The sequence below is a fragment of the Ranitomeya imitator genome, chromosome 2 (assembly GCF_032444005.1).
Source record: "Ranitomeya imitator isolate aRanImi1 chromosome 2, aRanImi1.pri, whole genome shotgun sequence".
In the NCBI taxonomy this organism is placed as follows: domain Eukaryota; kingdom Metazoa; phylum Chordata; class Amphibia; order Anura; family Dendrobatidae; genus Ranitomeya; species Ranitomeya imitator.
Window position 1 is genome coordinate 279,585,629 of NC_091283.1, and position 60,122 is coordinate 279,645,750.

Genomic DNA, 60,122 nt, shown 5'->3' on the forward strand with positions numbered 1-60,122 from the left:
ATGTAGCAGGCTTAATAACAGACATGCAAATGGCGTTGGGGTATGCCTTAATTCACACTGCCCGCATTCTCCACCAAATGTGATGTAGCGATGTCCTTGCTGTGCAGTGAATAGGCAGTGACCCATATAAAGTTCAAACAAAGTCTTGTTTATTACACAGCATACTCACAAACCGGAAAAGAAAGCAAACAAGTCCTTCAGTATGCAGCCGGGAAAAATAACAACAGTCCGCTGCCGTGAGCGTATTACACCCCCCCGTGTACGCTGGGGTGTCTGGCTTTTCAGGCTCTGCCTGGCCCTTGTTTCTCCACACGGAAGGAGCTTTGCACAAGCCTCCTCCTAGGTCTGACTCCCAGACCAGACTGACACACCCAAACTCTCTTGCTGGTTTTTTTTTTCTATCCTCCAGATTCTATGGCCATGGGCCACTATAAGATCTGGGCTGGAGGAAACGGACCGGCCCCACTACCATCCTGCAGTCCGTTTCAAAATAAAAGCCCATACCAGGTTTTCCTGAATAAATTCTGGGACAAATAACTTGACCCAGTTCACACTTACTTTTATTCTTCCCTGTGTCTCACAGGTAACCTGCTGTGAGCACAGGGCACCCCAGCGGATCTAATATGCTTCTAAGCACATCCTGGGGGACACATAGCGACCCTCGCATATGACACCAGTCACTGCCTCACAACCCCTAACCCTAATCGCAACTGTAGCCGTAACCCTAACCACAACCCTAACCCCAACACACCCCTAACCCTAACCACAACCCTAATTCCAACCCTAACCCTAAGGCTATGTGCCCACGTTGCGAATTCGTGTGAGATTTTTCCGCACCATTTTTTTAAAATCCACAGGTAAAAGGCACTACGTTTTACCTGCGGATTTACCGCGGATTTCCAGTGTTTTTTGTGCGGATTTCACCTGCGGATTCCTATTGAGGATCAGGTGTAAAACGCTGCAGAATCCGCGCAAAGAATTGACATGCTGCGGAAAATACAACGTAGCGTTTCCGCGCTGTATTTTCCGCACCATGGGCACAGCGGATTTGGTTTTCCATATGTTTACATGGTACTGTAAACCTGATGGAACACTGCTGCGAATCCACAGCCAAATCCGCACCGTGTGCACATAGCCTAATTCTAAAGGTGTGTGCACACGCTGCGGAAAACGCTGCGGATCCGCAGCAGTTTCCCATGAGTTTACATTTCAATGTAAACCTATGGTGTGAAGGATTACCCCTTCCTCCCACGTCACCAATCCGTGACGTCAATACACAGGCCCAGCTCTCCGGCGCCCCCTTTGTCTCTCAGGTCAGTAAAGGAACTGCACCTAGAGCAAATGGCCGCCGGGGAGACTGCCCTGTTACCCACCCTGGGTATTCTAAGATTCGCAATCAGAGTAAAAGGATCAGCCCAAAATTAATTTATGATTTAATTGCCTTAAGGGCGCACTAGATAATTACAGAAATATACAATCACAATATATCAAGAGTTACAGTCAGAGTACAATATAACAACAATAATACAAGGCTTAAAGGTATAAAGCTGGAGGTCAATTTACCAGGTCGAAGGTCGCTTGTGGAAGCCGGGGGGCATAGCATTCCGCAGGTCCAAAAACTTAGTTGCCGGGCAGCCCCCAGAAAGCATGTGCTTGCTCCCCTCTGGCTGGCATACCCTGTTCCTTAAGATGTCATCATCATCATCTTCTTCTGTGGAGTGAGACCCTCCCAGTGACCTCAGCTTCTTCTTGTACCTGGCTGAGCCCCCCTGCCTGCAGCTGGGTGGGCTTAGCAATCTCCACCCCCTCTGTCTCCCTGCAAGATTTATTCCAATATCTAATAAATGGGATAACTTCTCTCAGGATGATCGGATCAGCACACGTGCAGTACCAGCGCCTGTGGTTTGTTCTGCCGGTCGTACTGGGATCAAACCTGGACCCATTCGGTCCCTGTGGGAGGCTGATCCCTATATCTCGGGTTTCAGACCTCCCACCGCCACGGGAATCGCACTATTAGATGCACCATTTCTTTAGGGTAAGGAGAATATTTTTTATGAGCCTGTACCTCGGACGATGCGTCCATAATTCACAATTCCATGTTGGAGACGGTTTGGCTGGGCTGCCATAATAGATGTGTATCCAGTGGCCACTTGGCATGCGTGTTTTAATTAAGCCCCCAAGCATTTCCAAGCCCCCTGGTGGCGTGGTTTCCTCATGGGGCTTTGAACTACCGTCTACAGTTTACCCTGAGCTCAGCCCGTTAGCATACTAATAGGAACTCTATTCATTAGCAAAGGTGGGGGTCCAGGAGCACTCCTGTGTCCAGGAGACAAAATGGAGTCACGCCAATCTGATAGCATGCCTGTTCCAAGATGGCGGCTGTTCCCTCATCACACCTCCCTGCTTTAGAGGGCGCTAGGGGGCATCACATTCCTGTGTTCCCCCATGCGCCCTTCCACACCTTCTCCTTGCCGGGACAACCCATCAGCATTACCATGGTCTCTGCCACTTCTGTGGCGGATGCTGAAGTGATACTGCTGGAGAGCCAGGCTCCAGCGTAGCAACCTCCCATTCGTCCCAGAGACCGAGTGTAACCAGCTGAGGGGGTTGTGGTCTGTTTCCACGGTGAAGTGGCGTCCGTACAAGTATGGCTGCAGACGTTGCAGGGCCCATACAATTGCCAGACATTCCTTCTCCATCGTGGAATAGGCCACTTCCCTCGGCAGGAGCTTCCGGCTCAGGTACAAAACGGGGTGTTCATGTCCCGTAGTGTCGACCTGGCTGAGCACAGCACCGAGGCCAAAGTCACTGGCGTCGGTCTGTACTACGAACGGCCGCGTGAAGTCGGCTGCCTGTAGTACAGGAGAGCTAGACAAGGCGGTTTTGAGCGCCTGGAAAGCTGTCTCGCAGGCGACTGTCCAGTCGACTGCGACGGGCAGCTTCTTCTTGGTGAGGTCCGTCAGGGGCTTGGCCAGGGTGCTATAGTGTGGAACAAACCTCCTATAGTACCCGGCCGTCCCCAAGAAGGACATCACCTGCTTCTTGGTCCTGGGGGAGGGCCAGGAGGTGATGGCATCCACCTTCCCGGGCTCTGGCTTCAGAGCTCCCCCACCTACCCGGTGTCCCAGGTACTGGACCTCACTCATACCCAGCTGGCACTTTTCCGGCTTAATGGTCAACCCTGCCCTCTGGATCCTCCCCAACACCTGCGCCAGGTGCTGTAGGTGATCTTCCCAGGTGGGACTGAAGATGGCAATGTCATCCAGGTACGCAGTCGCATACCCTTCCAGACCCTTGAGCAGCGTGTTGACCATCCGCTGAAAAGTGGCAGGGGCATTCTTCATGCCGAAGGGCATCACCGTGGACTCGTACAGTCCAAATGGGGTGATAAAGGCAGAGCGTTCCCGTGCCTTAGGGGTCAGGGGAATCTGCCAATATCCCCTGCTCAGATCCATGATGGTCAGGTACTTGGCCCCGGCCAGCTGATCGAGCAGGTCATCGATGCGCGGCATTGGGTACGCATCGGTGACCGTCACAGCGTTGAGCCCCCGGTAGTCCACGCAGAACCGCGTAGTCCGGTCCTTTTTAGGGACGAGGACTACCGGCGAAGCCCACGCGCTGTTGGATGCTTGGATCACCCCCAGCTTCAGCATCTCGTCTATCTCTTGGCGCATGTGCTGCTGCACCTCGAGAGAGACCCGATATGCTGAACGCCGGATCGGGGGGTGATTGCCGGTGTCCACATCGTGGACGGCTGCCTCAGTCCTTCCGGGCAGGCTGCTAAACAGCTCCCGAAAGGGGTGTAGGGTGACCCCCAGCTGGGAACGTTGGTCCTCCGAAAGCTGGTGGCCAACCTCCACATCCTCGATGGATCCACCCGCCTTGACTTGGGTAAGCAGATCCAGGAGGGTTTCTACCTCCCCTTCCTCCGGGAGGTTGCACACTGGGTGGGCACAAGCCTCCCGCTCATGATGTGCTTTCATCATGTTCACGTGGAAGGCCTTCCTCCTTCCACGGGCGTGGTCCAGGGTGACCAGATAGGTGACGGCGTTGAGCTGCTGGTGCACGAGGTATGGACCCTCCCAGGCTGCCTGAAGCTTGTTTTGTGGGACGGGGACCAGTACCCACACCTTTTGACCCACCTGGTAGGTCCTCTCACAAGCATTCTGGTCGTACCACCGCTTCTGGTCAGCTTGGGCCTGGGCCATATTGTCATGCACCAGCTGCGTCAAGGCCGTCATTCTGTCCCGGAAGCACACAACATACTCAATGGCCGACACTCCAGGGGTGGCCAAATCTCCTTCCCACGCTTCCTTCACCAGAGCAAGGGGCCCCCGTACACGTCGCCCATACAGGAGCTCAAAGGGGGAGAACCCCGTTGAGGCCTGTGGAACCTCCCGGTAGGCAAATAGAAGGTGTGGGAGATACCGCTCCCAATCTCTCCCGTGGGAGTCGACCAACATCTTAAGCATCTGCTTTAAGGTGCCGTTGAACCGCTCACACGGGCCATTGGTCTGTGGGTGATACTGGCTGGCTACCAGATGTTGCACCTGGATCTGCTTACAGAGAGACTCCATCAGCTGGGACATGAACTGGGTCCCTCGGTCGGTGAGCATTTCCTGGGGAAACCCCACTCTGGAGAAGATCTCCAGTAAGGCAGTGGCCACTTTGTCAGCCCGAATGGATGACAAAGCGACCGCCTCCGGGTACCGAGTGGCATAGTCCACTACCGTTAATATGAAGCATTTCCCGGAGCGACTGGGAGTGGACAGAGGTCCAATGAGATCCACAGCCACCCTCGAGAAAGGCTCTTCAATGATGGGCAGAGTTACCAGTGGGGCTTTGGGGCGCCGCCCCGCCTTCCCCACCCTCTGGCAGGTGTCACACGAACGGCAGTAGGCAATTACCTCGGTCCTCATTCCAGGCCAGTAGAAATGCTGCGCTAGCCTGGCCCTGGTCTTAGCGATCCCTAGGTGTCCGGCCATGGGAATCTCGTGGGCTATCCGCAACAATTCCGCCCTGAACGGATAGGGTACCACTAACTGTCGGTCCCTGGGCCACGCCTCCGGTGAACCCTGCTGGACCGATACCCGGTACAGCCGTCCCTGGTCCCAGACCACCCGCTCGCGGTCTGACTCCCCAGGAGGCTGTGCCGCCTGCTCCTTGAGAGCTTTCAGGCTAGCGTCGGCTTCCAACGCTGCCTGAAATCCCTGACTCGATGTGGCGAGAATGGACGACACCGCCACATCCGCTGTCAGCTCCCCGGGATCTGTCTCCTGGCCGCTGTCTGACTCGGCAGCCACTTGGTCAGAGAGGGGGAAGCCGTCGGACCTCTGCAAGGCTCCTTGGGCTCCGGCGCTCCCACTCCGGGTGACAGCGGCCACGACCGCTGTGCCCATGGGTAGCACCTGCTTCCCCCCGGCCCCTGACCAAGTCGCCGGGTCAGGCAGACTTTCCTGCCCTCCTGACATCCCGGGGGTGGGGAACTCCTGCCCTGGGGTCTTACCTGGTGGCTCCTCTCCCGGGACGCCTCCTCCCCCCATGGCCTGTTCCTCTTCCTGCAGGGGCCCTAGACTCAGCAGGCTGGATTCACTTAGGGGCCCTACACTGCCCGTAGCAGCCCCTCCCTCCACCTCTGAGCTCTCCCCTACAGTCTCCTCACCTGTCCTCCCCGTGAGCCCCGTGTGTGTGGTGTCAGTGTATGGAGTACCCTCAGGTTTCACTCCCTCCCCCACTGTTGGAGGCACATTCAACACATCAACATTCACAGTAGAGTCATGACATTCTTGGGGAGCCGAACTTGGGGGTTCAGTGGCCACATACTGAGACACTAGCCGCCCCAAATCGGTCCCAAGTAATACATTAGCAGGAATATTTGACGTTACTCCCACCTCCCGCATTCCCCTCCCGGCGCCCCAGTCCAAAAACACCTTTGCGACAGGCAGCGCCGGTTCCACGCCTCCAATTCCGGAGACGGAAAGGGTTTTCCCCGGTACCAAGTCTTGAGGGGACACCACCTCAGGACGTACTAGGGTTCGTTCAGCGCCTGTGTCCCGCAGTCCCATGACCGCTGAGCGGCCGATAGTGACGGGTTGGTAATTGTCCAGGGACCTCCCACCACCCCCTCCCACACATAAAACAGTGGACGGTTTCGGGGACATGGATGGGGCCTTAAGACGCTGGGGACATGCTGTCTTGAAGTGCCCCAGCTGGTTGCAGTGATGACAACGTCTGGGTTCTGCGCCTGGCCTGGAGAGGGCAGCAGGGGGGTACACCCCTTGCACTCTGGGGGCTGGGGAAACAGGGGCAGGATTGGGCTTACCCCCTCTCCAGGTGCTGCTGGCAGGCTTCTTCGGCTCAGGCGCCCTGTTATTGGCATACTCATCTGCCAGGGCGGCTGTAGCAGAAGCCCCCTTCGGTTTCCGGTCACGGAGGAACTGCTGGAGGTCCTCTGGGCAGTTCCACAAGAACTGCTCCATGACGAACAGTTCCTGGACCTCCTGGCGGGTGGTGAGCGCTAGACCCGAGGTCCAGTGCTCTGCAGCTCTCAGCAACGCCCGCATGTGGTCGGTCCAGGTGTCCTTTGGGCCCCGCTGCAGGCTCCGGAACTTCTTGCGGTAGGACTCTGGGGTGAGGTTGTAGTGCTGGATCAGCGCCCGCTTGATGCTGCTGTAGTCCTGCTCCGCCCCGGCAGGTAAGTCCCCCAAAACTTCCAGGGACTTACCCCTCAAACGGGGGTCAGGTATCTTGCCCACTGATCCGGGGCCAGATGGTGTTGAAGGCAGGTCCTTTCAAAGGCCAGCAAGAAGGAATCCAGGTCTCCATCCTTCTCAAGCAGAGGGAAGTCCTCGGCCCGGACTTTGGAAACCCTGGACTCTGGCGGTGCTGGGGCGTCCAGCGGGAGCCCGCGTTGAGCCATCTCCAGTCGGTGCTGGCGCTCCGCTGCTCTCTCTGCCGCTGCCCGCTCAGCAGCTCTCTCTGCCCGCTCCGCTGCCTCACGGCGTTCTGCACGCTCGGCCTCCGCTGCTTTCTCTGCAGCTGCCATGAGTCTCATATAGGCGTCTTCATTACCCGCCTCGAGACGTGCTACTGCCGCTGCAACAAGGGCCGCTGATGTGGACAGGCTGGGGCGGGTAGGTGGTGGGTAGTCCCTTGCCGGACTAAGCACGGGTGGCTGGCTCCTTGGGGAGTCTGGGCTGAGCTCCCCCTCGCCTGGAACAGTACCGTCCACCACCACCTCCTCATAAGCCATAGCACTGGCCTGCGCCCTCACTGCACTCCTGGTGCCCTCCGCCATCTTTGAAACCTCTGGTTACTGACACAGCTGTACCCCTGACCTTGCACACAACTTATTATATCTACACTCTGACCGTCTAGTGCTGGGCTGACCTTAAGACCCCAGCAGTGAAAGTTACCACTGGTAGTCTTTAGTGTCTGGGAGTAGGGGTCCCACGCACACTATTACTCTGATCCCACGTACGCTGCCACCACTGTGAAGGATTACCCCTTCCTCCCACGTCACCAATCCGTGACGTCAATACACAGGCCCAGCTCTCCGGCGCCCCCTTTGTCTCTCAGGTCAGTAAAGGAACTGCACCTAGAGCAAATGGCCGCCGGGGAGACTGCCCTGTTACCCACCCTGGGTATTCTAAGATTCGCAATCAGAGTAAAAGGATCAGCCCAAAATTAATTTATGATTTAATTGCCTTAAGGGCGCACTAGATAATTACAGAAATATACAATCACAATATATCAAGAGTTACAGTCAGAGTACAATATAACAACAATAATACAAGGCTTAAAGGTATAAAGCTGGAGGTCAATTTACCAGGTCGAAGGTCGCTTGTGGAAGCCGGGGGGCATAGCATTCCGCAGGTCCAAAAACTTAGTTGCCGGGCAGCCCCCAGAAAGCATGTGCTTGCTCCCCTCTGGCTGGCATACCCTGTTCCTTAAGATGTCATCATCATCATCTTCTTCTGTGGAGTGAGACCCTCCCAGTGACCTCAGCTTCTTCTTGTACCTGGCTGAGCCCCCCTGCCTGCAGCTGGGTGGGCTTAGCAATCTCCACCCCCTCTGTCTCCCTGCAAGATTTATTCCAATATCTAATAAATGGGATAACTTCTCTCAGGATGATCGGATCAGCACACGTGCAGTACCAGCGCCTGTGGTTTGTTCTGCCGGTCGTACTGGGATCAAACCTGGACCCATTCGGTCCCTGTGGGAGGCTGATCCCTATATCTCGGGTTTCAGACCTCCCACCGCCACGGGAATCGCACTATTAGATGCACCATTTCTTTAGGGTAAGGAGAATATTTTTTATGAGCCTGTACCTCGGACGATGCGTCCATAATTCACAATTCCATGTTGGAGACGGTTTGGCTGGGCTGCCATAATAGATGTGTATCCAGTGGCCACTTGGCATGCGTGTTTTAATTAAGCCCCCAAGCATTTCCAAGCCCCCTGGTGGCGTGGTTTCCTCATGGGGCTTTGAACTACCGTCTACAGTTTACCCTGAGCTCAGCCCGTTAGCATACTAATAGGAACTCTATTCATTAGCAAAGGTGGGGGTCCAGGAGCACTCCTGTGTCCAGGAGACAAAATGGAGTCACGCCAATCTGATAGCATGCCTGTTCCAAGATGGCGGCTGTTCCCTCATCACATATGGGAAACAAAAATCGCTGTACACATGCTGCGGAAAAACTGCACGGAAACGCAGGGGTTTACATTCCGCAGCATGTCACTTCTTTCTGCGGATTCAGCAGCGGTTTTACAACTGCTCCAATAGAAAATCGCAGTTGTAAAACCGCAGTTAAATGCGCAGAAAAACCGTGGTAAATACGCGATAAATCCACAGCGGTTTAGCACTGCGGATTTATCAAATCCGCTGCGGAAAAATCCGCAGAGGACCAGAATACGTGTGCACATACCGTACCCTACTCCTAACCCTACCCCTAACCCTACCCCTAACCCTACCCCTTACCCTAACCCTAACCCTAGTTCTAACTCCAACCTTAGTGGGAAAAAAAAATTATTTATTTTATTATTGTCCCTACATATGGGGGACAAAGGGGGGGGGGTCATTTACTGTTTTTTTTATTTTGATCTCTGTGATAGGTTATATCACAGTGATCAAACTTCACATTGGAACGAATCTGCCGGCCGGCAGATTAGGCGGGCGCACTGCGCATGCGCCCGCCAGTTTGGAACATGGCGGCGTCCAGGAAAGAAGACGGACGGACCCCGGGAGGCTAGGTAAGTATAAGGAGGGGAGATCAGGAAACGGGGGTGGGGCGTCGGAGCACGGGGTGGGGGATCGGAGCATGGGGGGGTGGATCGGTGTGCGGGCGGGTGGATCGGTGTGCGGGCGGGTGGATCGGTGTGCGGGGGGGGTGGATCGGTGTGCGGGCGGGTGGATCGGTGTGCGGGGGGTGGATCGGTGTGCAGGGGGGGTGGATTGGAGCACGGGGGTGGGATTGGAGCACGGGGGCGCGGACAGGAGGACGGGGGAGCGGAGCACAGGACGGAGGGGAGCGGATTACAGATCGGAGGGCTGGGGGGGCGATCGGTGGGGTGGGGTGAGGGCACAAAAGTGATTCCAGCCATGGCCGATGATATTGCAGCATCGGCCATGGCTGGATTGTAATATTTCACCAGTTTTTTAGGTGAAATATTACAAATCGCTCTGATTGGCAGTTTCACTTTCAACAGCCAATCAGAGCGATCGTAGCCATGGGGGGGGGGGGGGGGTGAAGCCACCCCCCCTGGACTAAACTACCACTCCCCCTGTCCCTGCAGATCGGGTGAAATGGGAATTAACCCTTTCACCGGATCTGCAGGGACGCGATCATTCTGTGACACAGCATATGCGTCACAGGTCGGATTGGCACCGACTTTCATGACGCATACGCTGTGTCACAGGTCGGGAAGGGGTTAAAGTCCCACAAAAGCCTCTGTCTTCTGGCTACCGGTGTCTGCGCTCAATCAGGGATGTAGCAGCTATTCTCCCTTGTTGTCACTCTCCTGTGCTTCGCTCTCCGGGACTTTAGCTAAAGGCTGTTCTTCCTTCTGTATCTCGCTTTCTAGGAACTACAGAACCTCAGGCTGTAATACCATACATCTACCGGATAATTTTCTGAGTGTGGAGTTATTTGTTTCCTGAGGAAAAAAAAATGATCGGGAAAAGCTACAGAAACACGGCGGGAGAAGCGGACATTCAGCTCCAAGATGATCACGCTGGAGACAGATTGAGCAGGGGAGACGAGGAGGAGGGAAATGGTGGCCACGCTGGAGTGATTTTTTTTTTCTGCACAGAAACACAGGTCTCAGTAGGTGACAGTAGTCTTCATTTAGCACCTACCCCGCTGCTGTCCATAGGTTCTGGATCGGAAGTCAGTTGCGGAGGAGATGGGAGAGGCGACCATATTAATGAAGGTGGCGAAAAGACCGTGGAACTGGCACAGTAGTATCTGCCCCACAACCTAATCTTCATCAAGGGGATATACAGGTACCTGTGGAACCTACTTTAAAAGACATTTTCATGGCTGTGGTACATTGTAAATCATCTCTATCTGCTTTGAATGTACAGTTTGGTGCTCTTAAAGATGAGCAGGTATAAGTCACAAACTGCAGAAAATAGAAAACAGAGCAGGGGCAGTGGAAGGCAGAGTCAGCGCCATTGAGAATCAGATAGCCGATACAAGCAATGAGAACAGGTTTGCAGCACAGCAAATATCACCACTGCTGGCGAGAACAGATGACCTTGAAAAAAGATCAAGGCATAATAATATACAACTGTTGGTCTGAAAAAAAGAAGGCTCCTCTCCTACTGAATTCTTTAAAAACTGGCTGAAATTTATAATTTGGTTTGTTAACTCAACCCCCTATACGTTGTAGAATGGCCTCATAGGTTGCTGACCCATCCACTTCCTCCTGGACCTCCACCAAAACATGCACTGGCTAACATTTTACACTACCGAGCCAGAGATATTCCTGTCACAGGCAAGGGATCACCCAGATCTAGCGATACATCCAAAATCTCGATCTTCCAGATTACTTTACAGAAGTGCAGAAACAAAGAGCCAAAGAGATCTACACATTCCATATTCAATGATATACCCTGCGAAGTTATGGGTGGTAGCCGGAGGTTCTGAGCACTTTATTCAAGATTCAAAAGAAGCCGTTCACTGACTGGCTATGAAAGGGAGCCACACAAAAGGTTGATACATAAAATGAGAATAATGGGGACAGCTGAAAATATGAGTAAGTGGGTTAAGAGCTGGCTCAGGGATAGGAAACAAAGGGTGGTTATTAATGGATCACACTCGGACTGGGTTGCAGTTAGCAGTGGGGTACCACAGGGGTCAGTATTGGGCCCTCTTCTTTTTAACATATTTATTAATGACCTTGTTGGGGGCATACAGAGCAGAATTTCAATATTTGCAGACGACACTAAACTCTGCAGGGTAACCAGTACAGAGGAGGACAATTTTATATTACAGGATGATTTATGTAAACTAGAAGCTTGGGCTGATAAATGGCAAATGAGCTTTAATGGGGATAAATGTAAGGTCATGCACTTGGGTAGAAGTAATAAGATGTGTAACTATGTGCTTAATTCTAAAACTCTGGGCAAAACCGTCAATGAAAAAGACCTGGGAGTATGGGTGGATGACAAACTCACATTTAGTGGTCAGTGTCAGGCAGCTGCTGCAAAGGCAAATAAAATAATGGGATGCATTAAAAGAGGCATAGATGCTCATGAGGAGAACATAATTTTACAAGTCACTAGTTCGACCACACTTAGAATACTGTGTACAGTTCTGGTCTCCGGTATATAAGAAACACATAGCTGAACTAGAGCGGGTGCAAAGAAGAGTGATCAAGGTTATTAGAGGACTGGGGGGTCTGCAATACCAAGATAGGTTATTACACTTGGGGCTATTTAGTTTGGAAAAACGAAGGCTAAGGGGTGATCTTATGTTAATGTATAAATATATGAGGGGACAGTACAAAGACCTTTCTGATGATCTTTTTAATCATAGACCTGGGGGCATCCTCTACGTCTGGAGGAAAAAAGGTTTAAGTATAATAACAGACGCGGATTCTTTACTGTAAGAGCAGCGAGACTATGGAACGCTCTGCCGTATAATGTTGTAATGAGTGATTCATTACTTAAATTTAAGAGGGGACTGGATACCTTTCTGGAAAAGTATAATGTTACAGGGTATATACTAGATTCCTTGATAGGGTGTTGATCCAGGGAACTAGTATGATTGCCGTATGTGGAGTCAGGAAGGAATTTTTTTCCCCAATGTGGAGCTTACTCTTTGCCCCATGGTTTTTTTGCCTAACTTTGGATCAACATGGTAGGGCATGTTAGGTTAGGCTATGGGTTGAACTAGATGGACTTAAAGTCTTTCTTCAACCTTAATAACTATGTTACTATGTTACAGTAGCTCCGAAATGTTGTAAGCTCCACCATCCAGGGACCAGAAGGGTCACAAGTACAACAGTGTGGAGCAGAAGCTGGAAAAGAGGTCCTAAGCAGTACGGGGATGCAGGTCACTCATCATGTGTCAGATCATCGCATGGGCTGATGCTCTCAGATCCAGTGTGAAACGGACGAGGGAATACCAAGTGTAGTGACTCTGGACAGGGAGGACGCTGCGTTACTGCAAGAGGCGGTAAGACACGGACACGTACTGAAGGACGTAGACAGAAGTGCACGAGAATGTGCAAAGTATGGAAATCGATGCTGATGCTGTATCTGAACAGGATGTGCTGCGAACAGAGGAAAGTAAAGTTTTACGTTATAAGTTTGAAATGGACTCTGTCTCTTTATATGCAACAACGCCAGTAGCCGAGCTTCAGCCGAATGGACCCTGATGGTGCATAAGAGATATAGCAGAGGGGACATTATATTCACGTGACGGGAGACCAGGGCGCGTTACAGCACATACTCTCAACAACGACTACGGCCATGGTGCTCCCTCACACGTTTCCCGGTGAGAATCCAAATCAGGAGAGAAAATTGCATATCTTCAAGGTAAATCACAAGAAATCTCCCAATGTAATCAGAGAAATATCATTCAGAAGGTTGTGAGATCCCGATGGTGCGTTGGAGACTCCGAATGGAGGACGAGATTTTCGAATAATCCCCAGACAGTAAAAAAGCCATATTCCAATGATCACGATGCATCAAATTGTAAGTCCCTCTAAGGGCAAGGTTAGAAAACCATTTACCCCCAAAGGCTGGTTATAGTCACGGCTCCGCTCCTCACACTTCGTATACACATGGCTCCGCTCCGTACACACGGCTCCACTCCATACACACAGGGCTCGGCTCCATAGACCCCGTACACACATGGCTCCGCTCCATAGACCCCGTACACACACGGCTCCGTACACCTCGTACACACACAGCTCTGCTCCGCACACCTAGGACACACATGGTTCCACCCCTCACATACACATGGCTTTGCTCCGTACACCTCATACACAGACGGCTCCGCTCCGTACACCTCATACACACATGCTACATCCACAGTGTAAAAACCTCCTGACCCCACACATAAACTTCCTCTCATCCAGCACCATGACAACCAGCACAGCAGAGTCCTGCATACACTGAGGCCCCTGATCATGTGACCCCTGACTCCTCCCCTCCTGTGACCTCATCACAGGTCTTGTGCGCATAGAACAACCATATATGTGGAGTGCGGCTCTGCGGGTGGAGGTCGGTGCTGGAGGCTCCATTATTCTCTATGTGGAGTGCGGCTCTGTGGGTGGAGGTCGGTGCTGGAGGCTCCATTATTCTCTATGTGGAGTGCGGCTCTGCGGGTGGAGGTCAGTGCTGGAGGCTCCATTCTCTATGTGGAGTGCGGCTCTGCGGGTAGAGGTCGGTGCTGGAGGCTCCATTATTCTCTATGTGGAGTGCGGCTCTGCGGTGGAGGTCGGTGCTGGAGGCTCCATTATTCTCTATGTGGAGTGCGGCTCTGCGGTGGAGGTCGGTGCTGGAGGCTCCATTATTCTCTATGTGGAGTGCGGCTCTGTGGGTGGAGGTCGGTGCTGGAGGCTCCATTATTCTCTATATGGAGTGCGGCTTTGTGGGTGGAGGTCGGTGCTGGAGGCTCCATTATTCTCTATGTGGAGTGCGGCTCTCCGGGTGGAGGTAGGTGCTGGAGGCTCCATTATTCTCTATGTGGAGTGCGGCTCTGCGGGTGGAGGTTGGTGCTGGAGGCTCCATTATTCTCTATGTGGAGTGCGGCTCTGCGTGTGGAGGTCGGTGCTGGAGGCTCCATTATTCTCTATGTGGAGTGCGGCTCTGCGGGTGGAGGTCAGTGCTGGAAGCTCCATTCTCTATGTGGAGTGTGGCTCTGCGGGTGGAGGTCGGTGCTGGAGGCTCCATTATTCTCTATGTGGAGTGCGGCTCTGTGGGTGGAGGTCGGTGCTGGAGGCTCCATTATTCTCTATGTGGAGTGCGGCTCTGTGGGTGGAGGTCGGTGCTGGAGGCTCCATTATTCTCTATGTGGAGTGCGGCTCTGCGGGTGGAGGTCGGTGCTGGAAGCTCCATTCTCTATGTGGAGTGTGGCTCTGCGGGTGGAGGTCGGTGCTGGAGGCTCCATTATTCTCTATGTGGAGTGCGGCTCTGTGGGTGGAGGTCGGTGCTGGAGGCTCCATTCTCTATGTGGAGTGCGGCTCTGCGGGTAGAGGTCGGTGCTGGAGGCTCCATTATTCTCTATGTGGAGTGCGGCTCTGTGGGTGGAGGTCGGTGCTGGAGGCTCCATTATTCTCTATGTGGAGTGCGGCTTTGTGGGTGGAGGTCGGTGCTGGAGGCTCCATTATTCTCTATGTGGAGTGCGGCTCTGCGGGTGGAGGTCGGTGCTGGAGGCTCCATTATTCTCTATGTGGAGTGTGGCTCTGCAGGTGGAGGTTGGTGCTGGAGGCTCCATTATTCTCTATGTGGAGTGTGGCTCTGCAGGTGGAGGTTGGTGCTGGAGGCTCCATTATTCTCTATGTGGAGTGCGGCTCTGCGTGTGGAGGTCGGTGCTGGAGGCTCCATTATTCTCTATGTGGAGTGCGGCTCTGCGGGTGGAGGTCGGTGCTGGAAGCTCCATTCTCTATGTGGAGTGTGGCTCTGCGGGTGGAGGTCAGTGCTGGAGGCTCCATTATTCTCTATGTGGAGTGCGGCTCTTTGGGTGGAGGTCGGTGCTGGAGGCTCCATTATTCTCTATGTGGAGTGCGGCTCTGTGGGTGGAGGTCGGTGCTGGAGGCTCCATTATTCTCTATGTGGAGTGCGGCTCTGCGGGTGGAGGTCGGTGCTGGAAGCTCCATTCTCTATGTGGAGTGCTGCTCTGCGGGTGGAGGTCTGTGCTGGAGGCTCCATTATTCTCTATGTGGAGTGTGGCTCTTTGGGTGGAGGTCGGTGCTGGAGGCTCCATTATTCTCTATGTGGAGTGCGGCTCTGTGGGTGGAGGTCGGTGCTGGAGGCTCCATTATTCTCTATGTGGAGTGCGGCTCTGCGGGTGGAGGTCAGTGCTGGAGGCTCCATTCTCTATGTGGAGTGCGGCTCTGCGGGTAGAGGTCGGTGCTGGAGGCTCCATTATTCTCTATGTGGAGTGCGGCTCTGTGGGTGGAGGTCGGTGCTGGAGGCTCCATTATTCTCTATGTGGAGTGCGGCTTTGTGGGTGGAGGTCGGTGCTGGAGGCTCCATTATTCTCTATGTGGAGTGCGGCTCTGCGGGTGGAGGTAGGTGCTGGAGGCTCCATTATTCTCTATGTGGAGTGCGGCTCTGCGGGTGGAGGTTGGTGCTGGAGGCTCCATTATTCTCTATGTGGAGTGCGGCTCTGCGTGTGGAGGTCGGTGCTGGAGGCTCCATTATTCTCTATGTGGAGTGCGGCTCTGCGGGTGGAGGTCAGTGCTGGAAGCTCCATTCTCTATGTGGAGTGTGGCTCTGCGGGTGGAGGTCGGTGCTGGAGGCTCCATTATTCTCTATGTGGAGTGCGGCTCTGTGGGTGGAGGTCGGTGCTGGAGGCTCCATTATTCTCTATGTGGAGTGCGGCTCTGTGGGTGGAGGTCGGTGCTGGAGGCTCCATTATTCTCTATGTGGAGTGCGGCTCTGCGGGTGGAGGTCGGTGCTGGAAGCTCCATTCTCTATGTGGAGTGTGGCTCTGCGGGTGGAGGTCGGTGCTGGAGGCTCCATTATTCTCTATGTGGAGTGCGGCTCTGTGGGTGGAGGTCGGTGCTGGAGGCTCCATTCTCTATGTGGAGTGCGGCTCTGCGGGTAGAGGTCGGTGCTGGAGGCTCCATTATTCTCTATGTGGAGTGCGGCTCTGTGGGTGGAGGTCGGTGCTGGAGGCTCCATTATTCTCTATGTGGAGTGCGGCTTTGTGGGTGGAGGTCGGTGCTGGAGGCTCCATTATTCTCTATGTGGAGTGCGGCTCTGCGGGTGGAGGTAGGTGCTGGAGGCTCCATTATTCTCTATGTGGAGTGCGGCTCTGCGGGTGGAGGTTGGTGCTGGAGGCTCCATTATTCTCTATGTGGAGTGCGGCTCTGCGTGTGGAGGTCGGTGCTGGAGGCTCCATTATTCTCTATGTGGAGTGCGGCTCTGCGGGTGGAGGTCGGTGCTGGAAGCTCCATTCTCTATGTGGAGTGTGGCTCTGCGGGTGGAGGTCAGTGCTGGAGGCTCCATTATTCTCTATGTGGAGTGCGGCTCTTTGGGTGGAGGTCGGTGCTGGAGGCTCCATTATTCTCTATGTGGAGTGCGGCTCTGTGGGTGGAGGTCGGTGCTGGAGGCTCCATTATTCTCTATGTGGAGTGCGGCTCTGCGGGTGGAGGTCGGTGCTGGAAGCTCCATTCTCTATGTGGAGTGCTGCTCTGCGGGTGGAGGTCTGTGCTGGAGGCTCCATTATTCTCTATGTGGAGTGTGGCTCTTTGGGTGGAGGTCGGTGCTGGAGGCTCCATTATTCTCTATGTGGAGTGCGGCTCTGCGGGTGGAGGTCGGTGGTGGAGGCTCCATTATTCTCTATGTGGAGTGCGGCTCTGCGGGTGGAGGTCGGTGCTGGAGGCTCCATTATTCTCTATGTGCAGTGCGGCTCTGCGGGTGGAGGTCGGTGCTGGAGGCTCCATTATTCTCTATGTGGAGTGCGGCTCTGCGGGTGGAGGTAGGTGCTGGAGGCTCCATTATTCTCTATGTGGAGTGCGGCTCTGAGGGTGGAGGTCGGTGCTGGAGGCTCCATTATTCTCTATGTGGAGTGCGGCTCTGCGGGTAGAGGTCGGTGCTGGAGGCTCCATTATTCTCTAATATGTGGAGTGTGGCTCTGCGCGTGGAGGTCGGTGCTGGAGGCTCCATTATTCTCTATGTGGAGTTCGGCTCTGCGGGTGGAGGTCGGTGCTGGACGCTCCATTATTCTCTATGTGGAGTGTGGCTCTGCGGGTGGAGGTCGGTGCTGGAGGCTCCATTATTCTCTGTGGAGTGGGGCTCTGTGGGTGGAGGTCGGTGCTGGAGGCCCCATTATTCTCTATGTGAAGTGCGGGTGGAGGTCGGTGCTGGAGGCTCCATTATTCTCTATGTGGAGTGCGGCTCTGCGGGTGGAGGTCGGTGCTGGAAGCTCCATTATTCTCTATGTGGAGTGCGGCTCTGCGGGTGGAGGTCGGTGCTGGAGGCTCCATTATTCTCTATGTGGAGTGCGGCTCTGCGGGTGGAGGTTGGTGCCGGAGGCTCCATTATTCTCTATGTGGAGCGCGGCTCTGTGGGTGGAGGTCGGTGCCGGAGGCCCCATTATTCTCTATGTGGAGTGCGGCTCTGCGGGTGGAGGTAGGTGCCGGAGGCCCCATTATTCTCTATGTGGAGTGCGGCTCTGCGGGTGGAGGTCGGTGCTGGAGGCCCCATTATTCTCTATGTGGAGTGCGGGTGGAGGTCGGTGCTGGAGGCTCCATTATTCTCTATGTGGAGTGCGGCTCTGCGGGTGGAGGTCGGTGCTGGAGGCTCCATTATTCTCTATGTGGATTGCGGCTCTGCGGGTGGAGGTCGGTGCTGGAGGCCCCATTATTCTCTATGTGGAGTGCGGCTCTGCGGGTGGAGGTCGGTGCTGGAGGCTCCATTATTCTCTAATATGTGGAGTGTGGCTCTGCGCGTGGAGGTCGGTGCTGGAGGCTCCATTATTCTCTATGTGGAGGTCGGTGCTGGAGGCTCCATTATTCTCTATGTGGAGTGCGGCTCTGCGGGTGGAGGTTGGTGCTGGAGGCCCCATTATTCTCTATGTGGAGTGCGGCTCTGCGGGTGGAGGTCGGTGCTGGAGGCTCCATTATTCTCTAATATGTGGAGTGTGGCTCTGCGCGTGGAGGTCGGTGCTGGAGGCTCCATTATTCTCTATGTGGAGGTCGGTGCTGGAGGCTCCATTATTCTCTATGTGGAGTGCGGCTCTGCGGGTGGAGGTTGGTGCTGGAGGCTCCATTATTCTCTATGTGGAGTGCGGCTCTGAGGGTGGAGGTCGGTGCCGGAGGCTCCATTATTCTCTATGTGGAGTGCGGCTCTGCGGGTGGAGGTTGGTGCTGGAGGCTCCATTATTCTCTATGTGGAGGTCGGTGCTGGAGGCTCCATTATTCTCTATGTGGAGTGCGGCTCTGCGGGTGGAGGTTGGTGCTGGAGGCTCCATTATTCTCTATGTGGAGTGCGGCTCTGAGGGTGGAGGTCGGTGCCGGAGGCTCCATTATTCTCTATGTGGAGTGCGGCTCTGCGGGTGGAGGTCGGTGCTGGAGGCTCCATTATTCTCTATGTGGAGTGCGGCTCTGTGGGTGGAGGTCGGTGCTGGAGGCTCCATTATTCTCTATGTGGAGTGCGGCTCTGTGGGTGGAGGTCGGTGCTGGAGGCTCCATTATTCTCTATGTGGAGTGCGGCTCTGTGGGTGGAGGTTGGTGCTGGAGGCTCCATTATTCTCTATGTGGAGTGCGGCTGTGCGGGTGGAGGTCGGTGCTGGAGGCTCCATTATTCTCTATGTGGAGTGCGGCTCTGCGGGTGGAGGTCGGTGCTGGAGGCTCCATTATTCTCTATGTGGACTGTGGCTCTGCAGGTGGAGGTCGGTGCTGGAGGCTCCATTACTGGGTGTGGAGATACAGGGTCAGTGGCTGTTCTCGTCCACTGTCTTGGTTGTCTTTAGAAATACTGCCTGGACCTGGGCTCACTCTCCTCGTGGGCAGAAAGCTACTCAGACAACACAGGGTGAGGGTAACACAGTGTGGCAATGGTTTATTGAACCACAAAACAGGCAGATATCACATGAAACAGTCATGGCACAATAACCAAGATGGTGCACATTAGAGTCTCACCCTTCCGCTGACTCGCCGGGATAATGGCAGCTGTGACTTCAGATCTTCCAGGGTCTCTACCCCACCTGTGGCACGCGCACAGAGAGGAGGTAACGACAAGCGTAGGAAGATGACAGTCCATTGAGTCCATCCAAGATTCAAGGCCAGTTGATCAAATGATCGCAACTTCTCCAAACATCTCCATGAACCAGGTGACCGGCAGGTCCCAATCCTGGCTTTCTCCAAATGTAGCCATGATTCAGCGATGGTCAAATGTGGCGGGTCTGTATTTCTTCAGTTGGCGTGATGATGCCATGACTTCTGTAATGTAGACTCCCTGGACACAGGAAGATCCTCCTTTTTATATGTCACAACATCTCATTCAGTCAGTCTTTCACAGTCTTGGGGGAAGGTGGAAGGAGGCCATCCCTCACTGCTGGAGTGTGCAAACATGCATGGATTGTCCTTCATATTGCAGACCACCAAAGAGTCATCAATGTATTAGCAAACATTCAAACATTGTGCCTTTATTTCCCAATGACCGTAGAACAATGCTAGGACAGATACAATGGCTAAACAGCAGCCAGTGAACAATACTTTAGCGACAATAAGGGCCAACATTCATTATCACATGAACTCTAAAGGCCCCGTCACACATAGCGACGCTTAAGCGATCCCGACAACGATACGACCTGTCAGGGATCGTTGCTGCGTCGCTATGTGGTCGCTGGTGAGATGTCACACAGTGCGATCTCCCCAACGACGCAGCAGCGATGCGGCGACCTGTAGCGACCTGTACAACGATGCTATTTCATGACGATTCAATGGGACGTCCTGTCAACGAGGTCGTTGGTAAGGTGTCAAACACAGCGATGTGTGCTACCCAGCGGGACCTCAACGATCAAAAACCGGTCCAGGCCATTCCGACACGACCAGCGATCTCACAGCAGGGGCCTGGTCGCTGCTACGTGTCACACATAGCGAGATCGCTACTGAGGTCGCTGTTGCATCACAAAACTTGTGACTCAGCAGCGATCTCGCTAGCTGTCTCGCTATGTGTGACGGGGGCTTAACTCATGTCCCTGGGCCTACTGAAATAATACATCTGGATAATTCGGAATAAATGCGATGTTGCCACAATGGGTGTGGGGAAGTTTAACCCCTTGAGCACTGAGACTATTTTGGGGTCTCTGTGTGTTGTGAACAGTAACCTAACAGCTGCCACTTTTCCTGGCTCTTCCCGATTGCCTTGGCGCGTTGGCAATCAAGGTAATAATTTGAGGGGTTTATGTTTGGCATCAATCCTAGGGGTTAATGTTGGAGAGACATCTGTCAGACTTTCCCAATAATAAGCCAGTAAGCTGAAAGAAACCAAACAGAAAAATATTTTGTTTGTAAAAATCAACTAACCTAACCGCTGGTTCACCAATTTAGTAAAAAAAAAAATTAAAAAGCCATGCTAGTTTGAACGATTCCAACATAGTCCACAAATGGCATCCTGAAAAACCTAAAATACTGAGGGAATTAAATGAATTTAGACAAAAGACAGTCCTTCATTCACCATCATAGTACAACCTATGGAGCCTTTTTCTGAGATCGAAGCATCATAGGTCACTAAGGTTCTGACAGTACAGCCATTCCCCCACACAGTATAATGTTCCAACAATACCTCCATCCCCCATACACTGTATATGTGTGACGCTAGTTACTACTCATGGAGAAGCTGCAAGGCTGGGTAATCAAAAGGTCAGGAGCAGGAGGGTACGTTATAGACAGAGGGGTGATACAAAAAAAATGTCAGGTCATGGTCCTAGAGTCAAAATACCAGGGAGATAGCAGATAAGCAAACGGTATAAAGACACAGATCCAGAGCACGGTCCTAGGTCAGGCAGCAGTAGAACAAAGCACAGTGAAACAAGGAAAACATACACCAGTGAGCAAGAAGCTACAATTTGCACTAATCTGAGGCAGAGAGCTGGCTAAAGACCTAGATAATTATCTGAACCACCGTCAGTACATGAATACATTATTATTATTTATTAATAATTATACAGCACCATTGATTCCATGGTGCTGTACATGAGAAGGGGTTACATACAAATTACAGATATCACTTACAGTAAACAAACTAACAATCACAGACTGATACAGAGGGGAGATGACCCTGCTGTTGCGGGTTTACATTCTACCGGATGGTGGGGAAGAAGACAGTAGGTTGGCGGTTTGCATCAACTTTGGTGTTGGTGAGGCGGTAGCTTTGGTAGTAGTATGGAGGCAGCGGGGTCATTGCAGGCTGTAGGCTTTCCTGAAGAGGTCGGTTTTCAGGTTCCGTCTGAAGGATCTGAATGTGGTTGTGTAATGACACCAATGGTGCTAGAGGTGCAGCCTAGGGGTCGCTATCAGGGGGCACGGGAACAAGTGCAGGGAATAGAAGAACAAGGCATGCAGAGCGCAAGGACCTGGAATTAAGCTGTCATGTGATCACTGAGTCACCACGCGTATGGCCAGGGAAATCAGCTGGGAGCGCGGAGTACAGGGCACAGAATTTAATCGTAGTCAAAGGAGAGCCGAGAGTCAAAAGCCAGACGAGAGTGTGGTACCTAGGGATAAGACAGAGTACACCGAGATGAGCCAAGGGGTCAGATAACCATGAAGGACAGGGCAGTACAAATGCAGGATTAATAAGCAAAAGTCAGGAGACAGACCAGGTGATACACAGCAAAAGCTCACATGCACATAGGCACAAAGATTACGGATGAGTAACCTGGGTGAGCAACCACAAACTGAGTATACTGAAGTATCATCGACACCAAACCCAGGAGCTACCAACATTAAATAGCCTCCCCAGAACCAAAGAGAGGCAGACTAGAATTAACTCTGACCTGACCAGGATGGAGGCTGAACCATCCTGTCAGTCATGACAGGTTGATAGTCGGACGTGTTGGGGCAAAGAATTCCAGAGGATGGGGGATATTCTGGAGAAGTCTTGGAGGCGGTTGGGTGAGCGGCAAATAGGTGTGGTGGAGAGAAAAGGAGGTCTTGGAACGACCGGAGATTACGTGAGGGAAGATATCGGGAGATTAGTTCAGAGATATATGGAGGAGACAGGATATAGATGGCCTTGTAGGTCATTATTAGTCATTTGAACTGGATACGCTGAGGGAATGGGAGACAGTGAAGAGATATGCAGAGGGGAGAAGTGGAGGAGTTGTGAGGAGAGAGATTAATTAGTTGGGCAGCAGAGTTAAGGATGGACTGGAGAGGTGCGAGGGTGTTAGCAGGGAGGCCACAGAAAAGGATATTGCAGTAGTCAAGTGGGAGATGAGGGCATGCACAAGCATTTTAGTAGATTGAGGGTTGAGGAAAGGACAGATTCTGAAAATATTTTTAAGCTGGAGGTGACAGGAGGTGGAAAGAGCTTGGATGTGCAGTTTGAAGGACAGGGAATAGTAAAGGGTTACTCCAAGGCAGCAGACTCTCTGTAGCGTGATGCTGTTAATTGTGATGGGTCAGGTAAGGAAGATCTACCAACAACCCCAAGAAACTTTTTGACACCTTTCACTCCCTCCTCAGGCCAAAACCACAAGACATTTGTGCTGATGACCTGACCTCCCACTTTATAGAGAAAATAGATAACATCCGTCAGGAAATCCACTCCCAATCACCAAGTTCAATGACTCCCATCCCTCCCTTCATTTCCCCTGGCTCACTCTCCACATTCGATCCCATCACAGAAGAAGTCTCCAGGCTCCTCTCCTCTTCTAGTCCGACTACATGCACCACTGACCCCATTACCTCACACCTCCTCCAGTCTCTCTCTCCAGTCGTCACAACTCACCTAACTACAATCTTTAATCTCTCCCTCTCCTCTGGCATTTTCCCCTCCTCCTTCAAACACTCTATCATTACTCCATTACTAAAGAGACCCGCCCTCGACCCATCCTGCACAAAAACTACAGACCAGTCTCCAATCTCCCCTTCATGTCTAAACTTTTGGAGCGCCTGATATACTCCCGCCTTACCCGTTACCTCTCCAGTCATCCTAAACCCTTCACAGTCCGGTTTCCGCCCCCTACATTCGACAGAAACCGCACTCATCAAAGTGACAAATGACTTTCTGACAGCAAAAAGTAACGGTGACCACTCTGCTCATTCTTCTTGACCTTTCTGCAGCTTTCGACACTGTTGACCACCCTCTCCTAATCTCTAGGCTCCAGTCACTAGGCATTAAGGACACTGCTCTCTCCTGGTTCTCCTCCTATCTTTCTGACCGCTCCTTCAGTGTTCTGTTCTCTGGCTCCACTTCATCTCATCTTCCTCTCACTGTCGGGGTACCTCAGGATTCAGTCCTTGGCCCCCTTCTCTTCTCTCTCTACACGGCCCCAATTGGACAGGCCATCAGCAGATTTGGCTTTCAGTACCATCTTTATGCTGATGACACACAACTATACACATCACCCCCTGACCTTACTCCCGCTGTACTACAGAACGCCACTGACTGTCTGTCTGCAGTCTCCAACATCATGTCTGCTCTCTATCTGAAACTCATCCTCTCCAAAACTGAGCTTTTTCTGTTCCCGCCATCTACTAACCTCCCTAAATCTGACATTTCCCTCTCCGTGGGTGGTACCATAATAACACCCCGGCAGCAGTCGTGCTGTCTGGGTGTTATGTTTGACTCCGATCTCTCCTTCACCTCCCATATACAATCTCTTGCCCGCTCGTGCCATTTACACCTAAAGAACATCTCTAGAATGCGCCCTTTTCTCAAAATGGAAACAACAAAAACCCTCACTGAACTACTGCAACGCTTTATTAATTGGCCTCCCCCTCTTTCGACTTTCCCCTCTCCAGTCCATTCTTAATGCAGCAGCCAGGGTCGTCCATCTGGCTAATCATTACTCGGGCGCGTCCGCTCTTCGCCAGTCGTTAGACTGGCTGCCCATTCATTACAGGATACAATTCAAAGTACTTGTTCTCACCCACAAAGCTCTCCACAGTGCGGCACCCCCTTACATCTCCTCCCTCATTTCTGTCTATCGGCCTAACTGACCGCTGCGCTCTGCAAATGACTTTCGACTAACCTCTGCACTAATCTGTACTGCCCACTCCCGACTCCAAGACTTCTCCCGTGCTGCGCCAATCCTCTGGAATGCTCTACCCCAAGATTAGGAGCATCCACAATTTGCATAGTTTTAGGCGCTCGCTCAAAACACATTTGTTCAGAGCGGCCTACCATGTTCACTAATCAAAGTTATTTTATGTTTGTATGTGTGTGTAGCCAATTCACTATCTCCATCTATCCCCCACCCCTTGAAGATGGCTGGGCCATCATTGTAAATACATCTTTGTAAATACACACCTGTGCTTTGTACCTCCCCCACCTCATTGTAGATTGTAAGCTCTCACGAGCAGGGTCATCTTATTTCACTTTAATTATTGTATTGTTAACGTTGTTACTTATGACTGTTGTGTTTGAAACTGTTAAACTGTAAAGCGCTGCGTAATATGTTGGCGCTATATAAATAAAGATTATTATTATTATTATTATTATTATGAGTTCAGATTTGTTCACATTGAGTTTGCGGAAGCGAGAGGAGAAGGAGGATATGGCTGATAGACTCTGGGAATCTGGACAGCAGAGAGGTGACGTCACTCAGATCTATTGCTCTGGCGCAGATATCAGCTTAAAGGTGGTACTGGAATCCATGGGACTTTGAGTTGTCGCAGGCCAAGTTTATAGATTGAGAAGAGTAGGGGTCCTGGAAAAGAGCCTTGGGGGGGCTTCAACAGAGAGAGGGTGGGATGAGGAGGTAGTGTGGGAGATGCTGAATGTGCGGTTGTAAAGGTATGAGGAGATCCAGGATAGGGTGAGATCTTTGATGCCATATGAGGAGGGGTATACATAATAAAAACAAGTACAGTAATCTTAAACTATACAAGCCACGACTGGTACAGAAGGAGAGAGGACCCTGCCCCTGAGGGCTCACAATCTACAAGGGATAGATGAGGATACAGTAGGCGAGGGTAGAGCTGGTCATGCAGCGGTTTGTTGGATCTGTGGTTACTGCAGGTTGTAGGCTTGTCGGAAGAGGTAGGTATTCATGTTCTTTTTGAAGGTTTCCATAGTAGGCGAGTGTCTTATATGTTGGGAGAGAGAGTTCCAGAGTAGGGGTGATGCGCAGGAGAAATCTTGAATGTATTGTGGGAAGAGGAGATAAGAGAGGAGTACAGGAGATCTTGTGAGGATCGGAGGTTATGTGCAGGTAAGTACCGGGAGACAAGTTCAGAGATGTATGGAGGACACAGGTGGTGGATGGCTTTGTATGTCATGGTTAGGATTTTGAACTGGAGTCTTTGGGTAAAGGGGAGCCAGTGCAGGGATTGACAGAGGGGAAAGGAAGGGGAATAGCTGGGGGTCAGGTGGATTAGGCAGCAGAGTTTAGAGTAGATTGGAGGGGTGCGAGAGTGTTAGAGGGGAGGCCACAGAGCAGAAGGTTGCAGTAGTCAAGGCGGAAGATGATGAGGGCATGGACTAGGGTTTTTGCAGATTCTTGGTTGAGGAATGTATGGATCCAGGAAATATTTTTGAGTTGAAGTTGGCAGGAAGTGGAAAAGGCTTGGATATGTGGTTTAAAGGAGAGATCAGTGTCAAGGATAACCCCGAGGCAGCGAGCTTGTGGGACTGGGGAGAGGAGCAGGCATGTACTTTAATGGATAGGTCTGTTGGGGGAGTCAAGTGAGATGGGAGAAAGATGATGAATTCTGTTTTGTCCATATTAAGTTTTAGAAATCTAGCGGAGAAGAAGGATGAAATAGCAGACACATTATGGGATTCTTTTTAGTAGGGAGATATCTGGTTCACAGATGTAGATCTGTGTGTTATCAGCATAGAGGTGATACTGAAAGCTATGAGCTTCTATGAGCTGTCCAAGGCCGAAGGTGTAAAAGGAGAAGAGCAGAGGCCCTAGGACTGAACCTTGCAGGACTCCCAACAGATAGGGGGCGAGGTGAGCAGGTGGTGTGCGAGTGGGAGACGCTGAATGTCTGGTCTGTTGGGTATGACGAGATCCAAGATAGGGCCAAGTAAGTGATGCCAAGAGATCAGAAGGTCTGTAATAGGGAATGGTCCACTGTGTCAAAGAGAACAGGTGTAGGAGGAGGACGACAGAGTAGTGTCGCTTGGCTTTGGCGGTTAACAGGTAATTGGTGACTTTAGTTAGGGCAGTTTCAGTGGAGTGATGCAGCTGGAAGCCAGGTTGTAAGCGGTCAAAGAGGGAGCAAGAAGAGAGGTGGAAGGATAGTTCAAGATGGACGTGTGGTTCCAGCAGTTTTGAGGCACAGTGGAGAAGTGATATAGGGCAATAGCTAGATTCAAAGGATGGGTCAAGAGAGGGCTTTTTGAGGATAGGTGTGATTGAGGCATGTTAAAGATTGAGGGGAAGACACCAGTTGTTAGTGATAGGTTGAAGAGATGGGTTAGGGTTGGGATGAAGACTATGGTGAGGATTGGGATGGAATCCAGTCAAGTGCACAGGTGGTGAGATGTGATCTTGAGAGTAGAGTGGATCTTCTGTAATGGAGGAGAAGTTGGTTTTGGAGGAGGAGGGCTGAGCAATTAGAAAGGGCTCTGGGGGTTGTCGACCAAAACTGTTCTGCTTGAAAAATGAGGCAAAGTCTTCGGCTGAGATGAGTGGATTGGGAGGAGGTGCTGGGGGATGCATGAGAGAATTGAAAGTGAATAACTGTTTAGGGTTGTGAGACAGTCAGGATATGAGAGATGAGAAGTAGGTTTGTTTTGCTGCAGCGAGTGTGGCCTTGAAAGTAGTGAGGGACTGTTTGAATGCAATGAAGTCATCTTTGGAGTGGGATCTTTTCCAACTCCGCTCCGCAACCCTGGTAGCCTGTCTCTGTTCTTTGGTCAGGCTAGTGTGCCAGGGCTGTCTGTTGATTTTTTTCAAGTTTTTTTTATGTGTGAGAGGGACGACCGATTCCAGAGCTACAGCTATTGTGGTGTTATATAGAGCAGCAGTGGAATCCGCATTGTGTAGGGAACTTATGTCTGTAAGAGGGAGGAGGGATTCAGACAGTGAGTGTAGATCGAGGTGTTTAAGATTTCTGTGAGGGTGTGCGAGTTTGTGGAGTGGAGATTGTGGACAAGGAGTAGAAAAGGAAGATAATGTGAGTAGGTTGTGGTCCGAAAGAGAAATGAGTTACAGAGGTTAGATAGAGAACCGAGGCGGGTGAAGATGAGGTCCAATGTGTGGCCATCTTTGTGAGTGGCTGCAGGAGACCATTGATTGAGGCTGTAGGAGGAAGTGAGAGATAGAAGTTTAGTGGCAGCTGAGAGGGAAGTGTTAATGGGGATGTTGAAGTCACCCATGATGATAGTAGGGATGTCAGCAGAAAGGAAATGAAGTAGCCAGGTAGTGAAGTGGTCAAAGAAAGAGATGGCTGGCCCTGGTGGGTGGCAAGTGACAGCCTGTTTGAGGGGGAATAGATGCGCACAGAGTGCACCTTAAAGGAAGGGAGGGTGATAGAGGGTGGCAGTGGAATTGCTGTGAAGGAGCAGTTATCTGACAGGAGAAAACCAACTCCTCCACCTTTCGTGCTGCTGGAGCAGGTGGTGTGTGAAAGGTGGAATCAATCATAGGAGATGCTGTGTCAGAGGGGGTGAGCCAGGTTTCAGTGATAGCAAGTAAGGAACGTTTGTTAGTAATAGATCATGGATGTAGGAAAGCTTGTTGCAGACAGAGCGAGTGTTCCATAGAGTTCCAGTTAGTGGGATTGGGGAAGTGTGGGCTGGGCGAATGGGCTTAAAAGGATAGAGAGGTTATGGAAAGCTGTGATGGAGCTTGGATGGGAGGTAGAAATGACTGTGGGAATGTGGTAAGGAGGACCAGGATTTGGAGCAATATCACCGGCAGTGAGGAGGAGCAGAGAAGGTGTTAGCAGGGAAGTGCATGAGAGGGCTGTCTGTGTTTGGAGACAGAGGATTGTATGTTGAGGAAAAGTTCTGAGGAGGAGGTGAGATGGATGGGGAGAATTGAAGAACAGATGTACAGTTCTTTACTAAGTCTAGGGATTAGTGGGTTAGCAGAAAGTGAAGGATTATGGGGCTGAGCGTGAAAACAAATAGACACATTGTTTTCAATGTATATTCAGTAAATCTACTCCATACTTGGTCGGCGCTCCTTTGGCATCAATTACTGCATCCAAGTGGCATGAAAGTGATCAGCTTGTGGCACTGCTGAGGTGTTATGGAAGCCAAGGTTGCTTTGATAGCAGCCTTCAGCTCGTCTGCATTGTTGGGTCTGGTGTCTCTCATCTTCCTCTTGACAATACCCCATAGATTCTCTATGGGATTAAGGTCAGGCGAGTTTGCTGGCCAATCGAGCACAGTTATACTGTTGATTTTAAGCAAGGTATTGGTACTTCTGGCAGTGTGGACAGGTGCCAAGTCCTGCTGGAGAATGACATTTCCAGCTCCAAAAAGCTTGTCAGCAGAGGGAAGCATGAAGTGCCCTAAAATTTCCTGATAGATTGCTGCACTGACTTTGGTCTTGATAAAACACAGTGGACCTACACCAGCAGATGACATGGCTCCCCAAACCATCACTGATTGGGGAAACTTCACTCTAGACTTCAAGCAGCTTGGATTGTCTGTCTCTTCGCTCTTCCTCCAGACTCTAGGACCTTGATTTCCAAGGTCTAGTGTTAAGTATCCACTATCAATGATGGTTTCAGTCCCAACAAACATGATTACTACAGCCAATAATTTGCCTAAGCAGTGGCCAACTTAGCCAGTGATTGGTAGCATGGAAGAGATGTCGTAGTCAGCAATTCAACTTGTGTTCCAGTCTATACAAAACTAGAGAATACAATATCTACATATTCTTTCTCCTAGTGTGCTTCCCCTTGTTGTCATTCTTTATGATGTTACATTGGCTCATTTTCTTCATATTCATTTCCCTACAGTATCATATCCTCTCAGTGGACATCTTGTATATTAAGAGAATTTTACTTAATTAATCATCAAGGATGGATATGGACAGGGACAAGATGGCAGGAAGGATATTACACCTCACCTTAGAGATCCTCTTCCAGCTTACTGGGGAGGTGAGAGATTCTGATGGCATCACTTTACATCATTCTTATCTATGAGAATAACAGATGGGCAGAACTGGAGATGTGAGGACTCTGGAAATGTCTGTACTGAGATTTGTTAATGTTTCTCTACATTACCAGGATTACACAGTAGTGAAGAAGACCTCTAGTGAGCGCTGTCAGGACCTCGTGTCTGAGGGATGGGAAAGACCCCCGAGCCCGATCACAGGGCCTCCACCTCACCCAGTGATAAATGAGAACATCAATGACCGCAAGATCCTAGAAATCACCTACAAGATGATTGAGCTGCTGACTGGAGAGGTGACATTGCTGGGAATGCTGGGACATTATACAGTAATGCTATGAAGGGATCAGGGGATGACGGTATCATTGTATGTGTCAGGTTCCTATAAGGTGTCAGGATGTCGCCGTCTATTTCTCCATGGAGGAGTGGGAGTATTTAGAAGGACACAAAGATCTGTACAAGGACGTCATGATGGAGGTTCCCCAGCCCCTCACATCACCAGGTAATAGAGAGGACTAAATACACATGGCCTATAATTATCTGTATGTAAAGAATGAATTCAGTCCCTGTATGTGTTTCCTCCAGATCTATCCAGTAAGAGGACAACACCAGAGAGATGTCCCCGTCCTCTTCTTCCACAGGACTGTAAACAAGAAGATCCCCATGTTCCTCAGAATCATCAGGTAGATGGAGAGAAGGTGTCAGGAGATCTCCCCTATGATGTGTAGACGGCTGTTAAGATCTTGTGCTCAGTCTTGTTTTATCCCCCAGTATTATATGTTTTATACTTGTGTAATGAGAACGGTGGAGATGGCAGGATTAGAGCTGATCATAGATGTGACTTCTCCATCTGTCTGTGACATTTACAATATTTGTTTCAGGATGAAGATCTGACCCATATTAATACTACAGAGACATATGTGAGGGGGGATGAGTGGTGTAAAGAGGAGATTCCTACATATGGCTACCCAGGTAAGTAGTGACCACTAAATGCAGAGAAGTCACAGATTCTTCTCAGTCACCGGCTGTGGCTACTTTATCAGTCATGTAGTTTGGCCGTATAACAATCGTGTGATCACCATTTTGCCTCTAGAATAGAACATTCTCCTCCATCCGAAAATGTTCAAATGATTTTGTGAAAGCCCTTTTCTATTGAACTTACAACCTGGAGGTTACCCCTGCCCCCTGGGATTATAAGATTCTGACCGTTATTTGTCCAGATCTGTAAAATCCAAATAACAGTGTACATACAGTAGAACGTGCTGACAAGTTAGAAAATCGATTGGAAAAAAAAATATTATGATGGTCCTCTAAGAGAAAGCCGAGGGTAATGATTCTGCTTGCTTCCTAGAATCCTGATTATGGCTGAGCGAATGTGCTCTGTGATACTCGGATATCACTTGATTTATCTGGGCGCTCTGCTGTGCTCTTTACTCGGTGAGCATTAGCCGGTGCTCGATTTCAAAATCAAATCCCCACCCGCATGTATAGCGCCTGTTACACAGCCAAAAAACATGCAGGGATTGCCTGCTGGTCACTGTAATGCTGTAATGCATCTTGGTAGTGGCATTACTCTCATTTCTGGCTATGTGGCTCACCGGGTGGTGAGTGTACTTACAGGACCTGTGGCATCTGACCACAGGTCAGAGAGGAAGGAGGCGGGGCCTCACGTGCTGCTCCTGAAGATGAGTGCAGAATGCTACCGGGGCCAGGAAGAGGGGAGAGAGTCCTGCCAGACACCAGGCAAATAACAGAACACAGGAGGAAGACGGAATCCAAGGCAAGCCGAGGTCTGCGAACCAGAAAGGCAAACGCAGTACACAAAGGACAGGCTAATCAAGAAAAGTCAGGGAAGTAGCAGGAGTCAGAACACCGGAGAAGCAGATACACAGTACAGAATCAAAGGACAAAACCACAACAGGGAACAGAACCGGGTCAAAACCATACAAGCAAGCAAGAACACAGGCACAAGGCACAGGCACACAGGGGTATAACCGACAAAGCAGGTCCCAGAAAGAGGTTATAAAAAGCCCCCGAGAAACCAAAAGGAGGCTATCCGGATTTAACCCTAGATGCTCCAAACAGAATATATCCAACAGACCATGACAAAAAAATTCCGCACTCTTGCTTTATGTTTTCCTTGCTTTGCACCTTCTGCAAAGCTTTTATAAGTGTAGAAGTACATCAACTACACTTTCAAAATATTTACTTTAGTTAAAAAAAATTTCTGGATTCAATTAGTCATCCATACAGTTGAACATGGTTATTGCTACATTACGGTGGTATATAAAACTACAAAAAGTGTTCAAAAATATTTCTGGATTTAATTAGTTATCCATATAGTATTTGGTGCTTTTTGTGACATTTTGGTGATCTATAAGACAATAAAAAAGCTCTTAAAAATGTATCTGATTTAATTAGTCATCCATAAAGCATTAGTTGCTTTCTGTTAAATTTCTATGGTATATAAGACTCCAAAAAAAGTTCCAAAACTTTTTATAGATTCAATGATTCATCCATAAACTGTAAAATGTGGTTCTTGTAACATTATGTTGGTACGTAACACTCCAAAAAAGCATTGAAAAAAATGTCTGAATTCAATTAGTCATCCATACAGTTTAACGTGCTTTGTGTAATATTACGGTGTTTTAACCCCTTCATAACCCCAGCTTTTTCCAATTTTGCGTTTTCGTTTTTCGCTCCCCTCCTTCCTAGAGCCATAACTTTTTTAATTTTTCCATCAATATGACCATGTGAGGGCTTATTTTTTGCCTGACAAGTTCTACTTTTGAACGACGTCATTGGTTTTAGCATGTTGTGTACTAGAAAATGGGAAAAAAATTCCAAGTGTGGTGAAATGTGCAATCCCACACTTGTTTTTTGTTTAGTTTTTTGCTAGGTTCACTAAATGCTAAAACTGACGTGCCATTTTGATTCTCCAGGTCATTATGAGTTCATAGACACCAAACATGTCTAGTTTCTTTTTTATCTAAATGGTAAAAAAATATCCGAAACTTTGCTAAGAAAAAAAACAATTTCCCATACCTGTAGCATCTCCATTTTTTTGTGATGTCGGGTGAGGGCTTATTTTTTGCCTACTGAGCTGACATTTTTAATGATACCATTTTGATGCAGATAAGTTCTTTTGATCGATCAATACTGCATTTTAATACAATGTTGCGGCGACCAAAAAACCTAATTCTGGCATTTCAATTTTTTTTTTCTCGCTACTTCATTTAGCAATTAGGTTAATTCTTTTTTTTAAATTGATCGGGCGATTCTGAATGCAGCGATACCAAATAAGTGTAAGTTTTTTGTTTTTTTATTCATAGTTTTATTTTGAATGGGGCGAAATGTGGGTGATTTAAACTTTTATTTTTTCCATATTTTTAAAACATTTTTTTTCAACTTTTGCGATGCTTCAATAGCCTCTATGGGAGGCTAGAAGCTGGCACAACTCGATCGGCTCTGCTACATAGGAGCGAATCATAGATTGCTCCTACTTAGCTGAATTACTGCATTGCTATGAGCTCCGACCACAGGGTGGCACTCACAGAAATCTGGCATCAACAACAATAGAGGTCTTCAATAGACTTCTGGTTGTCATGCCGACACATCGCTGACCCCCGATCTCGTGACGGGGGTCAGCGATGCGCTCATTTCCAGCCTAATGGCCGGAAGTGCTAGTTAAATGCCGCTGTCAGCATTTGACAGCGGCATTTAACTAGTTAATGGTGGCGGGTGGATCGCGATTCCACCTGTCACTATTGCAGGCACATGTCAGCTGTTCAAAATCGCCGGAGACCACATCAAAGCTGGGGTTCTGACCTCGGATGTACTATCCCGTCCGAGGTTTGAAAGGGGTTAAAAGAAAAAAAAAACTTGGACTGGTACAATTCCCCAAATATGTTTGCTCGAAAAATTTACTTTTTTATCATACACTCCCTGACAGAAGTTGTCGCTTATCCAAGTTTTGTAAATAAAGGCTTAAAACCTGACATTAAATTCATCCATTGGTTGTATAAATTATTATTTTGAAAACTGAAGCCCTCCGAAATGTGGTATAGGTTAAGAAAATAAATTGCCATCAATGCAGAAATATTGATCAGTTATTGGACACAGAATGGTCAGATTTTGACAAGACACGTTTTGTCGCCTGGTCATATAATGCACCTAATCCTAGTTTACATTCTCACCTGTGCTCAGTAAATGATCGGTTAATTAGTGTGTGTGTGTGTGTATAAAAAGAAACCCAGCACCCCAGACCGTCACTTGACCTGCAACTTGAGCTCTGACAACATGGCAAAAAGCCCCCCTGTGACCAAAGCCTGGATTATCAAGAGGCTGAAGACCAGATCCACTGCAGTGGTGGGTGGCACCTTTAATGTGTCTCAGCGTCAAGTATAAAAAAAATTAAAAAATAATTTGAAGAGACTGGAGATGTGTTTGACAAGCCCAGGTCCGGCAGACTCCGCAAGACAACTGCTCAGGAGGAAAGTCATCTCACCTCCCCAGTCATCTCACCTCCTCCACAGAACTATTCCTCCACATACAATCCTTTCTCGCCAGGCACACACGGCCACATCACGACCTATCCAGCTCACACCTTCTAACGCTCTGTCTGCTGCTCCTCATTGCTGGCGACATATCCCCAAATCCTGGCCCTCCTCATCACATCCCCACATTCATTTCTAATCCCCTGCCACGATCCTCTACACGTCCTCGCAACCACAGTAACCTCATACCCATTCATCCTGCCCCCACTCCCCCAATTTCCCTATCTGGAGCACTATGGAACGCACGCTCTGTCTGCAATAAACTTCCATTTATCCATGACCTCTTTATCAATAACAAACTCTCCTTCCTCGGCATCACTGAAACCTGGCTCACCCCTTCTGACATAGCCTCCCCTGCGGCACTCTCTTACGGTGGCTTCCACCTTTCTCACACACCCCGCCCCAGCAGCAAGCATGGCGGAGGAGTTGGTTTTCTCCTGTCAGATAACTGCTCCTTCACCCCAATCCCACTGCCACCCTCTGTTACCCTCCCTTCCTTTGAGGTGCACTCTGTACGCATCTACTCACCCTCCAACCTCCAACTTGCTGTCATCTACCGTCCCCCAGGGCCAGCCACCACCTTCTTTGACCACTTCACCACCTGGCTACTCCATTTCCTCGCCGCTGACATCCCCACTATCATCATGGGCGACTTCAACATCCCCATTGACACTTCCCTCTCAGCTGCCACTAAACTTCTATCTCTCACTTCCTCCTTTGGCCTCACTCAATGGTCTTCTACAGCCACCCACAAAGATGGTCACACACTGGACCTCATTCTCACCCGCCTCTGCTCCCTATCTAACCTCTCAAACTCACCTCTTCCTCTTTCTGACCACAACCTACTTACATTCTCTTCCCTTTCCACTCCTTGTCTACAACCCCCACCCCACAAACTCTCACACCCTCGCAGAAATCTTAAACACCTTGATCTTCACTCACTCTCTGAATCCCTCCTCCCTCTCACAGACATAAGCTCCCTACACAATGCGGATGATGCTGCCGCTCTATATAACACCACAATAGCTGCAGCTTTGGAATCTCTTGCCCCTCTCACACATACCAAAGCTCGCAAAATCAACAGACAACCCTGGCACACCAGCATGACAAAAGAACTGAGGCGAGCTTCCAGAGCTGCTGAGCGCAGATGGAAAAGATCCCACTCCATCGAGCACTTCATCGCATTCAAACAGTCCCTCACTGCTTTCAAAACCATGCTCGCCACAGCAAAACAAACCTACTTCTCATCTCTCATATCCTCCCTGTCTCACAACCCCAAACAGTTATTCAACACCTTCAACTCTCTCCTCCGTCCCCCAGCACCTCCTCCCTCCCCACTCATCTCAGCTGAAGACTTCGCCTCATTTTTCAAGCAGAAAATTGAGAACATCAGAGACAATTTTAGTAAACAACCCCCAGAACCCTTCCTCCCAACTACCCAGCCCTCCACCTCCAAAACCAACTTCTCCACCATTACAGAAGACGGACTCTCCACTCTACTCTCAAGATCGCATCTCACCACCTGTGCACTTGACCCACTTCCATCCCACTTCATCCCAAACCTCACCACAGTCTTCATCCCAACCCTAACCCATCTCTTTAACCTATGACTAACAACTGGCATTTTCCCCTCAAGCTTTAAACATGCCACAATCACACCTATCCTCAAAAAGCCCTCTCTTGACCCATCCTCTGTATCTAGCTATCGCCCTATATCACTTCTCCCCTTTGCCTCAAAACTACTGGAACAACATGTCCATATTGAACTGTCCTCCCATATATCTTCCTGCTCCTTCTTCGACCGCTTTCAATCAGGCTTCCGGTCACACCACTCCACTGAAACTGCCCTAACTAAGGTCACCAATGACCTATTAACCGCCAAGAGCAAGCGACACTACTCTGTCCTCCTCCTCCTGGACCTGTCCTCTGCCTTTGACACAGTGGACCATTCCCTGCTGCTGCAGACCCTCTCATCCCTTGGCATCACAGAATTGGCCCTATCCTGGATCTCATCATACCTAACTGACCGTACATTCAGCGTCTCCCACTCACACACCACCTCCTCACCTCGCCCCCTATCTGTCGGAGTCCCGCAAGGTTCAGTTCTAGGACCCCTGCTCTTCTCCATCTACACCTTTGGCCTGGGACAGCTCATAGAATCTCACGGCTTTCAGTATCATCTCTATGCTGATGACACACAGATCTACATCTCTGGACCAGATATCACCTCCCTACTAACCAGAATCCCTCAATGTCTGTCTGCTATTTCATCCTTCTTCTCCACTAGATTTCTAAAACTTAACATGGACAAAACAGAATTCATCATCTTTCCCCCATCTCACGCGATCTCCCCAACGAACCTATCCATTACAGTAAACGGCTGCCCACTCTCCCCAGTCCCACAAGCCCGCTGTCTTGGGGTAATCCTTGACACTGATCTCTCCTTTAAACCACATATCCAAACCCTTTCCACTTCCTGCCGCCTCCAACTCAAAAATATTTCACGGATCCGCACATTCCTAAACCAAGAATCTGCAAAAACCCTAGTCCATGCCCTCATCATCTCCCGCCTTGACTACTGTAACCTCCTGCTCTGTGGCCTCCCCTCTAACACTCTTGCACCCCTCCAATCTATTCTAAACTCTGCTGCCCGACTAATCCACCTGTCCCCCCGCTATTCCCCGGCCTCTCCCCTCTGTCAATCCCTGCACTGGCTCCCCATCACCCAGAGACTCCAGTACAAAAGCCTAACCATGACATATAAAGCCATCCACAACCTGTCTCCTCCATACATCTGTGACCTCGTCTCCCGGTACTTTCCTGCACGCAACCTCCGATCCTCACAAGATCTCCTTCTCTACTCCCCTATTATCTCCTCTTCCCACAATCGCATACAAGATTTCTCTCGTGCATCCCCCCTACTCTGGAATGCTCTACCACAACATATCAGACTCTCGCCTACCATCGAAACCTTCAAAAAGAACCTGAAGACCCACCTCTTCCGACAAGCCTACAACCTGCAGTAACCACCGATTGACCAAACCGCTGCACGGCCAGCTCTACCCTCACCTACTGTATCCTCACCCATCCCTTGTAGATTGTGAGCCCTCGCGGGCAGGGTCCTCTCTCCTCCTGTACCAGTTGTGACTTGTATTTTTCAAGATTATTGTACTTGTTTTATTATGTATACCCCTCCTCACATGTAAAGCGCCATGGAATAAATGGCGCTATAATAATAAATAATAATAATAATAATAAAGTATGTTGGTTAGAAAATCCAAAGCAAGTCCCTTTTCCACTGCAGCAGAGCTCCAACAGGTCTGGTCACCTCAAGTCCCTGTGTCAACTAGAACAGTTTGTAGGATTCTGTCTCGGAATGGCCTCCATGGTCGAATCAGTGCCCAGAAGCCAGCACTAAACAAAAGGCAAATTAAAAAAAGGTGTGGCATTTGCAAAGTCCCACAGCCTGCTAAATAGATGGACACTGGAAAAGTGACAGAAGGAGGATTTCTCTGATGAATCTTCAGTAGAATTGCACCACAGCAGAAGCAAATACTACACCTACTGACCTACTGAGCCCGTATGGATCCAAAAATACACCCAGAAAACAGTTAAATTTGGTGGTGGAAAGATCATGGTCTGGGGTTACATTCAGTATGGTGGTGTGCAAAACATTTGCAAGGTGGAAGGCAATGTCAATAGCCTAAAATAACAAGAAGTCTTAGCTACCTCTTACCCGTATATACTCGAGTATAAGCCGACCCGAGTATAAGCCGACCCCTTAATTTTGCCACAAAAAATTGGGAAAACTTATTGACTCGAGTATAAGCCTAGGGTAGGAAATGCAGCAGCTACCGGTGAATTTCAAAAATAAAAATAGATGCTCCATACCGTTCATTATTGCCCCATAAGATGCTCCATATAAAGCTGTGCCACATATAATGCTACATACTGTTCATTATTGCCCCATAGATGTGCCATATAAAGCTGTGCCATATAGTGCTCTGTGCTGTTCATTATTGCCCCATAGCTGTGCCATATAGTGCTCTGCACCGTTCATTATTGCCCCATAGCTGCCATATAGTGCTCTGCGCCGTTCATTATTGCCCCATAGCTGTGCCATATAGTGCTCTGCGCCGTTCAGTATTGCCCCATAGCTGCCATATAGTGCTCTGCGCCGTTCATTATTGCCCCATAGCTGCCATATAGTGCTCTGTGCTGTTCATTATTGCCCCATAGCTGCCATATAGTGCTCTGCGCCGTTCATTATTGCCCCATAGCTGCCATATAGTGCTCTGCGCCGTTCAGTATTGCCCCATAGCTGCCATATAGTGCTCTGCACCGTTCATTATTGCCCCATAGCTGCCATATAGTGCTCTGCGCCGTTCAGTATTGCCCCATAGCTGTGCCATAGAAAGCTCTGCCATTGCTGCTGCTGCAATAAAAAAAAAGAACGCCATACTCGCCTCTCTTGCTTGCAGCTCCCAGCGTCCGGTCCCGGCGTCTCTCCGCACTGACTGATCAGGCAGAGGGCGCCGCGCACACTATATGCGTCATCGCGCCCTCTGACCTGCACAGTCAGAGCGGAGAGACGCCGGGAAGATGGAGTGGTGCCGGGAAGATGGAGCGGCGCCCGGCGTGTGGAACAGGGACAGGTGAATATGACATACTTACCTGCTCCCGGCGTCCCGCTCCCTCTGCCTGTCACACGGTCTTCGGTGCCGCAGCCTCTTCCTCTATCAGCGGTCACCGGCACCGCTGATTAGAGAAATAAATATGCGGCTCCACCCCAATGGGAGGTGGAGCCGCGTATTCATTTCTCTAATGAGCTGTCCCACGTGACCGCTGAAGAGGAGAACTGCAGCACCGAAGACCGTGTGACGGGCAGGGGGAGTGCCAGGATCGCCGGGACTAGGTAAGTATGCCTCAGCGTCCTCTCCCCCTCACCCGCCGACCCTGCCACCCACCGTGACTCGAGTATAAGCCTAGAGGGGCACTTTCAGCCCAAAATTTTGGGCTGAAAATCTCGGCTTATACTCGAGTATATACGGTATATTCCAAATCATAAAAGGGGTCAAATTCTGCAGCAGGATGGTGCTCCATCTCATACATCCATCTCTACAACAAAGTTCCTCCAGGCAAAAAAGATCAAGGTGCTCATGGACTGGCCAACCCAGTCACCGGACATGTGAACATCATTGAGCATGTTTGGGGTAGGATGAAAGAGGAAGCTTGGAAGACAAAACCAAAGAATCCAGATGAATTCTGAGAGGCATGTAAGACTGCATTCATTGCTATTCCTCATGACTTCATTATTAAATTGTATGAATCATTGTTGAACCACATGGATGCAGTCCTTCAAGCTCATGGAAGTCACACAAAATATTAAATAGCACCACAACTTCATTCACCAATGTTAGGTAACATATCTTTGTATTTTAAGTTAATTACCGTATATACTCGAGTATAAGCCGAGATTTTCAGCCCATTTTTTGGGGCTGAAAGTCCCCCTCTCGGCTTATACTCGAGTCCTACCTGGGGGTCGGCAGGGGAGGGGGAGCGGGGGCTCTCTAATTATACTCACCTACTGCTGGCGCGGTCCCTGCACGTCCCTGCTTCTTCCAGCGTTGCAGCTTCTTCCTGTACTGAGCGGTCACATGGTACCGCTCATTACAGTAATGAATATGCGACTCCACCTCCCATAGAGGTGGAGCCGCATATTCATTACTGTAATGAGCGGTAACTGTGACCGCTCAATACAGGAAGAACAGGAAGAAGATGCAGCGGTGGAAGAAGCAGGGACGTGCAGGGACCGCACCAGCAGTAGGTGAGTATACGGGGAGCGGAGCGCTGCGCGATATTTACTGCTCCTCGTTCCGGTGCGGCTCCATCATCAGCGTCCTCTGGCAGTGGCGCTCAGGTCAGAGGGCGCGGTGACGTGGTCAGTGCGCGCCCTCTGCTGAACGTCAGTGTTGAAGACGGAGCCGCACCGGAACGAGGAGCAGGTAACTATTGAAAGTGCCGGGGGTCCTGAGCGAAGAGAGGTGAGTGTGATTTTTTTTTTTTTTTTTTTTTTTTAATCGCAGCAAAAGCATATGGGCAAGTGGCTGTACGGAGCATCTTATGGGGCCATAACGCTTGTGCAGCACTATATGGGGCAAGTGACTGTATGGAGCATCTTATGGGGCCATAACACTTGTGCAGCACTATATGGGGCAAGTGCCCATATGGAGCATCTTATGGGGCCATAACGCTTGTGCAGCACTATATGGGGCAAGTGACTGTATGGAGCATCTTATGGGGCCATAACGTTTGTGTGTGCATTATAAGGGGCAAGTGTCTGCATGGAGCATCTTATGGGGCCATGTGCAGCATTATATGGGGCAATTATCTGTATGGAGCATTTTATTGGGCCATAACGTTTGTGCAGCACTATATAGGGCAAATATCTCTATGGAGCATCTTATGGGGCCCTTATTACCCTTTATGCAGGATTATATGGGGCATATTTTAATATGGAGCATCTAATGGGGCCCATCAAACTTTATGGAGCATTATATGGGGCTCCTGATTCAATATGGATATTCAAAAATAGAGTGGAGACTCAAAACAGGCAGTGCAAAGACAAAGGTGGACCTGAGTCACAGAAGCACAAATGACAGACAGGCAAAGAGCAGAGGAAGGAATTGCCTTATATACATGGAGTGCTGGAGGACTTCCTGGTCACGGTCCTCCAGGATCACAGAGCGGAAATACAGAGCGCCTGTAAATCAGAAAGAGGAAGTGCTGGAGTGAGTGGTGCGCACGCACACCCGACGAGAACCAGGGAGCGAAGAAGAATGAAATGACGGATGCGTGCCTGCAGGAGGAAAGCGCCGCAGCGGGTAAGTATGAGCGAAATGAGTGGCCGTGACAATGGGGAGTAGTCATCATGGTGGAGACAGGGAGTGTTGACTGTAGGGAACATGGAACATATGTCAGACTTTATGTACTGCTGCATTTCCCATGACCCTCGTGTTATATTCATTTTGGCCAGAAAAGAGTACTGGTTGTACACCCTGCTAGACCCATGCTACAAGGAGAACTTTGCATCTCTCCTTCCTGAGATGGAGAGGTGTACTAAAATGGTGCTATACGAGAAGGCAGACGGAAAAGATGTTGACAAAAATTCCCATCAGACACTAGCAGCAGTGGGCAGCTTGCCCATCCAAGGAGGCAAGTCGAGGGAGACACACCATGTACAGCAGATGCAGGGGTACACTGTCAAAGACCTGGCCCAATTTCATGACACCCTCCCAGCGTCCAGGCCCTGATGACTGGGTATTTTTGACACGGATGGAAAAGTTTTTAAATAGGGTCAAGCAATAACTGGCTTACAAAACCAGCATACTCCATACTTCCTCTGTGATCTTCAGATATTGGGTCTCAAAGCTGGACACCTGGCATGATCTGTCCCTCTATGCCTTGGAGGTGTTGTGCTTTCCTGCGCTAGCATCTTGTCTGAGCGAGTTCTTAGTGCCGCTGGGGGATCTTAATAGACTGGCACTTTCACCTGTCAACAGAAACTGCTGACATTCTCACGCTGATAAAAATGAACAAAGCCAGGATTAGACCTGGCTTTTTCGCACCACCAGATGACAGCAATACTACAACTACACTTTGTTCACGATATTTGAATAAGGTAGTACAGTTGGTGCCTTGAAGTGTGTATGAATGACCCTGTTTGTAATTTATAGCTTTATGAGTTTACAAGTACCACTGCATGACAATTTGAACCGAATGTGTATGAGGACCTCCCTTATGTCTAAAATAGGGTGTATCTGAGTCCTTAGTTTTTGGCGCTTCTTGCTTTCTTCATAAATTACACTGAAATTTCCAATTTTGAATTAAAAAAATCGATTTCGGTTTACTTTTGTAAGGATTGTACTCACTCAGATGTGTAGGAGGAAACAGGACGCACATTCTCTTTAATGTCCATGTGGGTTTATTTACTCCATAAACCACCAAGGCAGCAACATAAAGGTAAACAGTCCGTACATCAGGCCGACACCGCATTAATGTCCATAGAAGAGCTCTGCTCTCTCAGGCCTGAAGGCACACAGGTAACCCACACGATACCCCAGGAGCATCCGGATATTCTCAAGACTCTCCATGGATCCGACAACAAGGAATGGAACCATCCCATCTTCACCCACAACCTGGGCCTTGTCATCACCCAGAACCCTCAGTCTCTTCACACCAGATCTATTTACATTCTCCTGCATCACTCGCCCAAGCCTTCTGATGACTTTTCCCACCAAATTTCTGGGTACCAGAATGATGTCTTCCACCAAGCCGGGCCCGATTTTTGAGCTTCTCTCGCTAGCTCCAGACGTCGAGCTTCTTCCTCATTCTTCAACGTGATCATTTGTTTTGTGCGGAGGCATTGTAGATGCATCTCTCTCAGGACAGCCACCCGCTTCACTGTGACTTCCCTAGTCGACAGTATGACCAGTTGATGAGTCTCAGTGCCCCCTCAGCGCCCAGTGCACCCTACATGCTTCAACCGCCTTTCTAAAAACCTCATGCACCTCCTCACTGGCGCACGTTTCTTGCATGTCTTTGGGTACATCTATTACACACTTGAAAACCGAGGTCTCACCTTCTTGGCCATATTGTTGGACCTCCTCATCCTTAGCGTCAGCGCAGTTTTCCAAGACCTCGACGTCCTTTGTATGGCCATCTGCGTGGCACTTCCCCTGCTGGATTTCTTCCTCCATGGAGGCCCCTTCTTTGGTCAGCCTCTTCAGCTCACTCTCCTTTATTGCGATCAGATCGGGAGAGCACAATAGTTCGATTTCCCGGTCATCCGTGGATTTCTGGAGCTGGGGATTAGTCTCCTTTATTTTGAGCTCCTCTACCAGGCAGCGACGCTCATCCTCTCTCTGGAGATGCTCCTGCTGATGCTTCTCTTGGGCCTCTCGGAACACCTTCATATCTTTCAATATGGCCTTCATGTTTTGACACGCTGATAGGTGACCTCTGAGCTCAGAGACTTCCTTCTCCAGGTCACCCACTCTGTGCTCAATTGCTTGCCTCAGGACCCTTTCTCGCTCGACTGTTTCTTTAAGCAGCTCTATGTTATGGTCCTGCTCTCTTTTGGCTAGCCCATGTCGCACCACCAGTTCTTTAATTAGACTTTCCAATAGGGTCTGTTGCCCACCCACACTCTGCCTCTTCAGGGTTCCACCTGTTTCTGCACCCACATCTATGGTCTCTGCAGTGTTCTCTATCTGTTTACTCTTAGGTACCTCTTGACTCTTGGTAACTTCAGAGTTCTCCATCTCTTCAGCATCAGGTACTCTGGAGCCTTCATCATGCTGAGCCACTTCACCCTTTCTGGGCATTGCAGATGTGGGTCTACTACAGGACTGTTCTAACCCCAACCCATCACCAACTACCTCAGTGCTAGGGTTTGTCAGAGATAAAGTGACCTCATCAAGGACAATAACGTGATCTGCACCTCACCCTGTCTCTTCCTGGAACAGCAATTCCTCACTTAAACAGGTATCAGACCCACACTTTCTTCCGGTCACCCGTAACTCTGGACTATTGACCTTAGGTGGCGCTACCTCCTCCTCTGAGCAACCCCACACTTCGTCACCTTCCCATACGTCTTCAAAGATCACAAAGTCCCAGCCCCTCTCAAAGGGGTAGAACAAGTTTGGTGTTATACCGCCATCTTGGCACTCTACACTTTTGGACATATCAACGATCACTCTGTCCACAGTATAGTCCACATTGACCCCGTGGATGCAGCGAACCTTGACCTTTTTCTTGGCTAGACAGAACAAGAGGAGTTCCCATCTGTCACCTGACTCTGAGTCCAGCAGTCCAGATACTCCTTCACGGTGTAACATAACAGTACACACCTGTGGCCTGTCATCAAATGGGAAGTCTATGCCGCACTCAGAATATGCAAAACACAAACACTGCTGTTCCCAAGACATGTCTACTGAGGTAACCAGTGCCGCCCGTTTTGAAATCTCCACCCCTTTTTGGGCCGCTATCCGCTTTTGGGTCACCACCCCCTTGTGAGCTATTTTCTCTTTTAGGGACTCCGCCCCTTGTTGGGCCACCACCCCTTTGTGGGCTATTTTCTACTTTAGGGCCACCATACCCCTTTAGAGACTCCACCCCCTTCTGGGCAACTACCCTCTTTTGGGATGACGCCCCATTTTTGGGATGCCTGGCCCTTTTTTGGCCAACCATAATTATTTGGGTCACCGCTCCATTTTTGGGACTACACCCCCTTTTAGGACACCACCCACTCTGGAGTACTCCCCGTGGACTTCCCAACGGTACTCTCAGGCCCCAACAGTTCCACAATATATGTATATTTAGGTCGGCACTGGACCTTTAAGAGTCTGCACGACCTGGTCCAGCAATGTCTTTTTCGACACCTCACCAGTTCCTACTGGTGCTACCACAGCTCCCGCTGCAGACACAAACCACCGGCACCTCCGGCTGCCGATCACAAGCCGCTGCCACGCAACTCCGGCTGCTTCAGAACCTCTTGCTGCAACTGCACTGCACGTAACCACCACAGACTTCGTGGACCCGCCGATCCACAGCAAACTTTGTAACCCGGCCGAGTTACCGCCAGACACCTTCAGTCTTCGTGGCCCCGCCGAGCCACAGCAAGTTGATCAGAGAAGAAAAAAACACATGGACCCACCAGTCCACTGCAAACATCTGCACACGTGCTTTATAAGAAACACAGTCTCTCACTGACCCCGGTCAGCACAACACGGACTCCTGTCCATTACCCGTTGGTGTCGGCCACACAGGTTCCCTCTTCTCCTCAGAGGTATCCCACAAACAGCAGTTCTCATTGACCCCGATCAGTATTACTCACAGTTGTCAAGACCATCCACTCTTCTGGCTTAGACCAGCCAGCACTGCAGCATGTGCTCCTTGGATCGTTTGCCCACATTCTCCACCAATTGTAAGGATTGTACTCAGATGCGTAGGAGGAAACGGGACGCACATTCTCTTTAATGTCCATGTGGGTTTATTTGCTCCATAAACCACCAAGGCAGCAACATAAAGGTAAACAGTCCGTACATCAGGCCGACACCGCATTAATGTCCATAGAAGAGCTCTGCTCTCTCAGGCCTGAAGGCACACAGGCTGTGCAATGTCCAGCACTCAGGCTCTCTCTTAATACACAGACCACTCTGTACTGTCCAGCATGGACACATGGAAGTCTGTCCACACTGGCTGACTCCCAAACACTCACTAACATGTGCCAAACACACCTCCATTAGGTAACCTGAAAGCACACCCATTGGACTGTCACGTGATCATGACATCATTGCAGGTCCTCAAACTCCTGCAGGGAAAAGGGTACAGTGAGCAGCACCCCCACTCAGAGGTGAGGTATGTAGGTAGTCAGACCCTCCCATCTCTCATAGCTACCCGCAACCCGGATCCAGGTGCACTAAATGACATCTTTAGTGCTCGCGTGTACTTCGGGTTGCATCAAAGGGAACATCCATCCCTGTGACACATACCTCCCATTAACCACGCGACCACCAGTCACACCACACTTTAATTGATCATTTTTTAATGAATACTTTTTATGTGCAAGTCATTATACAGTAAAAGTACTTTTTTCCCTGTAAACTCTTATCTATTCTCGAATGACCTGTTTGAGTCCCTGTTAGACAGCCACAAAATGTGTGAGGATTACCAAGCCACATACTCTAATTACTACAGAGAAGTTTCACCATTAGTTACTTCTGTTTTACTGATGAGGACTGTTGAGTTTGATCATGTCAGTAGATGTTCTTTTCTATACTCTGTTTTTGACTACATTAGTTAGTTCCCAAAATACTTTGATTTAACCACAGCCAGTTTTATCTTCCTATTCAGGGCTCATATTTCAAATTTGACATGTCACTTTATGTGGTGATATCTTTGGAATTCATCAAAAAGGGTAATAGGAAACAGAAGGACCTTACAAATTTATTTTACAACCTCTCTTGAATCCAACAATACCCTATATACGGTAGTAATCCACTGTCTGGGCACATGGCGGGGTTAAGACGAGAAGGAGCACCATTTAGCTATTTGAATGTAAATCTTGCTGGAATAGTTTGGAGACACAATATATTGGGGGCGCTGTTCGTGGTCACCTGGCAGCTCAAATATGGCTACTACGAACAAGCTTGGAGCGATCTACTCTGTTTTCCATATCCCAGGGATTGCCTTGCTCATCATCCTTTAACCCCTTATCGACCAGAGGTATTTTTGGTTTTGCATTTCGTTTTTTGCTCTTCCCAGAGCCATAACTTTCTTATTTTTTTTTTTTGTCAAAATGGCTATGTGAGAGCTTGTTTTTTGCAGGTCGAGTTGTGCTTTTGAACGACACCATTGTTTTTAACCATGTCTCGTACTCAAAAACAGGGAAAAAAATTCCAAGTGCGGTGGAATTGTCAAAAAAAAGTGCAATCCCACACTTGTTTTTTGTTTTTGCTTTTTTATTAGGTTCAGTAAATGCTACAACTGACTTGCCATTATGATTCTCCAGGTCAATACTTGTTCATAGGCACCAAATATGTCTAGGTGGTGAAAAAAATTCCAAACTTTATTTAAAAAAAATAATTTAAAAATTGTGCCATTTTACGATACTAGTAGTGTTTCCAATTTTCGGGATCTCGGGTTGGGTGAGGGTTTATTTTTCGCGTGCCGAGCTGATGTTTATAATTATATCATTTTGGTGCAGATACGACCTTTTAATCTCCCGTTACTGCATTTTAATGGAATGTCGCAGCGACCAAAAAAAAAATATAATTCTGGTGTTTTGACTTTTTTTTTTCTTGCTACGCTGTTTAACGATGAGTTTAATCCTTTTTTTTTTTTTTATTGATGGATCTGGCGATTCTGAATACGGTTATACCAAATATGTGTACAGTATGTTTGATTTTTTTTTTAAATTATTTTATTTTGAATGTGGCGAAAGGTGGGTAATTTGAACTCATATATATATTTTTTTTTAAATGAAAACTTTTTTTTTTTTTACTTTTGGCATGCTTCAATAGTCTTCATTGGAGACTAAAAGCTGCCATATCTCGATCAGCTCTGTTACATACAGGCGATGATCAGATCACCTGTATGTAGCAGAATTACTCACTTGGTATGAGCGCCTACCACTGGGTGGCACTCATAGCAATCCAGCAGTGACCAACCTAGAGGTCTCCAGGAGAGTTCTAGTAGTAATGCCAATGCATCGGTGACCTGCCATCACATTACAGGGTCACCGGTGGGCGAGATTTCTGGCCATGATTACTGGAAGAGCATGTTAAATGCCGCTGTCAGCGTTTGACAGTGGCATTTAACGGGTTATTAGCTTCAGGTGGATCGCGATCCCAACCGCGGCTGTTCTGGGCATATGGCAGCTGTTCAAAACAGCTGACATATGAGTGGAAAGATGTGGGCTCACCGCCAGTGCCCTCATCAAAGGTAGAGTGCTCAACATCGGCGTACTGTTATGCCCGATGTCGGAAAGAGGTTAAAAGATACATGTGGATTTGGACTTGCATAGAGACCCCTAGGCTTGGGCCACGTTGTTACCTGCTGTTCTGTTGTGAGAGATGGGAAGAAGAATAGTTAGGTTGCCGGGTCAGAACCAGGAAGGTGGAGAAAATACCAAATCAGAAGATGCAAGAGTAGTCAGTAAAGTGGCTAGGGTCACAACAGGTAACGAATTCAGAGGTCAGGAGCTGAGAACAGAGAACTGAACCAGAGTAGAGTAAGCTTGTATCTGGCACCTTCCGGCAGAGCTGATATTGCTGGATTGGTTTTTAGAAGCCATGTTGCTTTTCAAAAGATTTTGAACCACTAATAATGTGGAAATCTGTTTTTCCACTGACAGATGATGGACCTGAGTGGGGATTTTTTTTTCAAATGAGTATAGTTTTAATTGGTATTATTTTTGCCTGCAATACAGTTTGGTGGCTTTTTATTCGAGCACCACAATCTACTCATGCATATTATGAGGTTTTCGATTATCCTATGAACTGTCATTGTCTTGGTAAATCAATATTTTTGCATAACTTGCTATTTTTAATGTCAGTTTAAGTAGAAATATTCAAAAATATAAGTTAAGGATATTTTATTAAAAATAACTGATTTTATTCTTGGCAGATGACTGTACCAGGAGAACAGAGGGACAGCTGATATCTTCAATTTTTAAATCAGATGCTCTTGAGATTCCACAGGATACAAATAAAGGGACTACCATTACTCCAAATACACCATCATCCCTTCACAGCGATGATCTCTCATCTGATGCTTTCAAACATGTCCTGTCTTCTGATTCACTACAGACTACTAAGGAATATCAAAGTCACAAAATAAGCATTCAAAAACGAACTGCTCATAAAGCAAAAAAATCATTTTCAGGTTTAGAATATGGAAATCCTTTTCCTTTCGAAAAATCTTTACTGAAACATCAAAACATTCACTCAGTAAAGAATAACTATTCTTGTTCCAAGTGTGGGAAATGTTTTAACAAGAAATCAAATCTTGTTAGTCACCAGAGAACACCCACAGGGGAGAAGCCATTTTCACGTTCAGAATGTGGGAAATGTTTTACAAATACATCACATCTTAGCGCACATCAGAGAACTCACACAGGGGAGAAGCCTTTTCCCTGTTCAGAATGTGGGAAACGTTTTAAAAATACATCACGTCTTAGCACACATCAGAGAACTCACACAGGGGAGAAGCCTTTTTTATGTTCAGAATGTGGGAAATGTTTTACAGAGAAATCAAGTCTGGTCAAACATCTTAGAATTCACACAGGGGAGAAGCCTTTTTCCTGTTCAGAATGTGGGAAATGTTTTCAAAATGCATCAAATCTTAGCGAACATGAGAGAACTCACACAGGGGAGAAGCCTTTTTCCTGTTCAGAATGTGGGAAATGTTTTACAAAGAAATCAGGTCTTGTCAAACATCAGAGAACTCACACAGGGGAGAAGCTATTTTCATGTTCAGAATGTGGGAAATGTTTTACAGAGAAATCAAGTGTTGTCAGACATCAGAGAACTCACACAGGGGAAAAGCTATTTTCATGTTCAGAATGTTGGAAATGTTTTACAAGTACATCATATCTTAGTGCACACCAGAGAACTCACACAGGGGAAAAGCCTTTTTCATGTTCAGAATGTGGGAAATATTTTACAGAGAAATCAAGTCTTGTCAAACATCAGAGAACTCACACAGGGGAGAAGCTATACTCATGTTCAGAATGTGGGAAATGTTTTACAAATACATCACATCTTAGCGCACATCAGAGAACTCACACAGGGGAGAAGCCCTTTTCGTGTTCAGAATGTGGGAAATGTTTTGCAGAGAAATCAAGTCTTGTCAAACATCGGAGAACTCACACAGGGGAGAAGCCATTTTCATGTTCACAATGTGAGAAATATTTTACAAGGAAATCAAGTCTTATCACACATCAGAGAAGTCACACAGGGGAAAAGCTATTTTCATGTTCAGAATGAGGAAAATATTTCGTGAAGAAATCATCTTTTCTTAGTGACCAGAAAAGTCTCTTGGGGGACAAGCCTTTTTTATATTTTTAATGTGATAACTTTTTTTTGCTGGAAAATCAACTCTTAATAGACATCAGAGCAGTCACATAGAGGAGAAGCTTTTAATCATGTTCATTATGTTGGAATTGATTTACCCAACAACAACCCTTTGTCATTACCCATGTTTGGCCTCGTTAAAATAAAAACACTCATCTCGGCTTCCGTGCCGGTGCCATTCCAGTGATGTCGGGACTTGCATTCCCGAGGCTCATGTGAGGTTGTTGCATCACATGAGCCCTGCTCCCAATCAGTGCCAGCTTTACTGTGTCCCCCCTCCCCCCCCCTTGGATGTATGGAATATCAACTGGAAGGCAGGGCTGCAGCTGTTCTCTGACTTTGTGATGTTTGATTTGTGTAAAGGTGGGGATGGTGACACCAGTGCTGATTGGGGGCACGCTTCACATAATGTAACAACGTTACATCAACCCCAGGAATGCAAGTGCTGACGCCGCTGGAAAATGCCAGACAGAGAGAATCCATTATCATACCTGTAGCGTGAAAAATGAATTACTGGAAAATCATATTTTATTGACCGTCAAAAATAACTCCGAAGGGGAGAAACAATATGTTATTGACAAATTGTACAAAAAGATATAACAGACAATCATATAATTAAATAAGAAAGGGAAATTACTTTGCAACTTACCATAGTTTTTTGACTATAAGACATTGTCATAGGAAACCTTCAAATCCATAAAGCAATACCTGCCTATAAGCCCCAAATCGGTAGTGCTCAGATTGCTGACTCCAGCCATGTCATGTTTACTATCTATATGGAAGGGTAAAATCGCAATAAAAAGCATAGCGGAGATCTTGAACTTCTGCGGTCTTCTAGAGTGATGCTATTTTTATTGTTGGTAATTATATAAAATCCTGAAGGATTGAGAACATCCCATTACCCGGCCCACGTGAGGTCATCAAGGAGGGGTGTCTGGGTGTAACTTAGGTGCTGATAAAAGGTCAAGGTTAATTAAGATCTGGGTTCATGCAGAAAGATATATATCCGTGTATGCATAATCCCCTTCACTGGACATTCCCAATCAAAATGCTCTCCTTCCCTAAGCCATCATCTCTGTGATAACCATAGTAAGTTTCCTGCTTTAATCTTGTTTATTTCATGCACTGCATATGCTGTATTGTTTGTCCCCTTTGTAAAATCTTTTGTATATATTTTTTTTTTTATAAACACTGCCTATCGTTCTGGATTAAACATAAAATGTAATAGTTCTGTTCCTTTTATTCTGTAAGCCGCACCCTGAAGCCATATGCTACCAGAAATTAGGCATCCAGTCAGCCTGTATAAATAACTGTTGGCAGCAACTAGTTCTTGGTTTAGCATGGAGTTAGCAGTGACCGTACCCGGGGTATATATACAGTCCATGCATTGAAATCAGGGGTGTATATACCATACACTTATTGTTATTTTCCCAATAACAGTCCTATTAGTGGAAACAGCCTGAGGCCTGCTCTGTTAATCGTCTGTCAATTGTGTAATTGTTCAGAAGATGGGGGCAGCAGAGCACTGTTTTTGACAAAAAGATAACTGCGCAACCTCCGAGGCGGTGATCTTTGACAATTGGTGGTTGTGGTGGGATTCTGTGTGATCTCTCCGGTTCCTTGACAATTGTTGGCAGCGGTGGGGTTCAGCATGACCCCCCTGGGCGTGATCTTTAACACACACACTTTTAGCAAGAAAAATATCTTGCTAATAAGTGAGTGCGTCTTATAGTTTGGAGGAAGCTTCCTGTTACAGATGAGAATGCTGAGGCAGTGCAAAGAAACAAAAAAGTCAACTTACCTTTCAGGGTATTAAGCATGGAATACTTTGCAAGAAATAAGCCAGAGTAGCTTCAGCACGAACACCAAAAGTGGGAAAAATTCAGGGAGGAAGCTTGTACATTGTTTGTAAAACTTAGCTTTTAATTAGCCATATAAAATATGCTCCAGACAAACTTGATGGCAATATGACAGTGCAACAAGAAGGTTTCAGACCTACGTGTTTTGCCAAAAGGCTTAATCATGGTCTTCTTGCTGTCTGAACAATTAGGCAGTTAAGTAACTGAAAGTCAAGTGATAGGCGTTGCCATACACATGTGTGGTATCCAATTAGGGAATATCAAATACCATACAAAAATAAAACAGTGCTCATACAAAATAGAAATACAAATGAATTATTAAGCAAAGCATAGCAAGTAATGACAAACCCATTTGCATATAAAAATATTGTTAATATTGAAGAATAAGATCTTGTATTAAAAGAAACCCATCTGGTTTCTAGCATAAATATCCAAAAAGATTCTGTATTAAATAGTTTACGTTTATGGTCTCCCCCACGTATGGGTTCATACACTTTTTCGATCACTGAAAATCTTAAACTAGAGACATCTCTACTATGGATCCTAGAAATAATGTTTAGACATCTGGAAGACATCCTTGAAGAAGGGACTTAAAATGATTCTCCTCCGACTGTACGCAAGGAAGGAATTGGGTATCAGTAAGGAGGTTGACCACTTCAGTTTGTAGGACACTGCATTAATTTGATGACTTCAAAGGGACCAATGAAGCGAGTAAATAACTTGTAGAATGGGATTTTAAGACAAATGTACTTACAGGACAACCACACCTTATGTCCAGGACAATAGCAAGGTGAATCCAATCGTCTTTAATACACATGTTTATTCATACGCAGTCTCCCCAGAGTCACCTTAATGTCAAACCATATCAGCAAGAAATCCCCATTAAGATCATCGGCGGCATGAACACCAGAAGCCGCCGATACCTGAAGAGGAATTCCTGGATGTTGCCCAAAAACAATAGTGATGACACAGCATTTGATCTTAATTATCCAGACATCTATTTTCAGTAGGCCAGGAGACATAGGCTATTGTCTGAACGTGGACTATTGAATTTGTGTTTTTCTTTAGTTGTTCGACACATGGACTATTGTCATATGAATCTGAATGTTGACTCTAGAATTGATGATTGTGAAATTGCTGAATGGGTGCCGTTAACCCCTTATATCAGCTCCTGCAGGTTATTGTCTGCTATCTTTGCAAGCAAGGGAGGCAGGGTCATTGAACAATCGATGTTTGCTATTATGTTCATTGCTCATTGTACCAGATCATGCAGTTTGTTAAACTGCAAAACAGAGGACAAACTATGCAGATTGATTAAATATTCAAACATTGAGAGATGAGCCCCTGCCACAATTCACCCAATCCTGTGGAAAAATGCCTGAATAAGAGCTGTGAACTATAAAACGGATCTGCCTCTTTATCAGAGTTACTTTGCAAAACCACAACCAGGAACACAATACAGGACATCTGCCAAGCTCCACCATGGCTCCATCAAAAGGAACAAATATTTGACATTGTACAGGATGCCAGCTTAAGGACCATAGCCCTAGCTGTAAGAATACAGATCTGCTCCACTGATCATCACTGAACCCATGGTACCTTTGGGAAAGCTAGGATTGGTTTCCACCCTTCACCTTGCCCCACGGAGATGTACGGAGAAGCCAGGTTGTGACCCTTCAGTCATATGCCTCAATGGACTGTCAGCTTCCTAAGCTTGTCCTTGCCTCCTCTCTGTGGCTGCCTGACAAAAGTGGGGGTAGTCGGCCCTGAAAGCTCCAAAGTTGCATCTGCTCTAAACCCAGCGAGTCAGCGGAGGGTGAAACTTTGTAATTTTGCACCATCATGTTACTGTCTGTTGGTTCAATAAATTATTGCTACACTGTTTTTCTATCATCCTGTGTTGCCTGAGTGGTATTTTGCCCATGGCATGGGAAAGGAGTTTGGCTGTTCAGTGGGATGAGCCCAGGTCCATGTGGTCTTTTTTAAGGCAGCCGGGCTAGCGGACGATAGCAACTGCAAACCCTCGTGTCTCTACAACAATGGAGAACTCGCAAAAAACTCACTTATGTGGTTGTTATAGGAGAACTCTGCTCAAGGTAAGAGTTTGACCCAATTGTCATGATATGCGTTAGTGAAGTGCCTCAAGAGGTTTGCCAGTATCTGGTTAACTCTCTACACCTGTCCATTAGATTGAGGATGGTATGCAAATGAGAAATTTAAGACAAGGTTTAGAAGTTTACACAAAGCCCACCAAACTTTGTATTTGGTGGTTTTTATCAGAGTTACTTTGCAAAACCACAACCAGGAACAACTGGCCACCTTAGTCAGAAATGATGTGGCACTAATTTCCATGAAAACAGAAGGTGTGCTGAATGAAGTTCTCAAGTTCTGGAGCAGACTGAAGACCTAACAATGGAGTGAAATGTGCCATTGTCGTGAAGTGATCTACCACTATCTAAATGACAGTACAGCCTGAGGACACAGGAAGATCTTTGAAAAAAGCACATAGAAAGACCCTAAAAACGTTACTTTTATTAAATATGCTTTAAAAATTCAAAAAATTCCCCAAAAACTGCAGATACAAAAAAGCACCTTTCAGTCCTTAAGACCAAGGTTTGTGTATATTAATGTAGACACACTTTACAGGGATTTTAGGAAAAAAATATTCCTATCATGTCCCTACCAACACCCTAATAATCTGGTAGCCTTCCTGACAGTGGAGTTTGGCACCCTAAATTCGATATGGTGCCCCCGCTCCACATTGACTGTTCCTTATATCCCTGCAAACCCCTCGTCTAGGAGAATAAATCCAACATGCATACCAAACAACAAGATGTGTATGACACTAAGTTCAGCCCAGCTAGGATATAAAATAAAAATGGGTGGAAATGGGCCTCGCACGCCTCTTATTTATAGCCACGGACCCATGATTACCTTAATCAGAGGCACTTGTGAGACCCTCGCTGTCTACAATCTCGTGTCTGCCGCGCAGGATGGTACTTCCGGTATTCGGATATACTTCCGGTCGGTGGAACGCATATGCGTGTCAGCCTAGCTTCCTAAAAGCAGACTTCCGGTCTTTGGCACGCAGATGGCATTCCACTGATAGTAGGAGCGCACCGTATTTACTATTCTGCAACTACAGGCATTCTTTCCGCATTATCCATCTAGCCCGTAGTCAGACAGTTTAATCTACTACTGTACATGTATTTAAATCCACTGAGGTGCGCATTATGCACCTTTATTACAGATGTTTCTTTTTAAAGCGCTCCCGGTATATAATTTAAAACTTAGCGGCTGATTAAAGATAAGCTTTGATTGTCTTTTGTTAAATTGTGCACAGTCCACAAGGTAGGTTATACATATTGGATCGAAAGAGAATTATGGGACCCAGAACAAGGGTTATCTATAACCCCCTCCCGTATATTTACTTACTATTATGAAGGCTTCCATTGCTATAGTGCTCAATCCAATATTGGCACACATCAACCGATAGTAGGTTCAATTGGCTTAATAGGGTTCTTTTATCAGAAATTTTTCTACAAAACAACAAACTCATATGAAGCTTACGAAGCTAATTTGCTCATTTAAACCAGCTGGACTCAAACTCTCTAGCCAAAATGTCCACCTACTTTCCCTCTGTAGAATTTTCTTGTCCCAGTTGTCTTGTCTTACAGATGGAGTAACCACTTCAATGGTTCTAAATCTAGTGCTTTCAAGGTCACCCAGATGTTGAGAATTCACATGCCTTGCTATTGGGGTGTCTCTCTTGTTCCTGATATCTCCCAGATGCTCTCCTATTCTAACACGTAATTGTCTCTTGGTTTTACCCACATAATCTTTTGGGGCAGGAGCAGGTGCACAAGTAGATCATCCCCTCGGTCCTACAGTTTGCAAAGCATTTGATTTTATAAATTATTTTGGTAACTGAGCTCTGAAACGTGTTTGAGGGTGTAATGTATTTACAGAAGCTGCAATGTCCACATCTAAAGGTACTACTTTAGGTACTACTACTCTGATCACCTCTTTGTGAGGGAGTCACCTCTGTGTGCGGGAGGTCCGGGGTCATGAGAGGTCAGCACTGAGCCTACTGAGGAACCCTTGCAGGTGGGTGCAGCATCACATCCTTATAAATTGTCTGTTGTCTGGCGTAAGGGGGTGTGCGTTTTCTTTTGTGGTGAAAAGGGCCACTTCGTAGGCACGTGTCCTTCCTGACCTCTTAGTAAACAACCACCAGAAAATTAAATGGCCCTGGTTGCGGGGAAGTTTGCAACCCGGGTGTACTTATCACCTCTGTGGGTAGGACCCAATTTTTTTCTACCCGCTGTAATCCACATGGGCAGAATTTAACTGGATGAGTCGGCATTTCTGGACAGTAGGGGCGGGGTTTAATTTGATTGACGCTAGATTCATTTCAGTCCAAAGCCTTATCCCACATACTCTGTCCAGACCCATACCCATAATCACCATCGACTTCGCCTCCTGTGCGACAGGGTGACTTTACTCAAGTCTGAGACTTGCGGCTTCAGATGGGGGCCATGCACACTGAGGTATTAAACTGTTATGTGCTAGAGGGTCTGCCCTCACTGGTGGCACTAGGACTTCCTTGGCTCGCTCTGCACAATCCTGTACTAGATTGGCAGACTCAGGAAGTAGTTAAATGGAGTGTGAAATGTCAAGGACACTGCTTGGGTACCCGGTTGGCTAGGGTGGATACCCTGTCTGTGCGTGGTTACCTGTCAGATTTTGGGAAAGTGTTCTCAGAGCAGGGGTGCCAAGAATTCCCTCCTTATTGTCCTTATGATTGCACCATTAATCTCATTCCTGGTGCCAAGCTGCCCAAGAGCAAACTATATAACATCTCTGGTCCAGAGAGACAGGCCATGAAGGACTACATCATGGAAAGCCAGGCTAAGGGTCATATCAGACCATCCTCATCCCCCACTGACGCGGAGTTCTCTTTTGAAAAGAAAAAGGTTGGGGAGTTACGCCTTTGCCTGGATTTCCAGGGAACTCTATACGATCACTGTCTGTGATCCGTATGCACTACCTCTCATTCCAGACCTCTTTAATCAAATTTCAGGGGCATAATGGCTTTCTAAGATGGACCTCAGGGGGCGTATAATTTTATCTGCATTAAAGAGGGGGATGAGTGGAAAACTGCATTCAATAGGCCTGATGGACACTATGAGAATCTGGTGATGCCTTTTGGGTTGACGAACACGTCCGCTGTCTTTCATCACTTTATAAATGACATCTTTAGTCACCTGGTGGGCAGATTCCTTGTTTTCTATCTGGATGACATACTAATTTATTCACCTGACCACGAGTCACACCAGGTACATGTCAAGCAGGTCTTTCGCATGGATCCAGCTAAAGTCCGGGTGGTGTTGGATTGGGATCATCCTGAGGACTTGAAGACATTACAAAGATTTTTAGGTTTCACCAATTACTACCTTACATTAATAAAAAAACTTTTCAGTAGTAGCCAAGCCTCTTACGGATATGACCAGAAAGGGGACGGACTTCTCTAATTGGTCCAGTCCTGCCAGGGAGGCATTTGATACATTCAAGAGGTGTTTTTCTTCAGCATCAATTCTTATTCATCCTGATGCCTTTTATCATTGAGGTCGATGCTTCTGAAGTTTGAGTGGAGGCTGTATTGTCGCAGGGTGCGTTTCCTAGTAAATGGCAACCATGTGCTTTTTTTTCTAAAAAACTCACCGGCTGAGAAAAATTATGACATTGGTAACAGGGAACTCTTAGCTTTCAAATGGGCTTTTGAGGAGTGGTGTCATTTTTTGGAGGGAGCGGTTCACCCAATGATGGTAATCACGGATCATAAGAATCTGGCATATTTGGAATTGGCAAAACGTCTAACACCTCGACAGGCAAGATGTACATAGTTCTTGACCAGGTTTAACTTTTGTCACTGATAGGCCGGGGAGCAAAAATATTAAGGCAGATGCCTTATCCCGTTGTTTTACTGGGGGAGTAGATAAGTGTGAACCTGTTCCTATTCTTCAAAATGGGATGGTTATGGCATCTATATTCTCTGATCTGAAAAGAGAGGTTGTTGACACTCAGGGGGACGTCCCTGCTGCTTGTCCACTTGGTAAACTGTCTCTGTAAATCTCTATCTTAGAGTCCATAGCGAACATCATGATTCAGTGTTAGCCGGACACCCTGATAATAATGCTACCACTGATCTGCTTACTCTGCATTTTTGTTGGCCAGGTGCTCATCAGAATGTCTGGGAGTATGAAGCTGCCTGCAGTGTCTGCTCCTGTTCTAAGACCTCTCATACTCTTCCATCAGGGACTCTCCAACCATGGCAGATTCCCATAAAATCTTGGACTCATTTGTCGGTCGATTAAATCACAGATCTACCCGTGTTGATGGGGAATACTGTAATTCTGGTGGTGGTAGATTTAGTAAAATGTCTAATTTTATCGCTTTTTTATCCTTTTATCCTTGGTGCAAGTTTTGGTCAGGGAAATAATTAGATTGCATGGGATCCCAACCGATATTGTTTCTGATTGGGGAGTGCAGTTTGTCTCTAAGTTTTGGAGGGCATTTTGCACCCGTCTGGGGATTCATTTGTCATTTTCTTCCGCTTTTCACCCGCAGTCTATTGGACTGACTGAACAGGTTAACCAGAATCTAGAGACATATCTCAGGTGTTACGTTTCTAAAAGTCAGGAGGACTGGTTTACCTATTTACCATTAGCCAAATTCACTGAAAATAATCGTTGTCAGGAATCGAACGGTAAGTCTATGTTTTTCAGGGCATATGGGTTTCATCCTCAGTTTAGTTCTTTTAATGGTAATCGCTCTTCTGGATTTTCATCTCCAAACGGCAGGGGGTGACTAAAAATTTGAGGAAGATGGGTTCCAAATATAAGAATGCGGCTGATCGGAGATATTTTGTGGGTCGGGACCTGTGTGTTGGTTACTTGGTGTGGTTGTCCTCTCAGAACGTTAAGTTGAAAGTTCCATCTTTGAAATTGGATCGCAGGTTTATCGGTCCTTATAAAATCATTGCCATCGTCAATCCCCTAGCATTTCACCTTACTTTACTGCCTAACTTTAGGATCCATAATGTATTTCATCATTCTCCCCTCAAAAAATACATTGCGTCTTCTGTACCGTCACCTCTACCACCGTCTCCTGTCATTGTCGATAATTTAGTTTCAGATTGCGAATATTTTGGACTCTCGTCTTGTTCGTCGGTCGCTTCAGTATCTGGTACATTGGAGGGGGTATGGTCCTGAGGAGAGGATTTGGGTACCAGCATCGGATGTTCATGCGACCAGACTGGTCCGGAGTTTTCACATGGCTCACCCTGACAATCCTTGTCCTGAGGTTTAGAAGAGGGGTTACTGTCATAGAGTTACTGAGACAGTGTGGAGTTGGAAAACCGCAGCGTCTGATTGCTCCTACTCTGGTGTGGAGAAGAAGCGCTTCTCTTTAATTTTAAATGTGTTTATTTCTTCTGGCAGAACAGGGGTTAGTCGGCCATGTTGGAAATCCCTGTGCTCAGAGCAGTGCTCAGTTAGCCACTCCTTGTCCCTTTATAATCTGGGCTCTGTTACTAATCCTCGTCAGAGCTAGCATTTGCTGCATTGCTATCAGTGGAAGAGGAGTACATATGAGAAGGAGAGTTGAAGGAGTTATTAGTGACTTTTGCTTGGTTTGTATGCGTGGTAATTCCTTATCCTTTTCTGCTTTTGTTTATTCCCTTACCTTCATGCCCCGATGCATTCCTCTGTTACATGTGAGTGAATCTTTTGTATTCCTGGAGTATTCTACCTTCAAGTATTAACCCTTGTCCATGTTGCCTTGTTTGTCGGTTTAGTGTACTTCAGTGCACAGTAGTGCCTCCTCTTCCCTGGGTGGGGGAAGAAAACAGTCAGTGGGCTAACTTATGAGATAAAGCAAGGGCGGAGGCCCCGGTATCTTAGCCATCTGAAGTATCCCAGGGAGCAGGGTGAGCTAGTGCACCCCTAGTGTTAGGGACAGGGAAGAAGCCCCTGGTCCCGAGTCACCTGACAGCTGTGTCGTGACACGCATCTTCTCCTCCGGACCATGTGCTTTCCAATGTACCAGGTCATTTACAGAGAGTCTAACCATACAGGAATCGATGATTTTCGCTACTGAAATTCTAAATTGCCATCAACAATAACTGGTGGCAGCGGTAAAGGTGACTGCTACACAGGTGTAATTAATTTTTGAGCAAAGACATGTGAAAAACATTATGAATCTTGAGAGTGCACGGAAGCTGGAGACGTAAAGGGTTGATTACAGTGACTACCTTATAAGCACCAATAACTCTAGAACCTAATTTCCAAGAAGGAACTTTCAGTTTAACATTTTTGGTGGATAACCTTAAGGCCCCTTCACATTAAGCGACGCTGCAGCGATACCGACAACGATTCGGATCGCTGCAGCGTCGCTGTTTGGTCGCTGGAGAGCTGTCACACAGACCGCTCTCCAGTGACCAATGATGCCGGTAACCAGGGTAAACATCGGGTAACTAAGCGCAGGGCCGCGCTTAGTAACCCGATGTTTACCCTGGTTACCATGCTAAAAGTAAAAAAAAACAAACACTAGATACTTACCTACCGCTGTC

General features: G+C 48.1%; 1 protein-coding gene across 1 annotated transcript; it reads left to right on the top strand.

Annotated features, from left to right (window-relative positions):
- Window positions 1–29,221: 29,221 nt before the first annotated feature.
- On the top strand, window positions 29,222–50,858 carry LOC138663136 (oocyte zinc finger protein XlCOF22-like). Its single transcript, XM_069749274.1, has 6 exons — window positions 29,222–29,424; window positions 29,554–29,733; window positions 29,816–29,939; window positions 30,023–30,120; window positions 30,319–30,409; window positions 48,184–50,858. Exons 1-6 carry the CDS (start codon window positions 29,347–29,349, stop codon window positions 49,542–49,544), a joined length of 1,932 nt encoding a protein of 643 aa, XP_069605375.1. The 5' UTR covers window positions 29,222–29,346; the 3' UTR covers window positions 49,545–50,858.
- The last annotated feature ends 9,264 nt before the right edge of the window (window positions 50,859–60,122 follow it).

Coding starts and splice junctions, on each gene's coding strand:
- LOC138663136 (XM_069749274.1), top strand. CDS start 29,347: ATGGATATGGACAGGGACAAGATGGCAGGAAGGATATTACACCTCACC. Junction 29,940..30,022: donor CCAGCCCCTCACATCACCAG/GTAATAGAGAGG, acceptor TGTTTCCTCCAG/ATCTATCCAGTAAGAGGACA. Junction 30,410..48,183: donor TCCTACATATGGCTACCCAG/GTAAGTAGTGAC, acceptor TATTCTTGGCAG/ATGACTGTACCAGGAGAACA.